This window comes from Triticum urartu, chromosome 6A (assembly GCF_056163025.1).
Source record: "Triticum urartu cultivar PI428250 chromosome 6A, HENAU_Tu73, whole genome shotgun sequence".
Taxonomy (NCBI): Eukaryota; Viridiplantae; Streptophyta; class Magnoliopsida; order Poales; family Poaceae; genus Triticum; species Triticum urartu.
Window position 1 is genome coordinate 332,609,073 of NC_141878.1, and position 72,089 is coordinate 332,681,161.

At 47.2% G+C, this 72,089-nt stretch overlaps 2 protein-coding genes and 1 pseudogene across 2 annotated transcripts; all 3 read left to right on the forward strand.

Moving 5' to 3' along the window:
- Positions 1–3,654: 3,654 nt before the first annotated feature.
- Positions 3,655–4,319, forward strand: LOC125516754 (soluble inorganic pyrophosphatase 4 pseudogene; annotated as a pseudogene).
- A 14,886-nt stretch (positions 4,320–19,205) lies between these two features.
- Positions 19,206–19,613, forward strand: LOC147965162 (uncharacterized). Its single transcript, XM_087528112.1, has 2 exons — positions 19,206–19,271; positions 19,353–19,613. Exons 1-2 carry the CDS (start codon positions 19,206–19,208, stop codon positions 19,611–19,613), a joined length of 327 nt encoding a protein of 108 aa, XP_087384238.1.
- Positions 19,614–22,481: 2,868 nt separating this feature from the next.
- LOC147965163 (uncharacterized) lies at positions 22,482–33,220 on the forward strand. The gene is made up of 3 exons (XM_087530322.1): positions 22,482–22,633; positions 32,184–32,649; positions 32,735–33,220. Exons 1-3 carry the CDS (start codon positions 22,482–22,484, stop codon positions 33,218–33,220), a joined length of 1,104 nt encoding a protein of 367 aa, XP_087386448.1.
- Positions 33,221–72,089: the final 38,869 nt, after the last annotated feature.

The following is a 72,089-nucleotide window of genomic DNA, read 5'->3' on the forward strand; positions in this document are numbered from 1 at the left end:
ATCTTGCGGTTGCACACATTCTGATGGAATGCGCTGATCACGGCAGCGGGATGAACATCTGGGATGTTTTACTACACCCGACTGAACCTCTGTATGTACTTGCGCAGGTTTTCACCTTCCTTCTGGGGGATGATATGCAAATCGCTTGCCTGACCATGAGCTTGGTGGCCTCTAGTGAAGGCACAACAAACTCATGACACAAATCCGGCCAAGAAGAAATGGAATCCGCCGGCAAGTGCATCAACCATGACATGACATTGGGTTTAAGTGCCAACGGGAAGTAATTGGCAAGCACCTTGTCATCGCGAGCTCTAGCAGCTTGCATCGCGATGGTCTAGATGCTGAGGAACTCCAAGAGGTGGGTCTGGCCGCTGTACTTTTCGCCAACGTCGGGCTTGAACGTGCGGTGGGAGGGCCACTGTAACTTCCGCAGCTCACGGGTAAAGGCTTGGCAGCCCACCTCGTAGGATAGGCCGCCAGAGCCTCCCGGTGCTGGGTGGTCCATAGAGGGCCCCGCCCGCCTATCTGACAGGTGGCGTGCTTCACCGCTGGCGCTCGATGGTGGTTTGAGCATCTTCATGGGCTCGCACAAGCAACATCACGACGGACCGACACCCATGGTGGCTGGCGTGGGGGAGGGGAGTGCACCATGGCCGCATCACCTCTGGTCTTTTCCACCACTGGCACGCGGTGGCTCGACGGAGCGCTAGCCTGAGGGCCCTGTTGGTCACGACTCATCTTTGTTGGCAACGCCGACGAGGCTACGAATGGTGGCTCTTGACTCGTCGAGCTTTTCTGCAGCAGGAGGAAAGTTGAGGAGCAACTGCGCGCGCGCCAAAACTTCCGTTGGCGTGGGTGGTGGCGAAAGCTGCGTGGACCGTGACGCGCTCCGACTTCTAACCACGTTAGAAGCAGTTCTATCTTGGCCTTGCGGCTGTGCGCCATTTTTGCCAGCGCCTCGGCATGCATGCTGGCCTTCTACGTCCCGCGAATGAGGCGCAAGACTCTTCCCACGGCAGCGCCCGGGGTCACCAACATGGTGACCCTGCTCATCGCGCATGATCTGGGAAGAGCGCATCTTGGAGGTTGCCGCGCCGCCTATGGGTGGCACGACGCCACCCTTGGAGGGCCCCGCGCTGCTTGCGGGGGGGCCCGGCTCCGTCTTTGGATTTGGCAGTGTGCGGCCCGTCATCTCATGCACAAATGATGCCACTCGCCAGGCTTTCACTGCCAGAGCGATGTGGGTGTTTGCAGGCCACACCTCGGCTTCCGTCCGCGACCGCCCCACCACTTGCCCGCACTAGTACGGGTCGTTCGGCTCCCGATGAACCGATTGTCATGATCGAATTCTTCTTGGTAGCCATGCCAATGGAGAACTACTAAACTAACTGCTAGACCGGATTTTCACAACTGCGCCCCCTACCTGGCGCGCCAAAGATGTCGGTGGAAACGACACCTATGGAATCACTGGGATCCCTTCTATGGTTGGCGCGCGTGGGGTTGTGCAAAGAGAGGATCTAGTAGCCAGCACGAAGATTGTTTACCCAGGTTCGGGACGCAAGGATGTGTAATGCCCTAGTCCTGCTTTGGTGTATATTGGAGTGTTCTTGAGCTTTCGAACTACCTACGGTGCATGCGTAGTCCAAAAGATCTGGATCCTTCTCCAGTACGCCTCGGGCCTCATTTTATAGTCAAAAAGGGGTCGCCACAGTGGCACACAGGAGGTGGAAAGGTAAATAGTGTACAAGCTTATCCCTTCGCATTACGGGACAAGGCACATTAAATGCGCTCCTTAGGTGTCCCGTTGCTTTATTGGGGATGGCAATGAGGTCTGTCCCATTGGTCCCCATTCCGCCTCGCTCCGACACGCGTCCAGGACAACGAGGCATACAAAGCCACGTAAGCTGGCAAGCTGCTGAGATGGCGTGGTGGTAGGGTCTTCACGAAGATTTGCATGCCACCATGCAGGTGCTTGACTAGCTGGATTGGCATCCACGTACTTCCACATGGGTACTAGCCTCAGTTGGTGGGTTGGCCGCTGAGCTAGGGCAGTGACGGGGCGGCAAGGTCTTGTCGCGGTCCCACGTATATTCCTGGCAAGGCTCTTGCCGGGGTCCTGTGATCGCCCTCGGCAAGAGTCTTGCTGGGGCCATGTGAGTGTTTTCGGCAAGGATCCTTGGGGTCTCAGGGGCATCCTCGGCAAGGGGGCTTGCGATTGTCTTGTCTTCTGGTCATCGTCTAGTCTTGTGGGCTCTCTGTCCTTACAAAGATTTTTATGTTACCATGGAGGTGCCTCCCGAGCCTTGGTTCCAATGCGGTTGATGGTGTTGGAACCCTTGGGCTCAAGGGTGGCATGCTCTGCTGGCGTTGGGCAAGTTGCCCCGGCAAGGCTATTGCCGGGGTTGTGGAGGCCGCCCTGGCAAGGGTCTTGTCGGGGGAGTCCACCTCGCCCTCTTGCTCTTTGTGTCTCTAGTCTTGGCGTTGTTTTGGTTTTCTTATGCTTTTGCTTCCTCTTCCCCGCTATGTGTGGCCGCAAGAGTGGTTCTAACTGTCCGCGCACAACTAAAGGGGTGCAAAAGAGAGCCCCTACTTTTGTGCACCGACATATTCATCATTTGGCTTGAAAGTCATGAATCTTCACGCATGATAGCTCATTTTTAAGAACACTTTTTAAAAATAATTATCATATTACAAGTTTATTATTTTTCCTGGTAACTTGGTCACATATAATGGCGCAATGTGAAGGATTTCCAATTTTTTGATTTTTTGATGCCCATTTCAAAATGCGGTCAAAACAGAGGGAATGACCATTCCTAGCTAGTGGTTGAATCTTGGTGTTTCTCTGATCAAATAGATACTTATGTACCTAGAAATGATTTTTGGAAAAAATAAATAGCAATATATGAGGCACCTGCAGTTCAAATTTGACCCACTTCTTGCCGAATCAGTGGAAATTTGTTTAAATGAACAAAAATAGCTAGAAGGATCGGAGAAGCATACAAATTGGTGATCATCCATAAAATGTGGTCTAAACTAAGTTAAAATTTTAGTGATGCCATTTGCAAAATAATTTTGCTAGTCGCTTCACAAAACTTCCTGTTTTTAGCACTAAGAGATAATTTTAATAAATACCTAATGTTTTGAACCAATCAAGAAGCAGCCCACGGATCACCCCTTGTAGTCGATCTGAGCCGTCCATACTCTCCCTCAGTCCCTCGATCCAGCGTCTCTCGCTCACCTCTCGCCTCTCGTCCCTCTCCCACCAGCCCTCCCTCTCTCCCTCCCCGATCCAGATCGCTGCCGCCTCCCCCCTCTCTCTTCCTGATCCAGATCGTCCGCCTCTCCTCCCTTCCTTCTGTCGCTTCCCTCTCTGTCTTCCCTTCACCAGTGACGGTGCTCTCCTTCCCTCACGCTGCACCCGAACCTCCCTCCCGCTCCGAGCTTTTCTTCCTCCTCTATCGCCTCTAGGACTTCTCTACCCAATCCCCAATCCCCTAGCGCTCTACTCCTCCCTTGCTGCCAGCACCTCCTGCACCCAATCCTCGCGACCTCGTGCGGGAATCGAAGACCCCTGTCCGGCGAGATCTGGCGCATGCAGCGAGATGCATCTGCCTCTCCCTCGATCCCCTTCCCACTCCCTCGCACCTCTCATCCATGGCTCCCTCACAAGAAGTCATGGTCACCGCCGCCACCAAGGAGCCATCCAACAATGACAATGGCATGGCCACCCCTAAGACCAAGACGCCAGCCCTGAACGGGCGAATCTTGTCCTCGATCACGCACCGGTCCGTGGCGGCGCACCCATGGCACGACCTAGAGATCATCCCCGACACGCCCACAATCTTCAACTGCGTGATCGAGATCCCCTAGGGGTGCAAGGTGAAGTACGATCTGGAAAAGAAGACGGGGCTCATCAAGGTGGACCTGGTGCTCTACCCCTCTGTCATCTACCGGCACAACTACGACTTCATCTCGCGCACCCTCTGCGACGACTCCGACCCCATTGACGTCCTCGTCATCATGCAGGAGCCCATCATCCCCGGATGCTTCCTCAGGGCCAAGGCCATCGGACTCATGCCATAATCAACCAGGTCCCTGATCAGTTTCTTCTTCTTTTGCTTCCTATATGTATGTGTCTGACGACGAAAGTGGTTTTCTTCAGAATTGTTCGAGTCTGACAAATTTGTTCTGAACATTTCTTGAAATAGGGCGAGGCCGACGACCCCGAGTACTGCCACTTCAATGACATCAAGGAGCTTCACCCGCACCGCCTTGCTGAGATCAGACGCTTCTTCGAGGACTGTAAGTCACTACTGTAGGATGGTCCATAGGTGACAGTAGAATCAGTGACCCTTCGATGAAACTGTGTGCGATGCAATAATCACAAACAATGGTGTAAAAACATCAAAAAAGGTGCAAAATGTTTGCAATGGCGCTGACCTCAAACACGGTTCATATTAGACTTGCATGTGCGATGAGCGGCAAATGGTTAGTCCAGAAGAACTGTTTGCGATGATGCAGAACAATAGAAACGGGCAGCCAGATGAGGGTGTGTGCGATATAGGGCATACAGTTAACTAGGATGAACTGTGTGTGATTAGGCAACACAATGGAAATGGTTCAACTAAACAAGATGTGTGTGATACGCGGCAAACAGGTCTGTAATCAGAAATGTGTGTGAATACCAATAATAATACAGACAATTGCTGCTAATAAGCCATGTGATTTGCTCTGTCTACCCCACATATCAAGTTCACATGATTACTTGCAACACGATTTCTCCTGTGACCTCAAGAACAAAAGTAACTACTCACAAATGATAAACGTGTTCACGATCAGAGGAGTATTAAATAGAATAATGGATCTGAACATATAATCTTCCACCAAATAAACCATATAGTAATCAACTACAAGATGTAATCAACACTACTAGTCACCCACAAGTACCAATCTATATTTGCGGTAACAAGATTGAACACAAGAGATGAACTTGTGTTTGAGAGGAGATGGTGCTATTGAAGATGTTGATGGAGATTGCCCTCCCCAATATGGGAGAGTTGCTGGAGATGATGATGACGGTGATTTCCCCGTCCGGGAGGAAAGTTCCCCCGGCGGAATCGCTCCGCCGAAGGGCAAAAGTGCTCCTGCCCAAGTTCCGCCCCAAAGCGGCGGCGCTTCGTCTCGAAAATTCTCCTCTTATTTTTTTCTAGGTCAAAATGACTTATATACCAGAAGATGGGCACCGGAGGTGGGCCGAGCTGGCCACACCCCACCAGGGCGCGCCTGGGGGGCCTGGCGTGCCCAGGTGGGTTGTGCCCACCTGGCGGCCTCCCTCTGGTGTTTATTGGCTCCAGTATTTCTTGAATAATCCATAAAAAATCTCCGTGAAGTTTCAACTCATTTGGAGTTGTGCAGAATAGGTGGCCTAACTTAGCTTTTCCATGTCCAGATTTCTAGCTGCCAGAATTCTCCCTCCTGGTGTGTTCATTGCAAATTATGAGCGAAAAGGCATTATATTAGTCCAAAAAGCATTATTATGGATAAAAATTGTAAATAATAGTAAGAAAACATGAGGCAAAATGGACGTATCAGTGCTGTCCACCATAGCGAAACTGTAGTCAGAGATGTTGACAAACCTGGAGAAACGCTCGCAAGGCCTTGTGGCCAAGTGGTAGTGGTAGACAAGGACATCATGTTGCATGCACAACTGGGCAATGGCAACCTTCTGATCGTGCCCGGCACGATCGATGGTGTACTCAAGGTCAAAGCCGACAAATTGGTACTTGTCCTTGGCACGGAACTGCTCCATAGTTTGGATGGAGCTCTCCACCGAGACCGGATCATTCGTGTACACCACCAAGAGAGTCTTCCCCTCACATGGGTGTCCACAACATGATGCGTGGTGAACTACCCGCCATTGTCGTCGTCGGCCGCTGCGAGCGCCATTGGAACCGCTGGATGTCCTCTCTGTATGTGTCATCGTGGGTGTGCTTATTGTGTTGTGTGCATGAGAGACGAAGGTAAATGGTCGCAGGAATAAAATGGGGCCGGGCGGCCTGGATTCTCTACGTGTCCACATGGCAATTTTTGCAGTAGCTAACTACATCGTCGCGCCGTGCCCGACGCAACCGCATGCACACGAATGTGCATGATCGTGCGCCGGCCCCAAACACTAGCAGCGCGCCTGGAGGGACGAGGGCAGAGCACCCAGAGGGACGCGAGAGCAAAGCGCGCGTTGCAGGACGCGCGCAGAGCGCGTCGTGGCCGCCACAACGGCAAGCAACCACACACATAGAGCCATTGAACACGTAGGAGATGGTCGCCTACAAGCCGACCAAAAGTTGTGTCACTGCGTAGAGAGAGGCCTTGTCCTACTACCTCCATCTTGGTCTATAGTCCCCTTTATATTCTGTGCCATACTTTGCCCTTAAATTTAACCAACAAAACATTAATGCATGTTATAAAAAATATGGAAACTATGTTCAAATACGAGTCCAACTATGTAATCTTTGGCGACATGCATTCATATTTTATTAGTTAAATCCTACTTATAAACAAGGACAGGGGTATCGTAGGTAATTAAACCGCAAACATTTTTTTGTATTAACCATATGTGTACGTGGCCTTTTGTCCTCCTCTCGCACGTGTTGTCACCCCGCTGCCGCAGATGGCTAACAACGCAAGCTTGCGCAGTGCGCGGGGGCGTTCTTTTGGCCAAACGGTGGCTCGAAGAGGCGCCAATGAATCGTCGGTGAGCCCATTCCTACGCAACCTCACAGGTTCCTGCGCAAGCTTCCCGCCTGACTCGGTGAAATCCCCCAATATCCCAATACTTACCGGCCTGCTATATAAACCCTCACAGCCGGCAAGTCATGCGTCGCATTTTTTCCCTTCCTCCCTGTAGCTTATCTCGTGTGCTTCTCCCACAATCGCCAATGGCACCGGTCCGTCATCGTCGCTCAGCCACTCTACTGTCATCAGAGGACAGCTCCAGCTGGGAGGCTACACCGCGGCGGTGGCGCAGTACCTGTCGTAGTGTAGTGCGTGTGGCATCCCTGTTGGGTGTGCGCGAAACACTCACCACATGCTCCGCCACCGCTGCCCGTCGGCAGCTGTTGCCGGCTGCCGTTGGCGCCACACCACCGTCGAAAGCCAGGACCATCGCCCGCTCCACCGCCGCGGCCCAAAGGCGGGAGGTGGCTGTCATGGACGCCACCCCACTGCCGGCCATCACCCGCTCCACCACCATGGCCCGAAGGCGGGAGGTGCTGGTCGTGGCCTCCTCCCCATCGCCGGCCTCCGTGGTTGCCAGCCCACCGTCGACCGTCGAGGCATCACCCGCTCCGCCACCACTGCCTGAAGGCGGGAGGCGGAGGCGGAGGCCTGCACATGCGTCAGCGACCTTGCGTGCTACATCGAGTTCCTGCGGGAGTAGGAGGAGCGCCTCGTCGAGCACGCAAAGAGCCTTACCGCTGCCGTGGCTGTGGCACGCGGCGCCTTAGAGGCGAGGAATCAGGAGATGTACAAGGAGAGCCACCGCTTCGAGAGGGGTCGTCTGGAGTGGCAGAGGGCGTTGGAAGTGAGCGTCACTGAAGCTGCAGCAGCGGAAAGCATCATATTGCAGTTGTCCAGCTCGTCGGTAGGCTCCTCCTCCTCTGCCTCTTATTTTGTGAGGTTGGCAGAGGAGAGGCTGCCAAAAGTAGTACAAAGCCCCTCCATAGTAGTAGTATTTAGGGGCTATTTTGTTCAGTTCATCTGACTATAGATGTAGTGGAATTGCACAACATACTTAAAATTAGCTAGTATATATAGTTGAACTAGCTATTTCAGTACGTGCACTAAAAAAAAGACACATCCGTGACATTTTGGGCCGAACAAAAAAAATTCTATCATACTTATGACACTTCTATGATGATAATTGTGACAGAACCTGGTATCATCATAGATGTGGTGGGCTCCTACTTCTATGACAAAAATCATGACAGAAAATGGGCTTTTCGTCCTGGGCGGGCCGGAGACACAGCTACATGACATTCTTTGGGCCGTCCATGATGAAAAAAACCATGGTAGAAGCGAGGGCGAGCAAAATATCGGGGTGTTCCCAGTTACGGTGGGTGGTCGGGGCCGAGCGATGTGCGTTTCTCTCGTACACGCATGCGCGTGGGTGCGAGGCGTTGGGCTCTAACTAAACCCGAGCGAGGCGTTGGGCTCTAACTGAACCCGAGTGATTGCATCGCAGGCTACGCGTTACTAAACTCGAGCGATCGATCGATGGTTGTTAACTGAACCCGATCGAGCGATTTGTTCCCTACTGCTGCTAATTGAAGCCGATCGATGCTGCCTCTGGATGAACAATGAGCGTTGCTGGGGGGTTTGGAAGAACACTTCCCGGTGGGGTGGATGAACAGGACCCCGTGGTGTTGCCTCTAGATGAACATGACCCCGATCGATCGAGGCGGTTGGGTCTGGATGAACAGGACCCCGTGGAGGGCTGGATGAACAGGACCACCCCGTGGAGGACTGGATGAACAGTAGCCCGTGGAGGGGTGGTTGAACAGGAGCCCATGGAGAGGGCTGATTGAATAGCAACTGGTGGAGTAGCGCGCGGTGGAGGCTGGATGAATAGGAGCCCGTGGATGAACAGTCAAAGGTGGAGGCTGGAGGAGGTCGACGGTGGATGAACAGTAGCCCGTGGAGGCTGGAGGGGGTCGACGGTGGAGATGAACAGTATTCCATGGAGTCCCATTTTGCGGTACACCACACCCCTCCCGATGAACAGGACCCCCGTTTCGACCGTAGTGCTGCAACACAAGTCTGTTCCCTCCATTTTGCGGTACGCCACACCCCTCCCGATCAACAGGACCCCCGTTTCGACCGTAGGAGGTCCGTTTCCTCTGTTTTGTGGTACGCCAGACCCCTCCCGATGAACAGGAGCCCGTTTCGAACATGGCCGGTCGAACACAAGGCCATTTCCTCCGTTCGTCGGTACACCAGGCCTCATTTCCATCGGCTGTTCCGTCCAAGCCCTCCCGATGAACATGACGACGCATTCTGTTCTGACCCAGCCAGTTGGCTCCCCATGAACACGACGACGATGTTGTTTCTCCATTCCGACCCAGCCATGTACACAAGCCCTGGCCGTACGTATGCGTGAGTAGGCGTTTAAGACCCTCCCGTAGGTACGTACATGGCCGTATTTTCTTTCTTGCACACTGGCCACTGTCCGTACGTGTACATGCTACGTGCGCACCTCTACTACGACACGTGCGCGCCTCTACATCGACCAGTATGTATGTACACGTTCGTGACCAGAATGACAACGCTACGTACACTTCGATGAGGTGGGTCCCGATTGTCAGGCACTTCCTTGCGTGCGAAGATGTAGCTGGTGGGTCCCAGAAGTCAGGGGGGCGAATCGTTTTTTTGCCCGGATGCAATTCCTCGCGTGCGAAGATGTAGCTAGTGGGTCCCAGCAGTCAGGGGAAACGTTTTTTTCACAAAATACGGTGGCCCGTCCGGCTGTCAGGTGGAGGAATAATTATTTTGCGCGTAATAAGGAGGCACTTCCTTGCTGCGGCTGTGGACCCAGCTGTCAGCCTGTCCACGTATAGTCCATGTCCGACGGAAGCCGTTCCTTGACCACGTTGACCACACCGCGCCAAGAGTACTTGGGTGGTGGACGACGGCGAGGCCTAGGAAGGGGATGACGCGGAGCCAGGGAAGACGCGACAGTGGATGCCCACGCGTAGAGGAGTATGAGGGTTCACTGGTTCGCTACGATGTGAGGCTCCCATCGCCGCAGAATAATAGGGGGTTTGTGTGAGTAGAGGGATGGCCTAGCAAGTGGTGGGAGTAGTAGGGGGTGGTGAGGCCTCCGCCGCATCGCAGCCGACCACAGGAGGCAGGAGCACGAGGCACGACCGGCGCTGGTTTGGGCGGCTGGAGCAAGAAGACCAGAGGTTGAAGAAGCACTACGACCGTTGGATGGACATCGTACGGTCACTGGAGCTAGAATCGTGTATATTGACTAATTTGACAAAGCCCTCCATCCCCGTCAACTTAGTAGGCCCACAAGTCAGCCTGCCACTATACTGGGTCCCAGCTAGTAGGGGGAGTATTCATTTTTTTTTACGTAATAAGGAAGCACTTCCTTGCGTGCGAAGATATAACTGGTGGGTCCAAGCTATCAGCGGCAGTAACGTTTTTTTCGCGAAATACAGAGGCCCTTTCGGTGGGTCCCAGATGTCAGGTGGAGGAATCATTATTTTGCGCATAATAAGGGGGCATTTCCTTGCATGCGGCCGTGGACCCAGCTGTCAGCCTCTCCACGTAAAGTCCACTTCAGATGCATGTCGGTCATTGACCAGGCCGTGCTGAGAGCACCAGGGCAGTGGACGATGGCGAGGCCTATGAAGGGAATGACACGGAGGTAGGGAAGACTCGGCTGTTGTTTCCCACGTGGAGGGGAGTACAACTGTATGAGGGTTTGCTGGTTCGTCTACCGTCGTCGGAGAATAATGGCAGGTGCGGGTGAGTAGAGGGATGGCTAGGCCAGCTATGGGAGTACGGTGGGGCAGTGAGGCCTGCGCGGCAGCACAGCCGACTGCGGGGAGGAGCGAGCAGGCAGTCCCACCGGCGCTTGTTTGAGCGGATGGAGTATGAAGAGCAGAGATTGAAGAAGCCCGACGGCCGTTGGATGGAAATCCAACAGTCACTGCTTGTGCGTCAACCTTTTTTTAGGAAAGTCTCAAATCTGTGGAGAACATCATACAACCCATCTGCCATTATTTCCAATAATTTACAACCCATTTTCTAATTCATAAGGTTTTTTTGGAGCCCATATTCTTTTTGTCAGCATTACAACCCATATTGTGGTCACAGTTAAAAAATTGTACGAAATTTTGCATATTTCGGTGCGGTCCAAACTGTTTTTAATCCCGAAATTTCGAGTCACATTCAAACAGATTTTAAAAATAAATGTATATCAATATAAAATCCAACAAATTGCCCACGCATAAAAATCAATGCAATTTAAAATCTCGAAATGAAAAAAAGAAATTTGAAACTAATTGCCGGTTTGATGTGTTTTAAAAATGTACAACCCATTTCTCATTACTGATAGGCCATTTTCTCGGCCAGCCGAATGAAGCTCTCCTCGTCTTGAAAGATTTGCAGCCCAACAGGCCTGACAAAGTGACTTACTTGGCAAATCACAAAAAAACTGGACCGTGGCCGTGGACCCAGCTGCGGCCGTGGACCCAGCTGTCAGCCTCTCCACGTACAGTACTCTTCCGATGGAAGTCAGTTGTTGACCAATTTGACCACGCCGCGCCGAGAGCACCAAGGTGGTGGACGACGACGAGGCCTAGGTAGGGGACGACACGGAGCCGGGGAAGACGCGGTAGTGGATGCCCATGCGGAGAGGAGTACAAGGGTTCACTGGTTCGGCTGCGGCGTGAGGCTGCCATTGCCGCAAAATAACAGGGGGTGTGGGTGAGTAGAGTGATGCCCTGGCCAGCGATGGGAGTAGTAGGGGGCGGTGAGGCCTCCGCGGCATCACAGCCGGCCACAGGAGGCAGGAGCATGCGGCACGACCAGCGCTGCTTTGGGCGGCTGGAGCAAGAAGACCAGAGGTTGAAGAAGCACTATGGCCGTTAGATGGACATCGTACGGTCACTGGAGATTGAATCGTGCATGTTGACTAAGTTGACAAAGCCCCCCGTCCCCGTCAACTTAGTAGGCCCACAAGTCAGCCACCCACTATGGTGGGTCCCAGCTAGCAGGGGGTATTCTTATTTTTTGTGCGTAATAAGGAGGCACATCCTTGCGTGCGAAGATATAGCTGGTGGGTCCGACCTGTCAGCGGGGGGAACGTTTTTTTCATGAAATACAGAAGCCTTCCCACATACAATCCATGTACATCAGCGGGAGGAACTTTCCTTGCGTGCGACCATGGACCTCGTGGGTCCCAGCCGTCAGGCTCTCCATGTATAGTCTTCTTCCGATGACTCCCGTATGTTGACCACGCCGTGCCAAGCGCACCGAGGCGGTGGACGACGGCGAGGCCCTAGACTGGAATGACCCGGAGATGGGGAAGACGCGGCAGTGGAGTCGCAGACGGAGAGGAGTGGGAAACTTGACTGGTTCGGGTGCAGGGTCAGCCTACACTCGGCAGAAAATAACAGGAGGTGCAGAGTGGAGGGATGGCCTGGCCGTTGGCGGGGTAGCGTTTCGCTGAGGAGCGCAGAACAACACCGCTGGACGCCGGAGGCTGGAGCAGGCGGTCCCGTTAGCGCTGGGGGAAGAAAATGAGAGATTGAAGAAGAATGACGGCCGTTGGATGTAAATCCAACGCCTTCTTAGGCTTCGACCTACTGGCCCACATGTCAGCCAGTCCATTTCTTTTTTAGTCCATTTGGTGGGCTGGGTGAAACAATGATGTATCATCTATGCAGCCCGTTTATATATATGGTAGAATTTAAAGCCCATTTGCCTTTTTCTCGATATCCGCGGACTTGCTGGGCTGGGTGAAAATATCATGTTGGGCTAGACAGAGAAATGTTATAAAAACATAAACACATGATTGCACGCCTATTACTGCATTGGTCAGTAAAATCTTTGCAAGCTTATGTACGCAATCACTAGGAGTTAATGCCAAGTTATGTATAAACAATTATTATTATTATTATTATTTTATAAGAACTTTCAACTTACGAAATAAAATATCATTTAAATTTGATGAGTTAATAGTACGTGGGGTATTATTATTTTTTAGGCTAGACGTGGAATAGTTGAGTTGGTTCTAGGGAAATATACTGGGAGAAAACTCAGTTTACATCAAAAAAGAAAGTGGGAGAAAATTCAGATATAGGATTAATGAAAACGAAAAATAAAGGAAGTGGGAAGGTCTATAAAATGGTTGGATGAACGATAGGTTTAACAGAAACTTATGTTGTTTCTAATATAAATATAGGTTCAGCTTTGCATTCTTATAGAAAACAGGTTCAGTTTTCCATTCTTATGTAAAAATAGAACTGAGCTGTGCGTCGTATTGAAAAAACAAACATAACTTGGTCTAATGATGTTATAGACAAGCTAGGTTGGGAGGCCCAAAGGCCGCTTGATACTTGCTGGATCCAAAAAATGTTGAAACATATCGTCGGCTTCCCATGTTAAACAACCAAACCTAGGCCATGGACCTGGTGGGCCCGGGACTGTCCGCCTCTTGACAAACAGTTGTCTCCCGATTCCTCTTGTTTTGCTGACCTTGTTGGGAATGACAGATGGTGGCCCCGCGGCTAGATCACCAAGGCAGAGGATGACATCGAGACCTCGGACCGAACGAACCGGAGCGAGGGAAGACGCAGGCGGAGGGGACTATGAGGGTTGACTTGTTCGGGTGCAGGGTGGGCCGGTGGAGATGCCGCCGCCGGACAATGTGTGGTAGTAGAGGGATGGCCTAGCCAACGCCATAGGCTATGATGGCCAGCCGCTGTATAGGAAGTGGATGAAAGATTGAACAAAATAAGGAAATACAAATGGATAGGTGGTTGGTCCAATATATCTGTGTACGAGACCTGCTGGGTCCACCTGAGGAGGGGAATATGTTGGGAGGAAGGAGATTCAAAGCACGGCAACCGAGTGAACTAGTTGTTTTAACAGACAAGTGAACTTGTTAGATACATAAGCAAATAGCCACTAAAAAAGCAAACATGTTAATGGGTTCTTAAAAGAATTATTTCAGACAAAATAGATAATTATGACACATAGGCTAATGCATGAAACACTCAGATGATAAAGGTGCTTATAAAAAGATAAAGTACAACATCTATACCTTCCTGGTACGCTTGATCATGATGATGTGGCTGTCCGTGTACTCGTCGGTTACGGGAAGCAGACACGCCCTCATGTTTAAGATATGCCTGTACATGTCGTAGCATGCGTATGCGTCCTTGGCCACGTAGGTTATGTAGGCTAGATTCAGAGGTACCTCCCACATGTTCAGGTCCTTGGTTTCGTTGTCTTCTTTCATGTTGGCGTATCAGGGGTCGATGATGGAGTCCTTCTCCCGCCCATTGCTGATGATCTTGTATTGCTTCTGGATGTCGACAAGCTTGTTGCACCAGATGCCCGAATCGTCGCGTTCTTCCTTCTCTCCACCGTAGCAAAGGTGCAGTCGGCACTGCCGATGAAACGAGCGAATGCTCCAGAACCTCTGATGGCCCTACAGAAGTGGTAGATGATACCCTCGTCCCGCACACATACCTGGGCGACGGTGATCTGCTGGTACCTGTCAGGAGAAGAGTGGATTGGCACAAGGTCTAGTCCTGCAACCTTATGCTTTCTCGTCCTATAGGTACTACTTAAATTTAATTAGTTTTAATAGAAATTTATACTTAAAATAAGCAATGCATTGGCTCATTCTATCAGTGCCACAAGATCAACATGCACAACAATTATTCTCAGGACGCACACGATCAGCACATTTGTCGACCTTTCACAAAGATAATACTACCAAGTTTGAACTGTTTGTTATGGTTGTTGTCCTCTGCATCATCGGCCGTATTTCCCAGCTTGCAAGATTCGGAACCAACAAATAAGATCCAAATAATAAGTGCAACAAAGATGCCTACACATCTCATTGATTCCCAGCTTGCAAGATTCAGAACCAACAAATAAGATCCAAATAGTAAGTACAACAAAGATGCCTACACATCTCATTGATTCCCAGCTTGCAAGATTCAGAACCAACAAATAAGATTCAAATAATATGTAAAACAAAGATGCCTACACATCTCATTGATTCCCAGCTTGTAAGATTCAGAACCAACCCATTAGAGCCTTTTGATAAAGTGAATATCGAGATTAAATCCATCTTGGCTAGCCATGTCATACAATCAAAGAACTTGGTGAATGCTCTTGACCATCACAACATCTATAGTTGAGTATTCTTGTTTGCACAGCACAAATAAGAAGAGCATGATTTCACTTAATAGTGGCCTCCTTGAACTCAACCTGCAGCTCCACTCGGATGAGGCCTGCCTGGAGTTCCATGATTCAATTCATGCGCCTTTTTCTGCAGTTCACCCGAAATGAAGCAAAGATTGCATCATTGAGCTAGCAAGAAGTACTTGCCCTCATGAGTTGGCAAGTTCTTCTTTAGTAGTTGCACTAAAATTGAGGAACATTAAGGTTGGCTGTCCGGCTCATGTAAGGTGCAACTATAATTTTCTTATCCTTTTGTGCAGTTCCACTAAAATAAAGTGCCATTGTGGTGACAGTGACGGCTCATCTTGCAAAGGCTAATAAAATGTTGCACGAGATTACCAGCAGAACTTGAGGGAGATTTTGGAAACTCCAATCACTATTTTGTGCAGTTCCACCAAAATTGAGAGATGTTGCCCATGTGACATTTTAGTTGAACTGCACAAGACACTCATTCCAAAAAAAAGTTTTTTGTGCAGTTCACCAAAAGGTCACAATAGCAACAAGGTGAAATGGATATCCCTATCTGCACAAAAAGATAGAAAGTAAACAGTTGCTGGTCAATAAGAATATATGAGACATATATGAAATGAAAAGAAGCATCTTAATTATGTTCATGGCAATCACGCAAGGACAATAGAAATTTTAAAACGTCAGCAATGCTTCATGTTACCAGAAGAATTACGATCAACAATGAGATTCCTCAAATATGGGATTACTTTAATGGTGGCATTGCTTGTTTACCAGATAAAATAAATCAACAGCAGCTAAAGAGTTAGTTTAAGGGCATGGGACCGTGGGGACACCAGGACACTCAGCAGCGTAAAGGAGCAACTTACTTATCATACTGGGGACAATAGCAGGAGTGCCATTTGTAACACAGTTTAATTGCATCTTATCACTAGAGGCATTAGATTAACAATAACACTGGTTAGACATGTCCCTAAGGTAACAGTGTGATCGCTTCATTTTACATGCGCCCTTACATTAACAACAACAAAAGGTTGGTATAAGGACATGCGACAGTGGATGCATCAATACAATGTACCTACAAGTAGGCACAAAGTGGTAATGCCGAGTTTGTTCATGCTATGTGAGGGCAGCAAATCTAATCCTGGGGACCTATTACTATGTGAGGGCAGCAAACCTAATTCTGGAGACCTTGTACTATGTGAGGGCAACAAATCTAATCCTGGAGACTTTTTACTATGTGAGGGCAACAAATCTAATCCTGGAGACCTTTTACTATGTGAGGGCAGCAAATCTAATCCTGAGACCTTTTACTATGTGAGGGCAGCAATTCTAATCCTGGAGACCTTTTACTATGGGAGGGCAACAAATCTAATCCTGGACATGTTCTGTTGACTTGTCCACCAGCCACCACTTTCTATCCTTTTTTCAACCAATAATAGATCTGTCCCTTATCCACTTTGTACTGCGTTTTCCCATTATTTCCCTTTTCAACCAAGAGACCGGTTGGGTATCCGGTCTCTATTACTTTCACCATATTATTTCCTCTTTGAATCAAGTCCTAGATTCATGCTACAACTTTCCCCCCTTTCTTCGTTGTTTGAACAAAGCCCTGGATTCGAATGCATGAATTAGTTTTACCTCTAATAATACTAAAACGTTAGGTGGCTTTGGAAGAGATGATGGGAGTAGAAAAAGATGCACATGCAGACACGTGGGGAGCTGGGGCAGTAGAGCAAGGCCGCTTTCTAATAACTTATACCTGAGGGTCGTCGGGATGTCGGCGGCGGCAGGTCGGATCTGCGGATAATACGGCAGGGAGGAAGAAGGGTCAGAGGACCTCCCGAGCCGGCGCTATGTCAGAGAGAATGACACAGGCAGAGGATCGGGCCCCTCCGGCAGCTGTGGGTTTCCTCCCTCGCCGGTGATGACCGCGTGAATGATGCACCTAGTCCTTTACACACACCAGGCAAAGGGATCCGGCCGGATCGGTGACCAGCGGTGAGCAGAGAGAAAATGTCGCAACCGCTATCTTGTTTATATCTAGAGAGGATGAGAGAATGAAGAGAGCAACCCTAGTAAAGCAAGTGCTCAGGCCCCTGCGTACATATATAGTGGAGTGATTATCTTTTTCTCTCCACAACAAGCGTTTCAATTTGTGTATGTGGCATTAAAGAAAAGAAACTCTCTATTTAAGGTGACTACATGTACGGCTCCTACTTACTACTACTAGTAGTAGTATTGTTCACTTATGCTCCACGGCCATCCATTCATTGAACAACCCCACAGGTGAATAAACGTACAATACTACTCCCTTCGTTCCTAAATATAAGTCTTTGTAGAGATTCTACTATGGACCACATACAGATGTATATAGATGCATTTTAGAGTCTAGATTCACTCATTTTGCTCCGTATGTAGTCCATAGTGAAATATCTACAAAGACTTATCTTTAGGAACGGAGGGAGTAGTATATATATAGAACGAACAAGCTCGAACTATTTTCGCGCAGTTAAAAGTTGAGGGCGGGGCTTTTCCCGGGCAGTACGCAGGGCAGTTTTCGCATAGGCAGTTTGATAGAGAGGCGAGGATGGTGAGGGAGTAGCTGATTCAACTTACTTACTACTGGATAGGTCGGGTTGTGTGATTTGACGGCGGGTTACTGTTTGGATCCATGTGTTAGAGTTAGTTTGGGTTTGTTTGAACTCAACTAACCCAAAAATGTCCAAACAGGAGGGTTAGTTTGAGTTACTATTTGGATCCATGTGGTAGAGTTAGTTTGGGTTTGTTTGCACTCAACTAACCCAAAAAAAATCTAACCCACCCAAGAGGTGCTTATTTGGATTAGTTCTTCTCGGGACACTAAAAAGCACATTTTTCTCTCACTCACCCCGCAGCAGATGCCTCCCCACTTCCTCGAAGCTTCTCGTCCTCTCCCTCCCTCCCTCTCGCACTGCCCATGAAGGCACCTCGCCGTATCCGCGCTCCATCTAACCCTGTCATCCGAACACCTCTTTGGCTAGAGTTACTTCAGGGTTAGTTCAGGATTAGAATCTAACTCTAACCTTTAACTGAGTTGGAGTATCCAAACAGGGCCAGGCGGTACGACCGGGGTGATGCCCCCCTTCCGTTCCGCACTCTAATCTGGTGCATGACACATATTACGTCGATCCGGATGCTTCTGGCTGTCCCACATGTCGGTGAAGTAGTACGTAGTAGTCAGAAGAAGCAAAGAATCATGCGGTATAAGTCTTTCTAGAGATTCCAACAAGTGACTAGACTACACCGCGTGCAGTATCTCAAATCCTAAATCTCCCTTCCAATTTATAGGGCTCAAATCTCAAATCTCATCAACCAAGACATTTTGCGATTGGAGGAATGTATCTCGTACTTTACAAAACTACCCTAATTAAACTCATGCATTAATTACGTAGTTCTCTTGTTTTCCTCTCCGCCTTGGTCGTGGTGCACAATATTGACCACTCCTATATTAGTAGCCGCTCTATCTACGTGCGGGACATCAAAGCATCCAGGCCCGCATGCCATCCACCAAATCACAGCGAGGTGCTACAGTCGAAACTCAACGGTCACCCCGGTGTGGCCGTCATGACCAGTCATATCACAAAACCCACACCTTTACTAGCAGTGGTAAAGTGGCCTCGAAGTTGGACTGGACAAAGCAACCATCATTTCATTGGAATGCTCGTTGGAGGCCTTTGTCCCCTTTCTTGAAGTAAACCTCACTCCAGGCTACTCACCTCTGCCATTTTTCTTCTGTACCGACGAAGGAAAGTTGGGTGAGTCAATGATGCTGCTATATTTTCATTCCAAGACTCTTCTTTTTGTGAAGCACCGACCGATTCTCACATCCTATTCTTTTCTCGTTTTCATTGTGATTGTGGTTTCCTTTTGATTGTTTTTTGTTTGACTGTTCATTGATGGATCCTGGAGCACTAGGCAAAGAGTTGCCGGTGGACAACGCACTGGAGACAGCGATCTCCAAGAAGCAAGCACCGACCAACGAGTTGACCATGTTGGCGGGCCAACCCATGGAGACGAAGAACTCCAAGAAACAAGCACTGGCCAAAGAGTTGATGATGTTGGCGGACGAACTCCTCAAAGAAAGTTGGAAGAATAACAAGGGCCCCACCGTGCCTACCCCAGAAACTCTAATGGCCACCTATGCGAGGCTCAAGGCCGAGTTTGAGGAGATAGTCGCCGTTGAGAAGCAGTATTCCGCTGGCAAGGTGATGGCCCCCATCGAGGACGAGGAGATGGCCTCCGGAGGGATGGGATCCCCCGGTGAGTTGCACAAGGTAAAAAATAATGGCTTATTACCGAAAGTTCTGGTTTTTGATTATTTGCAATGTGCTTGCTAATATGTTAGGGTTTTGCAGGTGCCGATGGACGTCCTTGATGATTCCGATTTCACGGCCCATCCTGTGGATAACGCCAGAGAGATCGTTTTCGATGTCGCGGTCCGTCATGTTAGCATCGCCTCGGAGATCGATTCCGATGCCGCTGTCCATCCTGTGGATATCACCCCAGAGACCGATTCCGATGTCACGGTCAGTCCTGTGGACATCGCCCCAGAGATCGATTCCCATGCCGCTGTCCGTGCTGTGGTCATTGCTCGAGAGATCGATGACAAGAAATAGTTGGTCGCGTTAATCCTTCAGGGTAGTTTGCATTGCCCTGTGTTATCAAACCATCTTAGGGCTAGTGCACTGTCTTGTGTGGGCGGTACTTGCTACATTTGTTTGATAGTGAATCATGCGAACCCTCTTCGAGTTATGGAAACAGATGTATCCTCACTAGCTTTTGATGTAATATATGGCATGCTTAGATGTAAGTTTGAACTGTGTATCATATCACCAGGGCTTATTTGATGATTCTTGGTGTTAGTAGGCTAGCTACTGTGCAAGCTATAGTACTTGCAAAACACTCACCAAAGAGAAATGTTGGGGCTGATGAGCTCGTGGTACCCTTATACTGATCCGTCGTCGATTGGCCAATAGCCCAAGCTCCTTAAATTGTAGGCTTAGCGATCGATCAGACAATAGTCGACACGGATACATTCAGGCCTCATTTGGTTCATAGGGTAGGACAATCATAGCAAAAGTACAGAGACGTACAACACAAAATCATAGCAGTACAGAGACGTCCCTCCGTTCCAAAATAGAAGAGCCAACTTTGTACTACTAACTTTGAAACGGAGGAAGTACAAATCCTAGGCAGGCTAGTTTGTCCTAGTGGGTTTTAGTGATATGACATGGTACAGTGCCGTCCGGTTTTCACGTGTGGTAGCAGTACTGCGGGTAGAGTAAGTTTTCACGAAGAAGCGGAATTCAACGAAGTCATGATGGTTCCTTCGTCCGACTAACTTTGTGCATGGTAGGTGGACCAGTATAATTTTGTGCATGGCAGGTGGACCAGGATGGTCGACGTCCCACATGTCGGCGAATGAAAGTATTCTTTCTGATATAGTGGACGAGCAAAAAGTATTCATTGTTTATTTTTGATGAAACCTATTGTCTCCACTGTTATGACGGAGGAGTGTGAAACACGACAGCCCAGTGAACTTGGCATGTGCACCACTCCCTCCTTCCTCATGTAATAATACTACCATAGTGTTGACTATAAGGTTACAACCTTTTCTCACACTCTCTCTATCTATTTCCTCTCAAATGTTTTTTACCTTTCTTTTTTTAGACACAATTGTTTTTTATGCCTCTTTTTTTAGAATTAGTTTTTTTATATCTAGGAGCATGTGTAGAGACGGGCTCCTGCAGATCCCACTCCTTGACTTTGTCAATGCCTCTCTCTCCTCCACATAAGCGGGCTTGTCGAGAAGACAAGAGATGATCTCTTAGCACAATATGTTTCACCATGTTTTTAGGAGTAACTAGTTATTGAAGATAAGGCTAAGAGATGATCCATTGTAAACATGTTTTTTTGTCATCTCCAAATTGCATGCAAGACTTATGATAAGACTATCTTATCAACCATTGTACATGCCCTTTATAGGCCAGAATTTTACTAGTACTACTTGCTATGAATGCGGGCAGCTGGCCTCTGAGGGGGGAGCACGCACGGGGAGGTGGTGGGGTGGGGAGGGGTTCTGGTGGGCCAGGGCAGTAAGAAGCGAGATTGGAAGCGGTGTGGGCTCCCGCATGGCCCACCTCACATTATCACCACATATTTCTTGGAGTCCGTGCACGGCGGGGGTCGATCTCCTCTCCCTCCCCCATCTCTCTCGTCTCAGCCGACGCCCGCCGAGCGATTAGATTTCGGCTATCGACGGTTTATTCAATTACAGTCCCACATATCAGTGAAAATGCAACACAACGCGTGTCCGCTCTGGTGAGTGGTGTGCGAGCTGGACTGTCGGGGGTGTGACGTGAACGCGACGCATGCGAGTTGTCAGTGTGTCTCCTTTTCCTTTTAAACTTGCAAAGCGTAACATTTTCGTGCGATCGATTGATAGAAATCCAGAACAAAATGAAAAGGGCGGTGCTTTCCCGCGTGTTAGGCGGGCTAGTTTGAGTGATATGACGTGCTATAGTGCCGTCCACTTGCTCCATTTTTATGTAAGCAAGAGTCTTACATGGGAGGAGTGCGAAACACGGCGGATCTGATTTTCATCGAGGGATAACTGTTCCCTGCGAAATAATGGACCACTGTTAGCGATTATAGCATGATAGTTAGGGCATCTCCAGTGCTGGCCCTCAAATTTACACCGGCATCTGTCCGAGGACACTGATGGATGCCATCCAATGTCGCCCTCATACCTTTCGACAACTATATGAACTAACCGGACGAATTTCGTGCAAACAAAAAAAATTTCAAATTGACCGGATGAAATTCATTAGATTTCAAGAACTTTTCCTACAAACTGGACGAAATTCACTACATATTTCACACAAACCGTACTAAAACCTATTGTAAACCTAATCTAAAGGATCACCGGGCCCCGACCACCATGACCGGCCATGAACCCGAGAAAGCTGGCCATTGCCTTTGCCTCCTCCTTATCCGCCTCGATAACCTCCTCCTCCGGAGCACAAGGTTATGAAGATTTCCGCCTCCACATCGCGTCAAGCGGCTAATCGGCCGCCGATTTTTATCCCACCAAGCTTGGCGTCGATTGAGTGGAGGAGCGGTGGCCTTCTTGGGACCAGAGCGGTGGCGACCTACCATGTACTATTGTTCCTCGCAGCCAGCTGCGCCTGCGCACATGCGCCGGCTTCGTGGTCGTGGCGGCGGGGGGCGGCCGGGGTGGGGGGGGGGCGGCGATCTCCTTCGTCTGCTCCTGCGAGAGTACGTCCAAGAGAGCTTTGGAGCGCGCCCAGAGCGGAGCCACCGATGTCCTTCGTCTGCTCCTGCGACAGTACGTCCAAGAGAGCTTTGGAGTGCCCGAAGGCCATGGTTGGAGTGGTGCCAACAGAAGGAAGGGACCGGAGGAGAATGAGTGTGGGTCTTTAGCTATAGCTGGGAGCTGGGGCTCAAGTTAATATAGCGAGCGAATGGCAATGAGCTGCGGCAGACGGATGGACGGCTGGCACCGGAGTAGGTTCGTCGGCAGCTGTGGTGTCATTAACACAGAGCAGTCGCTTGCACCGGGATGCCGCGTAGGTGGCACTCTCTCGGCCGTCGCGCTGCCGCAATGCCAGCGCCAGTGAGAGGTCATGTCGGGCGTGAATGCAGATGCTGCTTAAGTGACTTAACCGCAGGTGCATTGTCTCACTGACATGTGGGCCCAACGGGCATCGGGCACGCATGTCAGTGACACACCAACTACACCTGCAGTTAAGGCAGGTGAATGCGGCATTGACATTCTGGAGAGACGGTGATCGTTTCAGGCGGGAAGCGCACGCTAGCGATGGAAGGGGTTTCGGTAGGCCAGGGCGGCCAGATGCTAGCGTGGTGGTAAAACGTGAACTCATGGACGACGAGCCTTTGAAGCGTATGCGGCACGTGTTGACAACCAGGCGTCCATGAAACCGCTCTTGTCGCCAGCTAGCATTCGACGACCACCATTAGACACCACACAACCATACATAACTTACGAATAATGGACGAATCGATCAGACACACACTCGTGTGTAGTGGCACTATGATCGGTTGCTCATGATAGTACATACTCCGCACCATAGTACCCTCTCTAGCTAGGCTTTTTTATAGATTGTCATTGTGATGGACGATATACATGAGAAAGGTGCTGAGTCACGAGTATAACCATTAGTGTTGAGCCAGGTCTATATATGCTCGGTGTTCGCGGAGGCCTCCAGCAAACGTCTAAACAGTAATGTCACATACGCATAATTTTGGTTTTTATTTATTTATCCACTAATAGGTAGGCCCGCATAGATAGATAGATAAAGAACACAAGCTGATGAGGTGCATGCGGGTTGTTTGACTGGTCAACCAGACAAATATAGAGCTATACGCTGAGCCAATGACCGTATAATCCCCATATCTCATATACAATGATCAAAGTGAGCTATCAAGACAAGTTCAATGACCGCAAATGCATTTTACTTGGTAATAAATGACTAGGACTGAAGGGGAATCCAAATTTCCTTCGTCTTCTGTCCTTGAGCTCTTGACAAATCAATGCAATTTACGGTTGTCCGGCCACTCCACCCCAGAGATGTCACCAAGCGTCATTCGTGCCACCGCGCCGCACACTAACCTGTAAGGAAGCGATGGCATCCCGCCGCGTCGAGTTCCTCGCCGCCCATGACCGCACACAAAATGGTAGGCAAGCGGTGGCATCCCGCCGTGCCGAGTTCATCGCCGCTTGTGACCTCACACCTATGTGGGCGGAATTTGAAGCTGCCAGGCCGAATGGGCGGTAGAGCAAGAGGCGGTGAAAGCGGCACAAAGGGAGCGGAAAATTCAGAAAGCACTCAAGAAAAGAGAGGCCCGTCGCCGCAAGAAAGAAGAGGACCCACGCGCTGCTGTGGAGAGGTCGGCGGAGATCCAAGCACGATGGGGTGTCGCCGACAAAGCCGGGAAGGAGAACAACGGCGTATGACCAGGATGTCAGAAGTAGTAGTACCAGTAGTTAGTGTGTGTGTCTATGTCGCCTATACATTTGTTTAATTAATTACGAGCATGTAACAGTACTACTAGTTACTACTATAGTTTTTAGATCAAATTACCAGTACATTAGCCTAGACTCAATGGAAAAATTCCTATCCTATGCATCAAATGGAATCTCTTTCTCTATAGGAATTGAGATGCATGTCATCTCACTTCCTATGATTTTCATATTCCTATAAAATTCCTATCATATGAACCAAAGGAGGCGTATGCTGGAGTAACTACTGTAGCTAGCAGTACTGCTGGTACAGTAGTTTTCTTCAAGAAGTGGAATTCAACGAAGTCATGATGGTTCCTTCATCCGAGCAACTTCATAGTGGGTAAGTTGGGCCTGTGATTTGATGGCTCATTAGTAATTACTGCAGCGCGACGATCGGGGTGACTCTCCCATGGAGTTCTGCAGGCATGACAAGTGTACCAGGATGGTCGACGTCCCACATGTCGGCGAGCGGAAGTATTCTTTCTGATATCGAGTAGCAAGGAAACCGCACGGTATAGTATCACTGGTGATTTATATTTATTTTTTATTTCTAATGAATGCTAGTGTTTCAACTCTTACGACGAAGGAGTGCCAAACACACGGCACGTGCTGGATGTCGCACACGCTAGCAAAAGGAGTGGGACATGAACAGCGTGGTAGAGCGTCTCCACTTCTGGGTCGGAGATCACACGTAGTAGTGCTACTATACTAGTAGTATGAACGATACAAAGTGCGACCCGGAGAGAAAGACACGTCTAGTTGGAAGGTCTCGGGGCATAAATGTAAACAAATATAAAACCTAATATGTGCCTCCAATTAATATAGTGGTAGTAGAGTACATAGTCATGTACTCCATAACATCACCGGGCATTGCACGTACAACATTTAGTGGTAGTAAGAGACAAATGCCTACATGCCACGCATGTTCATACTATTTGTGCCTTTCTACTTCACTTACTGTGCAACATTATACAGGTTCGCACGTCCACTCCTAGGTACATGTCCGTCTCATAGTTCCAGTCCCACGTGTTCTTCATATAGATGGAACTATCCTTGCATGACACATGCACCTTGATGCTAGATGTGTCGCGTGTTGGCAAAAGGATGAACAAAGCTCACGTAAAAATAGAGTGGAAGAACATAGATTCCCGACGACCGAGAAGGAGCAAGGAACCTCAGGGTGAAGCATCTGCGCTCATAATATTTTATATTATTCAACGATATAAAATCAACCAATCATCTCCACAGTGGACTAGAAGAGTACGAAACATGGCAACCCAGTGTAGTTACATCATACTAGTACATGGCTAACCGATGCTATCACCATATTTCTTGGCTTCTATGCGACACCTATCTCTAGTAATCCAGCAACCCGTATCGCTTCTCCCTCCTCATCTCTCTCAAAGTGCGGCGGGTTGGAGTTTTTGCCATCTATTGAGGTCGGTTAACTCATCACATGTTAGCAACATGCCAAGAGCATTCTAAAAAAATTATTTCACGTTCTGTTTTCAAAAAGAAAAAAAATACTTTCACGTACGAATTTGACTATATGCTTTGAGGAACTCGCATGTCCTATACTGCTCCTGTTTGGATACTCTAACTTAGCTAGAGGTTAGACTAACTCATGACTAACCCTGAACTAACTGTAGCCAAAGAGGTGTTTGGGTGACAGGGTTAGATTGACAATAAATGCCCTTGATGGAGAGAGAGAAGTGCTTTTTAGTGGTCCCAGTGAGAACTATCTCTAGTTAGCACCTCTTGGGTTGGATAGTTTTTTTGGTGGGTTCGGTGCAACTTGCACCAATTTAAACCATCATGCTTGGATACTTTAGGGCTATTTGAGCCCCAACTAGCTCAAACTAACTCTAACCCATGGATCCAAACAGGTCCTATGGCCAGCCTCAACGAGGAGCAGTCGGTGCACCGAGAAGCGGCGCTCTCTCGGTCATCGTGCCGCTTCAAAGCCGACGCTAGTGAGAGGTCGCATCCCCTTTGGCTGGGCATTAATGCGGCACTGACGCTCCAGGGCGACGCTGACCATTTCACACGGGAAGCGCGCGCTGGCAAGGGAGTATAGGTTTTGAACCGTTTCATGTGTAGTACTGGTAGTTTGCAAAACTACTCAATTATTGCACTCAGTTTCCTAAGAAATTGTGGTAAAAAATGTTACTCCACAGCCCACTTCCCTTCTCCTTCCTCTTCCACTGCCCGCGCACGTCCGCCGGAAGCGACCGGTCAACCCTTATATAGGAGTGCTAGCATAAAAAGATGCATGCATGACCGCTAAAATTTCCAGATTAAAGAGCCTCGCCGGCGGGAGTATGGCTATGTTGTTACCTTTGGCCGGGCCATGGTTACCGGGCGACGGCGACCAAAGAAGAGGCGGCGGGAGGGGAATGAATGGAGCTACTGTTTGGGTTCGCCGTCCGGCTTAAATAAATGCGTGGCATCACCTGTACCCGCGGGTGCACAAATTGTAACATACGTGTCTTCTTAAGTGGGCGTCACGTAACCGGTGTGTGTGTGTGATTCTGAGAGACAGAGTGCATGTGTGTGACTCTACTCTTCGGACATGTACTCAACCTTTTGCATCGGGATAGAAGTATAATGGTATTTACTTTAGCTAGTGATTTACGTGGCCATGTTAACATGGTTGTGTTAAAAAAATGTCACTTCCTGCTCGTGATTTGCGTTATATAATTACAAGCAAGATGCTCGTGCATTGCACGGAACATCAATATGCATTCTTTCACAAAACACATGTTGTGTTTTACCCATGCAGGAGTAATCCCATGTGTAAAAACTAATGATATTTCGAGAATTTTATCGGAAAACTGTATCTCAAGAATGTCGTCGAAAAAATGAAAGATGAGAGATAAGGTGAGGAGGAGTGGAGCATGGTGGTGACTGGTGGTCGGAATGGGCGGAGGCATGGGGATGGACGGCGCCGGCAGGCGGCAGCGGACCATGCTTGATTGTTCCAGAGACTTTCTTTTTTAATTGCTCAGCAATGAGGTGTGGGAGATAAGGATGTGGAGAGAGGTGCGGCTATATTTTGTAAAATTATCATAGTTTGCTTTCTATCCGTCGGATATAGATCAGACGGTCTATATTACAAGATGGTAGGCACACCATCATCGCCAACTCGGTTTTTTATAAGGGTACAGATGATAAGTTTGCTAACTACTAAAGTAAAGTGGAATTTGTCCATGTTATGCAAGTAAATTAAGGTGATTGTTTATCATACAGGTAAGGGTGGATGAATGGTGGTAGGAACAAATGCTCCGCCTAGAGCATGTGTGTGTGAGATGGAGCATGTGTGTGTGTGTGTGAGAGAGAGAGAGATGGAGTCCTAGTGTGTGTGTGTGTGTGTGCGGGTGTGTGATGGAGTCTTACTGTGTGTGTGTTTATGTGTGTGTGTGTGGGTGGGTGGGTGCGTGCGTGCGTGTGTGTGTGTGTGTTTGTGTGTGTGTGCGTGTGTCGTGGGGTCCTCGGTGCCGGATGTAATTTAAGTTTGCATGGCTTCATCATAGAGAGGTGATGTGTATGGCAGAGGCCACCAACAATGGGGTGCGAGAGAGAAAATGCCCATAGAGAGGGATGAGAAGGTGTGTGCGTGTGAGAGTAGTTGACATCGAGACAACGTGTTTGTTTGAGAGACACCGATGAAGACTACCATATATCGATGGTGCATGTAGGCAGGAATTAAATGAAGGGATGGTCTTATTGGTTTCAGGGATATAGGGGAAGAGTGAGAGGGGGGGTAACTACAAGGAGATTGTTATGTGTGAGTGTGTGTTTTACCCATCCAGGCGGAAGTTATGTGCACGCAAGAAGAGAACGATTCGATGTGGCTTTAGGGTTGAGGGTAATTAACTACGTATGGAGACATAGAGACCTTCAACGTGCATGTGTCAGAGGTATACATGTATACATGGGATGTGTGTGTGTGTGCACGCGCGCGCATGATCGAGATAAAAGATCAACGACATCGGAGAGACGGATCGGTATGACAATATGCATGCATGCGAGAATGCAGGGAAGAAGGCCCGACAATTGAGCATGTGTTTTTGTCTTTAAGAGATAGTGGCGTGGGCTGGAGCATGCATCTATGGCGAGCAGAGGGAGTGAGGCACAACGATTTTGCAAAAGAGATAAACCTATAAATGAAAGAAGGTTGATGGAGAAACAGATAAATAGAAAGATAAAGATGCTAGCTAGTGTGCGTTAGAGATAGGAGTCGAGTGGATCAGAAGGCTGAGTTATAGGTGTGGGTGTGAGAGAGATGAAGAAAGGGTGCATGTGACTCACATACAAACAAATATCGGAGAGAAATGAGATCCCGAGAGACGGAGTTTTGTGTCTGCGAGAGAGTATGATATTTCAAAACGGGAGTGATAGCTAGAGAAACATCAGAGGGAATGAAAGATATCTCTAGGGAGAGAGAGTGTGTGTGAGCGACATACAAGAGAACAGTGGAGAAATATGAGACCCTAGGAGACAGAGTTTGTGTTTCTGTGTGAGAAAGAGATATTTAAGAGGAAGAGTCGTAGGTTCTCATACCTAAGGAGCGAAAGACATCTCTGTATGAGGGGTGTGCGAGTGGCACACAGGGGAATACTAGAGAGAAATGAGACCCCGGGAGACAAAGTTTTGTGTTTGTGTGAGAGAAAGAGATTCCACATGGAGAATTATAGTTAGAGACACATAGCAGGGAGCGAGATATACTTAGAGATAGATAGAGTGATGAAGGTCGAGGGAGAGTGTACCGTCAGTATGTTACGAAGATAAAAGATCATTGTCAACATACAGGTAGCACGAGAGATACCTGAGAGACAATGAACGCGTATAGGTCTAGAGAGATAGTCCTATATAAGCATGAGTGTAGTTATATGAGCCGAATATCTAGATTAAATGGGATTCAAATATTTAAACTGGAGATCACGACATCGATAATATCATAATGCAAATTGGTGTATCAGACATGCATATTCATTTGAATTTGGGGACACGTGTAATTTTATATAGTTTATCAATATTGGTGATCCATAGACTCTTTAATTAGAAACAATGCATGGTTTATATGCAATTAATGTCTATACGGGATTACACTATATGTTGCGTGTGTGAAACACATTATACATGTTTGAGAAGTAAAAAAACCCGCATGAAACACACATTAATTGGAGACAATTAGCGAGGAATGCATACATTGGATTTCAACATAAAGTGGTTTCAAATATTTGAAAATCCAAATTGATGGATACAACCTTATGAATCTGAGATAATGCCATTTGTAAACCATATTTATGTATAAAGAGTGTTGTGCTTTTGAAAGTGTATATAAAAAATGATGTATATAGAATTTTATTCCAATCGAAAATGGATCCCGCCCGAAAAAAATTAGAATACAAACGGGATTCGAATTGAGTTGGCATGGTAAACGTGCACTCTGCAAAATTTGAATGAAGAGGGGAAAGTCGCAGTAACTGCCCGAAACCAAAATCTGCAAGATGGAAATTACTACTTCCTATCCCTGCCACGCAAAGCCTATCTGCTCGATTTTTATAGGTTTCGACAGGGGTAGGTTTGTAATTCCACTCAAACATGACATAACCGCCTCTCACCCAAATTCATACACGCTGGGTGCCAAAACACAGTGTGTCCTCAGCCGAAATCGACTCCCTCCCCGATTCATACACAGTGGGCGCCAGAAACAAACTCTCGTCGGCAAATATTCGGTGTATGCGGGATTATCGTCTTATCCCCAACCGGCCAATATTGATGTGATGTAGGAAATTTGAAACGGGGGCTAAGTTTGTAAATTTCCTCGCATTTGAGAGAAGTGCGCCCTGAAGACATGGTTCCCCCCTTCCTCTCCACCTCCATTTCCCCATTCGTACTCCGTGAGCGCCAAAACACCCTCTCCACCCCAGCCTCCTCCATCCGCCACCCCAGCCTCCTCCGTCCGCCACCCCATCCACCGCCATCTTCCTCCACCATGCCGGAGCTGATACCCCGACGTCACCATCCATTACAAGAGATCGACCTCTCTCATCCACGGCTTTGGACCGGGATCCTTGCATCCTGTCCTCTCGCTTCATCCCCGCCGTCGTCCACCTTGCTGGCGCAGCTCCTACGACCGTCTCGTCCACCGCGCCCCGCCGCCACCGTCTACCCTCCTAGATCTGCTTCAACACCGCTGATAGCCATCGCTACCACAACACCGTCAAATTCTCAGCAGATGCATACACGGTGCTACACCAGAGGCAATACTCTTTCGTATCTGCTCAACTTATTTATCGCAGCAAGAAAATAGATCGCCAATGCTTTACTCTGATTTCTTGTCCATCACTTACTTGCTAGTTGAAGGAAAACATTGGTTGCGAAGTTGCCTTTGTCCGGTTTTCATCTTCAGATCTGCCATGGCACGCTCAACACTATACTCCCAATGCTTAAGGTTTTCCCCTTTTATATTCCACACTAGTTAAATCACAGTAGTCTAAATTTCAAAATTGGGTCAGTCAATTTTTCAGAGCTCACCGTAGTTCACCGCTGCGAATGAAGGGTCTCGGGTGGGGACTTTGGTTGGGGGCGGTGGTGGGGCCTCGCCGAACGAAGAAAACTCAACGCGTGTGGGGCGGGGTGGGGGGTGGGGTGGTGGAGGAACACAGGAGATGGGGGCCAGTTGTTCGGCCGGCGGCCCATGCGGTGTTTTGTATGGGAAGAATCAAAGACGAGGAAGAAGAAGGGTTAGGAGACGTAGGATATTCAGCCAACCACCTGAAATGGTTGACTGACCCAAATGACAAAAGTCACGCGACTTGCATGCAGACATGCCTTTATATTAAGTACCGTCATCGTACCTGCTTAGCACTGCTCCTGAATCCATCAAGCTAAACAACGTGCTACTCATAATTCCAAACTTGTTGCTCAAGTACGAATCTGATATGATGCTGATATTACTAAAACAGATAACATTTAATTGGTCATCTAATGTTCCTACTTTACTTTTGAAAAAGCACGTGCACCACATATAGAGAGACAGTAGGGAGTTGCTTTCTTAATGCGCTCTGGTTCATCATGTGTGGGCACGGCGCAACAAACATTTTATTATCCAAAATCTACTTGCTATTATTTAGCATGTTCCTCTTCCGTTCTTATTTAATAAGTACTCTCTCCGTTCCTAAATACAAGTCTTTGTATAGATTCCACCATGGACTACATATGGAGGAAAATGAGTGAATCTACACTCTAAAATGTATTTGGATACATCTGTATGTGATCCATAGTGGAAATCTCTACCAAGACTTATATTTTGGAATGGATGGAGTATGATAGTAGTACAGTATGTTCCTTGTACTGAAGATGAACAGGGACATTTGCAGTGTAGAGGTCTATACGGTCGGTTGGGATGGACACTTTGAACTCTTCGGGCCTCTTTGATTAGTAGGATTTTGTAAACATGGGAATAGGATTTGTAGTGGCCCGCCCACTTGAATCCTATAAGAATAGCAAGGAAATGTGGGGAGCTATGTCGTCTTTGAGAGTTACACTGATATTAATAGTACTGCACCTTTAGTTGAAGAGAGCTGGTATCCAAAGCCTTTCTAGCCGTACCGGCAATACTAGCACATATATTCCAGCAAGTTCCACTTTGCTGATTTTACTCTGATGCTTACAGTTTTCCCGTTATATCTACACTATGATCTATGTAGCTACTTTGTGTTGCACTAGAAGCAGTCCACTCTTGAAGCTAAACATGGCAATGACTTGCAAAGTTGGCACCAAGGCATTGAGTGCCATTCTGGATGCAATGAAATTCATATGCTCCCCACCTGTTGATTCTTGTTCAGAATATGATCCTAATGACTATTCTAGCCTCGAGGAGTCAAAGGCAGATGGCCTGTCCTGTTCACCCATCAAGGTGGATGCTCTAATTTAGCAAGGTTTTATTGATTTCGTGTATCTTACATATGTTGTCTTGCATTTCTTCTACTTTGTTGCACCGCCATCTGCTTAGTTTACTCATCATATATGTCGAGATGCCATGCCCATCCATTATCAATAAATTTTCCATCTATCATCATACCATGTTTTTCCACTCAAATGTTATTCTTGTGCATCAGACATGAAAAAGGAAGAGGGTGATTGCCGAACCTGAAGGAGCACCAACAAAGTTCTTGCAAAACGTGGTTGTGCCAGAGAAATCAGACATCACCTCACTTATATTGGCTGTACAACCAGTGACACAAAACGTAGGTCCGACTCCAGCAGACAGTACGCATACTTCACTGGCCACACCTCTAGTCGCACCACACAGGACCTGCACTCCAGCAAAAGGTATGCCGATTTCAGTTGCCGTAGCACCAGCCGTACCACAGAAAAATCCCACTCCAGCAAAAAGTACAGCAAGTCCACCGGCCGAAGACCTATCACAACTGCAGAGACAACCAATTCCTGCAGATTGGAACCCCATTCCAGTTATTTCTAGTTTAAAAGACAATGCTTTCAATGTTGTGAGGGTCTACGTGCATATATTCCCATCATGGGAATATTATAGTGAAGAAAAACACCATTTTCACATCTTCCTGTCCCACTTACGTGTAAGTGCTATTATTCATGGTGATTATTTTCCTGTTTTCTGCTGATTGAACACATCAATGATTTACATTACATTGTTATAAGTAGGCGAGGGTCAATCTGCATAGTCATGATGAGCAAAGCTTGCTTGCGCTTTTCAAGGAAGCATTGCAGCAGTATTGGTGTTACCTGAGGAAATCACACTTTGATGGCAAGTCCATAAATGAATTTCTAGTGAAGTCTCCTGTGCTAAATTTAGAAGACATTGAATGGAAAAACCATGTTATGCACTGGTCTCGTTCCGAGGATGAGGTACTGTCTATGATATCGCATGGCAATTTGAACTTCTACTTTTCCACATGTGCCTTACGGATCTTTTTTGCAGGAAATTGCTCGAAAAAGAATTCCTGTTTGAAAAGAATGACAGGATATCACAAATATGCTGCCCGCTCCTTTGCTCTTGTTAGTACCTGTTGTCCTGTATCACTATACTTGCATACATACCTGGTTCATTATGTGACAGCAGTATGCATGATAGCTTGCTTATTAGTTGTTTGCTCCAAATTATCTGATCTGTATGAATGGTTATATTAGTGTAGAATATAATGCCAATGAAATTTTTTAGCTCTGCATTGTTCTTGTAAGTACCTACTGTCCTTTATCAGTGTACTGATATTGATAGGTAGTTGTTCATGTACCATCACTCTGCAGCTTATTTTCCTTTGCCCTCCATTTTCTACACATAAGATCTATATTTACTCTTACCATAAGGTTGGATAACACCGATGGTACTGAAGAAGTTTAGCTCTGCATTGCTCTTGGTTGTACCTTTTGCCTGTATCAATGTACTTACATTTATAGCTACTTGGTTATGTAGCATCACTATTCATCTTATCTTAAATATTCTCCATTTTTTCTTATATTGTCACATCTATATTTACTGTTAACAAAATGTAGAATAAAGGCAATGTTTATGAAGAAGATTCTATGGTAAACTTCTTTAATTGCCCACCCCATCAGCACAGACAAGGGCTTTATAGAGGCTTCCTTCACCAATAATGTAAGTTTGTCCTTCTCAAGCCTTCAAACTTTGTTGTGTATATTTGGTTAGGCATGACTACAACAACTGTTTATTTTTTGTGTTTGCATCAAATTGCATGTTTAAAGTTTATTATGTACTCGAGTTCATAAACAAAAGTTTGTCCTTCTCAATTTAAGTTTTCAGTTGTACAACCAAGTTCCTTCTTCATACCATGTAAATTATACTATACTGAGCAAGTGATCTTATTTTGCCAATCTGAAATGGGATAAATTGACAGCACACTAACCATTGATACTTATGAGTTCTTGATCTGTAATCCAGTGGTGTCGTGAAGCTGCCAACTCCTTCACAATGTCATTTCCTTCCATGTCTTGACCTGAACAATACCATATTGTGTTAACGCTATTTTAAATCGTCAGTAAGAAATGTGATGAATTGTCAGCACTGATACTTATATGTGCAATACCTTTCATCTGTATGCTTGTTTATCTTTCAGAGTGAGGAGGATATAAGTGTCAAACAAGTGCAGCCTCACCAGCTTGCTCAGCTGCTTGCGCTGCAGCTCCCGAGCAAGGCTAACATTTCTTGAACTCTATTGAAGTGTTGTCGGTTTTATATATTATTTTGTCGGCGTGTTTATTTGCACTGGTGGATCTTTGATGCCCAGTGTATGTAATCTGTTGTCTGCTTGTGCTTTATTATCATAGTGGCGAACTTTGATGCCTAGTGGATGTAATATGTCATAATTTCTTTATTGTATAGTCTAGGTTTTTTTCCTTATTCATGATGCTGCAGATATTTTAATGTATATATATATGTATATATATGTATCCTGTCTTCGCAGTAAAATGGCCTAACCGTAAAATTACAGTACATAATCAGGCCGTCCTGCAAATCACCATGTATGATCCGCATCATGGGCCCTGTCATCTGGGTCCGTTAACAGGCCTAAATCTAAACTATCCCACTAGTAGATTCGGGCCTTTAATAGGCCGAGTAAACCGCCAGCCCTATTTTCCCAAGAAAACTCAATGGGCCTTTAGGAGGCTAAAAAGAAGGTTGGGTCTGAAACATGCTGAACAGCTCACGGGCCGGTAGCAGGACGAAATAGACCCCGGCCCATGAATGTGCCAATCAAATCATGGGCTTATAACAAGCCAAAATTGTCTCGGTCCTTGTTTGGCCCAATCAAATTATCGGCTACGAGTAGGCTGGATGCAAACCAGGCCGTAGTTAGGCCCAACTATATGACGGGCTTTTAACATGCCGAAATTAATATAGGGCCAAAATGTTAAATGGGCCCTTAATAGGCCGAAACTAATATCAGGCCGAATTACTAAATGGATCTTTAGCAAGTGGGCCCAAAATCATAGCGTCCAGTTGACGGGCCAAATCTGACATGGGCCATAATTTATCCCAAAGCCTCTTAAAGGGACGGACCTGATCTGGGCCGTAATTTGGCCCAGAACATGGTAGGCTTTTAACGGGCCAGATCTCATATGGGCCATTATTAGGCCCGGAACATGGCAGTCCATTAATGGATCGGATCAAATATGGGCCGGCATTTGGCCCAAAACATGGCAGCCAGTTAATGGGTCGGTCTACTAGGGTCCTCAAAATCTTGTGGGCCTATAGCTGGGCCGGCCCATTATTGTCGGCGAAATCTCGTGGGCCTTTAGATAGGCCGACCCATTATGGTCCACAAAAATCTTATGGGCCTTCACCTGGACCGGCCCATTATGGCCCGCAAAAATCTTATGGGCCTTTAGCTGGGCTGGCCCATTATGGTCTGCAAAATCTTGTGGGCCTTTAGTTGGGCCGGCCCATTTAAACTTTATGGGCCACTTTTGGGCCGGTCCACGTGTTAACATATCATAGGCGCATCTTGCCCATTCGATGAGTGACACTTGTGCCAACACGGAGCTGACACGTGTTTCCTACAGCCAATGATGATTTTACACGTGGAAAATCCCCATTGGTCCAGGCTATTAACGGGTTATCGAATCCAAAACCGGACCCGATAGCTTAACGGCGTTCCATTACGGTGGATGCCATGTGTCGGTCACCCTTGACGGAAGCACTTCTGTGACACGCGATTTATCGTCATGGAAGTGGACACTTCCGTGATGATAATATTGGTAATGTCATGGAACACTTCTACGACAGCACAGGTATGACTATCTTGATTCTGTCATAAATTTGTCATGGATGTACATGCATGACAGAAAACGTGACCTAGTGTGACAAACACGTATCATCACTGAAGTGTATTTTTTTCTAGTGGTGGTTGGCAACAATTGGGGAAACGTTTGGTCGGTTCAGCTGTCGAGTTGAACAGTTTCTATAAAGAATGACTGCTTAATCTATGAATGAAATATATGCTTAATTACTGAATTTTAGTTGCAAAAATTAGATAGTGCTAATGATTTTTAGCTGCATATTTTGACAAATCACAGTGTTACAAGGTTGACAAATGGCAATGTTACTAGATCAACAAATGTTAATCTTTCCAGTTTGACAAATAGCAACATACCCAATATGACCGATGCAATTCTTACCTAATTGTTTGTATGTGGTTGCACACGGGCCATCCAAAACAACCGTTTGCATTGAAGGCATGCCCAAATCCTGCGCTGTAAATTTTCCCTTAACTTAAGGGGGAAGACCATAGCTCTCACTTTGCATACGGGTGTTCTATCTAAAATATTTGCAATCAAGAGCTACAGAAATCTTGCTCGGCACATTTTCCCATGGCTTCCTAGGGAAGCTGTCAGTCTGCATACAGGTGTTCTGACTAAAACGTTTGCGATGAGTGTTTTATATTTAAAAACCATTGACATTTTTTGAAAAGAAAATCATTTGATAAATCTGTACATTAAGAGAGAAAATGCAAGTTCATTCAAACCATATCTTTCATTTAGTCACACTGCGAATTTATATTCATATGATGGAGAAATCGAGATATAGTATTAAATCCCCCAAAAACCTATTTCTGGCGGCGATGGAGGCGGTGTGCCGTCCGTCGTTGTCGTTATCATCCTCCGGGACGCCGATTTTGAAGTCTTCAAGGCAACATAGAATGTTCTTCACATGTAAATCAAACATCACGTCTTCGTGCGATCGATGGGCGGGGAGCGGGAGGATGACAACTTGCAACGCTAAGAGCTAGCGGTCGACGGCGGCGTCGCATGCCGCTGAGGGCGACGTGCTCACAGGCATGGGTGCGGCGGGTGCAGCCAAACGCACAGGGACCGGCGCCGCGGTGGGTGGAGGGGCATGCATGGGCACGGGCGCAGCGGGTGCAGCCAAACGCATGGGGACCGGCGCCACCATGGGTGGAGGGGCGCGCACGGGACGGGCGCTGGCGCTGACATGTACACGATCTCGCGCGGGTCCGCGGAGACCTCGCTGATGCCCACGGCTTCTAGCTCTACGATAGTGCTCGGCGACTAGCCCGACAATGCTACGGGGATGGTCGCTGGCGCGGGCGCGGGGATGGGAGCTGGGACGGGAGCGGGGGCAACAACAGCCGCGGCCAGCTCGTTCAGGGCCATGTCCATGAGGCCCCATTACTCCTTATTTTCTATCTCCTCTGGCTTGGAGTCAACTTCAACAAACTTGAAGACTAGTGGCAGATGATCATTGTACGCCATGGCGTTGGTGGAGGTCTGCAGGAGGGAGGGGAATGGGAGGCGAACAGTAAGCCAACCGTATTCAACAGTAGCTCGGACACCATTAACGGAGAGGAAGGCAGGCGGCCATGGAAGTCAAAGGGCTTGCTTCCTAGTGGGTCTGCCCAGCATACAGATCGGATGCTTCCCGGTGAGCTTGTACATTGGAGGACAGCTTGCTCGCATCTTAGTCATCCTGCGCACTGGACTACGCTCGCACGCCTCCCGTTCAGTCAAGCAGCTGTCTTCATGACACCTCCTATAGCCACTAAAACCAAGACACATGGCGTCACGTGAATGGTTAACATGACACACACGATTTGAATTATTCAAAAGTTTGAGATATTAAAGTGGTAGCTATTTTTTCAAAATGCCTTTATTGGCTGTTATTCGAGTGTGCCTTCTCTCAAAATGGACACAAAAATACCATAACATGTCGGGTGCCATTCCTTGATAGCATGCCAAGTTTCATGAATTTCAGACGAATTTTGGATTTAGTAGAATTTGAAAACAAAGTATCTCAATGTTTTGCCAACAATCAACAGTGCCCTGGTGTTTGAAATTCATTCCCATTTCTTGTATGGGACCTAAGCATGCACCCAATGACACAGATTTGATTTTTCAACCAATTTATATGCACTAGAGCATGTGCATGTAGTTCAAATTTGAATTATGCACATAAAATGCCTAGAAAACCCAGTTAATATATAAAAATGTCCAAACGAACCCCGAAAAGTTCCAAAATTTAACACAACACTCCTGTTGTTCTATGTAGACACTAGAAATTTTTTGAAAGCAATAAGAGGCAACGGATATCGTTTCGTCCCCAAAGGTGGCACATTCCCTACCGAAACCATCAGGTTTGTTGTGAGAAGCTCTAGTTTGCGAGAAGCTTATGCCCAAACCAGCCCCAATTGTGACAAAAAATTTACCACGACACGTTGATGCCCCTCCATGATAGCATGTCAAGTTTCATGAATTTCAAAGTTTTGGAATTACTAGAATTAAGAAACAAGGTATGTCAACGTTTTGCCGGCAATCTACAATGCCCTGGTATTTGAAATTCATTATCATTTCTTGCATGGGACCTAAGCATGCACCCAAGGACACAGATTTGATTTTTCAACCATTTTATATGCACTTGAGCATGTGCATGTAGTTCAAATTTTAATTATGCACATAAAATGCCTAGAAACCTAGTTAATGTATAAAAATGTCCAAACGAATCCCGAAAATTCGGAAATTTGACACAACACACCTGTTGTTCTATGTTGACACTAGAAATTTTTTGAAAGCAATAAGAGGCAATGGATATCGTTTCGTCTCCAAAGGTGGCACGTTCCCTACTGAAACCATGTGGCTTGTTGTGACAAGCTCTGGTTTGTGAGAAGCTTATGCCCAAACCTGCCCCAAATGGACAAAAATTTTACCATGGCATGTTGATGCCACTCCATGATAGCATGATATGTTTCATGAATTTCAGACAAGTTTTGGATTTACTAGAATTTTAAAACCAGGTATCTCAATGTTTGCGGCCGAGTGACGGTGGCAGGGTGTTTGAAATTCATTCCCATATCTTGCATGGGACCTAACACTACTGCAGGATGCTGCTAATGCAACACTATGATCAGAGACCGTTCGACAAAACTGTGTGCGATGTAATAATCGCAAACGGTGGTGTAAAAACCCGTCAAAAAAGGTGTAAAATGTTTGCGATGGAGGATGCATCAAACACGGTTCAGATATTAGTTGCGTGTGCAATGCAGGGCATACAAATCAGTTCAATTAACTATTTGCGATGAGGAGGAACAAAAGAAACGGGCAGCCAGATGAAGGTGTGTGCGATATGCATTATATGGTTCACTCAGATGAACTATTTGTGATTAGGCAACACAAAATAAACAGTCAGCCAGATCATGGTGTGTGCAATATACGGCATGCGGTTCACTCGGATTAACTGTTTGCGTTGAGACAAGAGAACAGAAACGGTTCAACTTTACAAGATGTGTGTGATACATGGCAAACAGGTCTGTAGTCGGAAATGTGTGCGAAGACCGATAACAACACAGACGATTACTGCTAACAAGTTGTGTGTGTTGTGAGCAAACGATTGCTGGTATACAATTGTGAGTAATTGATGAAAACAACACCGACGGGTTCCATTGTTTAGTCCGTGCGATGTGATTTTCTTTGTCCTCACAACATCTAGGCTATGTCTACAGAGCATCAACATATATACTTAAAAGGACAACATTGCATAACCAAATTAAGCATACAATTAAAATGAAAGTCATTGCACATGGTTCCAAATTTGGGAACCATGTGTGATTGACGTACTACCTTTGTCCTGGTTTATTGGTCCCCTTTGTAATTTTTACCAAATATTTAACTAAGAAATGTTTATGCATGTCACCAAAAATTATATCATTGAACACTATGTCAAATACCCATCCAACGATATAACTTTTGCTGACCTGCAATAACATTTTGTCATTTAAATCTTTTTTCAAAATTTAACACAAAATACAAAGGGGACCAACAAACCAAGACGGAGGTAGATTCCGTCAACCGAACTAATTTCATCCATATCTCACGGTTAGAAATAAGTAAACATAGATTAAAACATACTTAGCCATAGATAATAAGCGTACACGTACACAAGCATAGTTCAACCATAAGTACATAGTTCAACCTTCATTAAGCATATTCAAGCGTACATAGTTTGATCCCATATCTCATCTCACATGCCGGCACGATCGTGAAGCTTCTCCTAGTACTCGGCGTACGCGGCGTGCACCATCCTGTGAGAATACTCCTGCTTGAAGGAGCCAACGACCCATCCTCTTGCATGCACCAGAAAACTTAGATACGCGTTGTGAAACTTGTGGTTTCAAAATGGGCATCGATAGCCGCCGTTCCAGGTCATAATACGCCTGTTATGCATTCCCGCGTAAAGCTCCCTTAGGATTTGCCTCTTGTACCTCCTCTGGCCATCTTCATCCTCGCTGTCCACATCGTCAGATAACACCTATACAAATAGTAAAACAAATTTGGCATCAAATCAATGATTACATGCCGTGAAGTAGGATTAGGAATTTATGGCTATATATTTATACATATCTAGAGATTATCGTTTGATTTTTAGGCACAGTCGTCTATGTACAGACCAATCTTGAAGAAAATAATGGCACAAACATATCTAGGTCATTCAAAATCAATTGTCAGGTCCTGGCTAGGAATTATTAGCATGAACACTAACCCTAGTCGGTTACTAGCACAAATCATCTGGACAAATGAAATAACTAATCACTTATCACTTGTACCATTCAAACAATCAATACACTACACGGATCTAACGAAACTTACTTAGATTTCATGGATTGGGAGAACTTAACCATAGGATTTCTATTCAAAAAAGGGGGATGCGGGAGTAACCAGAGAAACCCTATGATCTATTTGACATATAAATGGGTATAGATGACTTACCAATTGTCCGTCGTCGTTGGAGTCGTCGCCGGAGTGGTCGTTGGAGTCGTCGCCGGTATCGTCACCAGAGTCGGTGTGGAACTCCACCTTCGGTTGTGGAAGCTCGACTTCGTCGATGACGTCAGGATGCAGCGATAACTCGCCGACGGTGACGGCAACCACTGTCTCCATCTCCACCCGTGCTCCGGTGCTTCATAAGCGCCGGCGTCACCACTGCCTCCGATGGGGCGCTTTGGCAGCATCATCACACACTGATGGCTTTGAGGACTGAGAGCGGCATCGAGGATGCAAGCAAAGAGAGAGGATTGTGTGTGTGCGAGGATGGGGGGTGCGGCCACTCGGGCGCACCATTAATATGGAATAGTGGGAGTTGTGGGAGAGAGGCGGGCGGCGGTCAAACTGATGGCTCGCCTCCTGATGAGCCTGCGCACTAGACTACTGGCATGCCTACCAAAGTTTCACACAGCTACTCGCACGCCACTTGATGACACTGCACAGCGAGCACGCCTCGATCAATTCACACATCCGCGCGCACGCCTCCTGGTCTGCCTGCGCGGCGGACTACTCGCATGCATCCCGTCAACTTATGCCTGCTCGCTTGACACACGGGTTGCGCGGTGGCACGTATATTGTTTTTCTATTTGGATGATTAATGCTGCCGCTTTATTGCTTAACCGAAGCATGGCACATATCCATTGTTGGTCTAACGCTCATGGTTTGAATAAATAAACCGTTTGGGATATTGGTTGCCGATTATTAATAATCTCTCGTTTGTAATTAGATAAAGATTACATCACAACTGGTCTCAAATTTGACAAAAAAGTACAGTGCCACTTTGTATTGGTGTCCATATGACAACACGATAAGTTTCATGAACTTCAAATAAGTTTTGGATGTACTACAATTTAAAAATCAAGATTCTCAATGTTTGAAATTTGTTGCACGGGTAGTAAACATGCACCCAGTGAGACACATGTGTTTTTGCAATCCATTTAGGTGCACTGTCAAGTGTGCATGTAGCTCAAATTTGATTTTTGCACATTATACCCATAGAAAATCAATCAATTAATGTACTGAAATGCCTTAATGATCTCTGTGATTTTTTTGGAATTAAAACGTCCCTCCTTTGGTAACATATGTTCACCGTGGGATAATTAATTTAACATGCATCATAGTTATGGTGGATTCGCGGTGTATGTGTGGGTGTGTGCGTCTGGGGGTGGCGGGTGGCTCGCAGTACACTACGAATTGTGAGCCATCGTGTGGGTTGGCTGTTTTGTTAGGAAGGCCGGTGCCACATCAGAGTCATGAATTCGTTATTTAAAACATTACACAAACCTTTCGTGCATACATGTTTTGGCCACATGCAGTCGATGGTTGACCTACAAGACACTCAATACTTGCATGTGACACTTTCTGTGGGCCTGCGAGGTCGTCATCCATCACTTTGACGAACAGCCGGCACTGAGGTTAATTTGACCAGCAAGGTAGAATCTTTTTTGTTTGTGTTATGGTGGTATATAGTACGCGTCGAAGAGGTGGGAGGGGACTAGCATATATACTATACCTACATGTCCATGAGCAAGTACACCTCACTCAGTGCTGGGACTTTTCAGTTTCTGAGGCATGTGCCGCATCAAAATTGTGAAATTGGTTATTCAAACATCACACAACACCTATTTGGGCCACTTGCATGCACGCGGTGGTTATCCTAGCTAGGACACTCATGTGTGACGCTTCCATCTGTGGGCGCACGAGGCCATCGTTTATGCATGCATGCATCACTTTGACCTACATCGGGAGAGGTTAATTAGTTTCACCATCGATGAGGATTCTTTTGGGTTGTATATATTACGGCAGGAGCATGTAGTATGAGGTGAAGAGAGGGGAAGGGGATCACCATATGTGGTACGCTTCATGAACCTTGCTCTATGTGGGTGCATGGTTTACGATTTTTGAGGCATGTGGCACATCAAAGTTGTGCATTTTGGGTATTCAACATATATATGTTTGGCCCGCATGCAAAGCGGTGGTGGTTGTCCTCTCGCACCCACTTAAGCGGTTATCAGCGATATCGACGCTTTCCATCTATGGGCCCGCTTGGTCCATCACTACATTTTGCGTGACAACACCAGAGAGGTTAATTTGACTTAGGAGGGGATTATTATTTTCGCTTGTAATATGGTATATATATAGGTCATGCTCTGGGATGACACGCTTGATACAGTTTGAGCACACATCATGAACTGCTCTTACTCTGTGTGGGGAGCTAGTGTATGATTTTTGATGCACGCGCCACATCAATGTTGTGAAATGGTATTCAAACATGCATGCATGCATCACCTCCATACATATAAATGTAGTGATTGCCATCGAACGGTACACTCCCTCACATGGTTATCGGCGACAAGCCTATATATTCATGGGCCCGTTTGGACATCCATGATCACCTTGACCGACCACAAGATAGGTTACCATGGCAGCTTCTTCATTTGGTTCGTGTTATCGTAGTATAGGTCATGGTGAGATTCAAACCTAATTAAGTTTGAGCGCATATACTATGCACGCATGCATGCATGAATCCCCATCTTTGGTTTGAAGTGTGGTGTAACATACATATGCATCGTCAACCTAACCCTCACTCAGTGTGGGGATTTCTAGTTCGAAATCACGGTGCCACATCAAAGTTGTTACATCATCACTCAAAAACACACCTCTCCATACATATGTCTAGGCCACACGCATGTAGTGGTTGTCCTCGAGGACTAGATACTTGTGTGATTATTGACGAGCTAGCCATCTCCGGGGTCGCATGGACGGCCATCACTTTGACCAGCAATAAGTGAGAGGTTGGATGACCAAGGTGGATTATTCTTGGTCCGTGTTTTGATCCATCTTGGTGAGATATGCCTCTCTGACCCGCCGACTGAAAGTGTGTGTGTGTGTGGGGTTATTCTTCGCACTTTGCTAGGTGAGCCTCGGTTGGGGCGAATGCATTCATAGCTTAGGATTCCCTTCGTGGCGAGACGAGGGTCGCTGCTAGCTGCTACTTCGCACTTTGCTAGGTGAACCACGGTTGGGGTGCTGTCACGGAATATCCGCTGCCATCTATGGAACCGGGAGGCACCTTACTGGTTCGGCAGGGGGACGTCGCATTGCACAAAGAGCAGACCAGCGCACGGCAGCACGATAGAGAACACACAAGAAATTTACCCTGGTTCGGGACGCCGAGAGGCGTAAAACCCTACTTCTACTTTGGTGGATTGATGGTGGAATGGAGATGGTGAAGCATAGTACAGTTGCCCGGCATGGGTTGCCTTATGACAATAGTGACTACGCGCGTATGGGGGAGTGGGTTCATTAACTTTCCAACCCTTTCTATGGTTGCCATGGGCCTCCTTTTATAGATTAAGGGTTACCAAGTAGTCATTATGCACTGATATGATAGCAAACAATGCTATCATACCTAACTCTGCGGGCTGACAAGGCGCATTAAATGCACCGCTTAGTGTCACATCACTGGTTTCTCGGCAAGGCTTGCCAGGCTATCTTGCCAGCTCTGCGCCTGTTCTCTCGACACGTCACAGGATAGGTGTCGTCTATAGGTTTCTTCTGTAGGAAACGGCTGCCATGTGGCGAATGGCTGCCACTTAATCGCCTTGCAACTTGACACCGCACCGATGGCAGACATGGGTCGTGCCGGAGTGGTTGGTGAGGTGGTTTTGCCTCTGCGAGCCCCAGCAGGCCCTGCCGGGGTGTCTTGGTCTTCTACTTCTGGGGGTGGCCTTGCCCCTTGCCGGGCTCGCCTGTCCGGCAAGGGACGCCCTTCTCTTGGCGACATCTTGCTTCTCTGGCTTGGCCTTAGTCTCTCCAAGCTGCATGCTGGTTCTTCCGAATCTCTTGGTTTCTTGTGTTCGGGCTTGGGTTGGTGCATCAATCTTGCTCTCGTGCCTGTGCACAGTCTGGGCAACAGACCCAGGGTTTTTCACACCGACATAAGCCCCCGAGCCTGCCCCGAACGCGCTACTGAGCGTCATTGGGGTAGGGCCTAATAAGTGCATAGGCAGGGTTGCTGAAGGGGTCGGCCCCTTCAGGTCTTCATTGCTTCTTCATCAGCCTTCATTCCGGGCCAATTTCCGGTTTCTCCGCGTGTGGTGTAAAGCCAATAGTGGTGGGGCTGCTCCAGTGATGGCCCGGGAATGACTTCAATGCACGGGGTAGAAACTGCCAATTTACTCTTCCCACAGCGCACCCTTATCCTTGGTCACGTATGCTGCATGCATCGCGCGGGGTAGGTTCCCTACTTGGAATCTCCCTTGGATTTGAAAGGAAGGTTCGGGTGACACGGCACCGACATTGGGAGTGGCAACCCTGGTGTGCTTGCCACCGGGTCGCTCGTGGCCTTGACTTCAGTGGGAGGGGACATGAGCGACGCCGTGTCACAGCTTGAAGTAGGCATGGCGTGTGCTAGTCGATCGCTCCCCATTCGTCTCCCCTTTGCGGTGCTGGGGAGGGGTCATGGAAGGGATTCGCCGTTGATAGGGGCAAACCTGGCACGTACGGGGCGTTGTCCTTCTGTCGTGCAGGAAGGCTCCCTGCTCTCGCATGCGTCTGATAACCCACAAGTATAGGGGATCAATTGTAGCCTCTTTCCATAAGTAAGAGTGTCGAACCCAACGAGGAGCTAAAGGTAGATCAAATATTCCCTCAAGTTCTATGGACCACCGATACAACTCTACTCATGCTTAACGTTCGCTTTACCTAGAACAAGTATGAAACTAGAAGTACTTTGTAGGTGTTGTTGGATAAGTTTACAAGATAATAAAGAGCGCGTAAATAAAAACTAGGGGTTGTTTAGATAAAGAGGCAATAAATTTAGTATAGCGAGTGTGGAAAAGTGGTGGTAGGAGTTGCAAAATTGTCCCTAAGATATTGACTACTTTACTAGAGCGATAGGACAATGAAAATCTACTCAGACATCATAGGATGGCAACACATCAGTGGATAATAATATGAAGCATAAAGCACCATGTTCAAGTAGAGGGTACAGTGGGTTGCGGGAGACTGGACCGCTGTAGATAGATGGGGGAAGGTGATGAAGATGTTGGTGAAGATGACGGAGGTGTTGGTGCAGATTGTGGTGTTGACGATGGCCCCGGCGGCATTCCGGCGCCACCCGGAGAGAGGGGAGAGAGCCCCCTTCTTCTTCTTCTTCTTCCTTGACCTTCTCCCTAGATGGGAGAACGGTTTCCCCTCTCGTCCATGGCCTCCATGGAGGCGGAGGGGCGAGAGCCCCTCCGAGATTGGATCTGTCTCTCTGTCTCTCTCTGTTTCTGCGCTCCAGATTCTGCCCTTTCACCGTTTCTTATATTCCCGGAGATCTGTAACTCCGATTGGGATGAAATTTGGATACAATTTTTATCCGGATATTATATTTCTTGCAGCCAAAGAAGGGCACCAACCACCTTATGGGGTGGACACGAGGACCCAGGGCGCGCTGGACCCCCTAGGGCGCGCCCCCTGCCTCATGGCCCCCTCGGGCGTCGTCTCGCATTGATTCTTCTTCCAAAAATTCACATATATTCCAAAAAAATTCTCCTTCAGTTTTTATCCTGACTGGACTCCGTGTGATATGCATTTTATACCAAACAAAAAAACATGCAACAAATTGGAACTGGCACTGGGCACTGGATCAATAGGATAGTCCCAAAAATAGTATAAAAAGTTCCCAAAAGAATATGAAAGTTGTATAATATTGGCATGGAACAATCAAAAATTATAGATACAACGGAGACGTATCAGCATCCCCAAGCTTAATTCCTGCTCGTCCTCGAGTGGGTAAATGATAAAAAAGATAATTTTTGATGTGGAATGCTACCTAGCATAATCTTGATCATGTAGTCTAATCATGGCATGAATATTAAGACACGAGTGATTCAAAGGAATAGTCTATCATTTGACATTAAGACAATAATACTTCAAGCATACTAATAAAGCAATCATGTCTTTTCAAAATAACATGGCCAAAGAAAGTTATCCCTACAAAATCATATGGTATGGCTATGCTCCATCTTCACCACACAAAATATTCAAATCATGCACAACCCCGATGACAAGCCAAGCAATTGTTTCATACTTTTGACGTTCTCAAACCTTTTCAACTTTCATGCAATACATGAGCGTGAGCCATGGATATAGCACTATAGGTGGAATATAATATGATGTTGGAGGTTGTGTGGAGAAGACAAAAAGGGAGAAAGTCTCACATTGATGCGGCTAATCACTGGGCTTTGGAGATGCCCATCAATTAATGTCAATGTGAGGAGTAGGGATTGTCATGCAACGGATGCACTAGAGTTATAAGTGTATGAAAGCTCAAACTGAAAACTAAGTGGGTGTGCATCCAACTTGCTTGCTCATGAAGACCTCGGGCATTTTAGGAAGCACAACATCGGAATATACAAGCCAAGTTATATAATGAAAAATTCCCACTAGTATAAAGTGATAACTCAAGAGACTCCCTATATGAAGAGCATGGTGCTACTCTGAAGCACAAGTGTAGTAAAAGGATAGTAACATTGCCCCTTCTCTCTTTTTTCCTTTTCTTTTGTTTTTTTGGTGGGACTCTTTGGCCTCATTTTTTTATTTTAGCTTCTTTGGCCTCTTTTATTTTGATAAACTCACATGGGACAATGTTCTAATAATGATGATCATCACACTTTTATTTACTTACAACTCGATACTAGAACAAAGATATGACTCTATATGAATGCCTCTGGCATTGTACCAGGATGTGCGATGATCTAGGATAGCAAAGATATCAAAAACCGGACAAGCCATGAAAATATCATGCTAGCTATCTTACAATCATTCAAAGCAATATGACAATGAATGCTCAAGTCATGTATATGATGATGATGGAAGTTGCATGTCAATATATCTCGGAATGGCTATGGAAATGCCATAATAGGTAGGTATGGTGGCTGTTTTGAGGAAGATATAAGGAGTCTTATGTGCGAAAGAGCATATCGTATCACGGTGTTTGGATGCACCGGTGAAGTTTTCACCAACTCTCAAGGTGAGAAAGGGCAATGCACGGTACCGAAGAGGCTAGCAATGATGGAAGGGTGAGAGTGCGTATAATCCATGGACGAAAACATTAGTCATAAAGAACTCACATACTTATTGCAAAGGTCTATTAGCTATCAAAACAAAGTAGTACGTACATGCTCCTAGGGGGATAGATTGGTAGGAAAAGACCATCGCTCATCCCCGACCGCCACTCATACGGAAGACAATCAATAAATAAATTATGCTCTGACTTCATCACATAACGGTTCACCATACGTGCATGCTACGGGAATCACAAACTTCAACACATGTATTTCTACAATCCACAACTACCCACTAGTATGACTCTAATATCACCATCTTTATATCGCAAAACTATTGCAAGGAATCAAACATATCATATTCAGTGATCTAAAAGTTTTATGCAGGATTTTATGACTAACCATGTGAATGACCAATTCCTGTCATCTCTCTAAATAGATATAAGTGAAGCAAGAGAGTTTAATTCTTTTTACAAAAGATATGCCCACACTCTAACAAATATAAGTGAAGCGAAAGAGCATTCTACAAATGGCGGTTTTCTATGCGAAGAGAAATAGGAAACCCAAACATCAAATGATATAAGTGAAGCACATGAAGCATTCTATAAAGCCATACTCAAAAGATATAAGTGAAGTGCAAAGATGATTCTACAAATCAACTGTGGACTATCTCATACCACCATGGTGCATAAAAGAAAAGTGGAAACTAAATGCAAAAGACGCTCCAAGATTTGGACATATCGCATGAACGAAACGAATCCGAAAACATACCGATACTTGTTGAAGAAAGATGGGATGCCTTCCGGGGCATCCCCAAGCTTAGACACTTGAGTCTCCTTGAATATTTACTTGGGGTGCCTTGGGAATCCCAAGCATGAACTCTTGCCTCTTCTCCTTCTACTCACATGGAGACCTCCTCGATCTTCAAACACTTCATCCACACAAAACTCAACAGAAAAACTCAGTAAGATCCGTTAGTATAATAAAGCAAATCACTACTCTAAGTACTATTGAAAACATATTCATATTTTGTTTTTGCATTGTAGCTACTGTAATATAACTTCTCCATGGCTTAATCCACTGATATAAATTGATAGTTTCATCAAAACAAGCAAACTATGCATCAAAAACAGAATCTGTCTTAAACAGGACAGTCTGTAATAATCTGAACATTCACCATACCTCTGGTACTCCAAAAATTCTGAAATAATTAGAAAAAATAAACAATTTGCATAGAAAAACATTGCAAAAGGTTTCAGATTCGTTTGACGTTCCAGTAAAAAAATGTAAAATCGCTCACTACAGCCAAAGTTTTTGTCTTGCACCGCACAAACCAACAAGCAATCTAAACATCCTAAAGGCAAACCTTGGCACATTATTTTTATTTTAAAAAAAATTATAAAAGCACTCAACAGAAATAAATGACTCTCTAAAACTTCCGGGTTGTCTCCCTGGCAGCACTTTCTGTAAAGCCATTAAGCTAGGCATATAGTGCTCAATTGATGGACCCACCCGGATCCCAAGGTATATCAAACCCAATTTTAATTAACAATGATTTGTGATTTAGTAGTGAGCAAAAAGCAACATATATCAAGAAACAATGAAGTCTAACTCTCTTCCAATGCATCGGCATGTCATAAAAGAACAGCTCATGCACACATAGTAAAGGTCAATGCATAGTATAAACAATTTCTTGCAGTTTTCTCATATTGGAAACATGGAGACGCGGAGATGTAGTTCCTCTCTCATAATAATTATGAGTAGGAGCAGCAAGCACGTGCATATTATATCTATCAAAATAATCATGTGTAGTAGTAAAACGCAACCCATCAATATAATCCTTAATAAGGGCAAACTTCTCCGATATAGTGTAGTCGGGAGAATTCAAAAAGATAATAGGACTATCATGCATGGGTGCAATAGCAACAATTTCATGTTTAACATAAGGAACTATATCAAGTTCATCTCCATAAGCATAATTCATATTGGCATCTTGGCCACAAGCATAGCAAGCATCATCAAAAAGGGATATTTCAAAAGAATCAACGGGATCATAACAATCATCATAGCATTCATCCTTCGGTAGATTCGAAGGGAAATTAAAAAATGTATGGGATAAAGAGTTACTCTCATTAGATGGTGGGAACGGGTGATCAATCCGCTCTTCCTCCTTTTGTTCTTCCATCACCTCCTCATCTTTTTCATCCAATGAGCTCACAATGTCATTAATTTCATCTTCCATAGACTCCTGCAAAATATTAGTCTCTTCTTGGACACCGGAGGAGTACTCAATATATGGTTTAATATAAGGATTAGAAGCATAATTATCATAGCAATACTTAAGTATGGCCAAATTTTCAGATTTGTAGAGAGTAGTATCACACTCTTCAATAAAAGAAGCAATTTCACAAGTACCTGTGAAAGAAACAAATTCTTCTATTTGTTGAACATTATAGTAATTATAAACACCCTTAGTATACGAAGATACGATTCCATTATCACTAAACCCACATTGGTAAGGAAGGTGTTTCCTAGGGTCTTTAGAACAACAAGTACAATCATATATTTCACGTAAATTCCAAGCATATCACTACAAACGATGAATTTGATCCAGTAAAAGTTTCCCTTTTTCAGATATGCGGTGTCGCACCTAACAAGCATGCTCATCTAAAGATTTTCCCTCAACTAAGCTAGTTGGGGTTTCAGCCCGAGCACACAGGGATCGAAGATGATCCAAGTAAAAAAGCTTCAGTAGTGTGATAGATTTTGAGGGGTTCTTCAACCATTGGTTCAATAGGTAGCACTAACTTTTTTGGTATTTTGTGTTTCCTACCCATAACTAAAGATAGATAACAAGAGCACAAAATAAAAACTACTTAGTGATAAAGCAAACAAGCACACACAAGAATATTCACCCCACGCTATAACTCCCCGGCAACGACGCTAGAAAAAGGTCTTGATAACCACAAGTATAGGGGATCAATTGTAGCCTCTTTTGATAAGTAAGAGTGTCGAACCCAACGAGGAGGTAAAGGTACAAAAAATATTCCCTCAAGTTCTATTGACCACCGATACAACTCTACGCATGCTTAACGTTCGCTTTACATAGAACAAGTATGAAACTAGAAGTACTTTGTAGGTGTTGTTGGGTAAGTTTGCAAGATAATGAAGAGCGCATAAATAAAAACTAGGGGTTTCTTAGATAAAGGAGCAATAAAGTTTGTATAGTGAGTGTGGAAAAGTGGTGGTAGGAGTTGCGAAATTGTCCCTAAGCAATTGACTACTTTACTAGACCGATAGGACAACAAAAATCTACTCAGACATCATAGGATTGCAACACATCATTGGATAATAATAGGAAGCATAAAGCACCTTGTTCAATTAGAGGGTACAGCGGGTTGCGGGAGAGTGGACTGCTGTAGATAGATGGCGGAAGGTGATGAAGATGTTGGTCAAGATGACGGAGGTGTTGGTGTAGATTGCGTTGATGATGATGGCCCCGGCGGCATTTCGGCGCCACCGGGAGAGAGGGGGAGAGAGGCCCCCGTTCTTCTTCTTCTTCTTCTACTTCCTTAACCTTCTACCTTGATGGGAGAAGGGATTCCCCTATGGTCCATGGCCTCCATGGCAGCGGAGGGGCGAGAGCCTCTTCGAGATTGGATCCGTCTCTCTATTTATGCGCTCCAGATTCTGCCCTTTCAGCGTTTCTTATATTCTCGGAGATCCGTAATTTCGATTGGGCTGAAATTTGGTCATGATTTTTATCCGGATATTAGATTTCTTGCGATGAAATAATGGCACCAACCGCCTTACGGGGTGGACACGAGGGCCCAGGGCACGCCTGACCCCCTGGGGCGCGCCCCTTGCCTCGTGGCCCCCTCGGGCATCGTCTCGCGTTGATTCTTCTTCCAAAAATTCACATATATTCCAAAAAAAATCTCCGTCAGTTTTTATCCCGTTTGGTCTCCGTTTGATATGGATTTTATGTGGAAAAAACATGCAACAAATAGGAACTGGCACTGGGCACTAGATCAATATGTTAGTCCCAAAAATAGTATAAAAAGTTGCCAAAAGTATATGAAACTTGTATAATATTGGCATGGAACATTAAAAAATTATAGCTACGACTCAGACGTATCAGCGTACTCGGGACGTGCGGTGACTTCTGATGCCAGGACCCCTAGGGATGACCATACTCTCTATGGGGAGGCCCGGAGAGCATGGCGTCCGCGATGATGGGTGCACCGGGGCCTTCGGGCGGTAGTGGTGCGGACGGTAGCGGCAACCCATGACGCGTCAAGAACGGGGATGACCGTTCCGACGAGTCCTATTTGTCGGGGACTCCGTGTCCCCCATCTATTCCTCCGGCAATGTCACCATCCACGCCTACCCCCTGGTTTCTTCCTCCCTACCAGGGAGCGGCGCCGTCCCGATCCTAGGGAGGTGCCGAATCCCAGCTGTGCCTGTCTCCGGCCCCTTTGACCTCTTCCTACAGGAGATTGATAGGGGCAAAGGCATAACGGGACACTTATCTTTTTTCAATCTTAAACTTGTAGGCAATCGCCAAATTTTAATTCAAAATAATGTAAACCCTCGAGTTCATCTTTGTGTTCTGTAATGCTTGTACTTGTGTTAGCATATGAATGAAAAAGATGAACCTTGTCGGGAACCCGTGCATGTATATGTCCATACAGACGTGGAATGCCTCTTTACTATAAATAAATGAGTTTTCCTTGGTAGGCTATCCTATCAGCACCCTCTTTGTCTGCCGGAGAACTACGTCTACCAGGGAACAGATAGAGGGGCCAGCCCCCCGCCAACTCCTTTTTTAAGAAAGGCCATCGCAACCATCCTGGCTAAAGCAACGCTCGAATCATGGATGGGAGCACCTAAGTCTCAAAGGAGACGTGAGGTTTTCTAATGCAAAGTTATAGCTTTACAGAACACTAATGAACATGAGGTAGAACTAATCTGCTTGGCTTGCCGGGGATCTGTCGGTGCAACAAACCCTGGGTTTGTTGACCAAACGTGCATAGGCACAAGATCAAGCTTGAAGCACCAGCTTAAGTCAGAGATTGGAGAATGATACGTCCATTTTGCATCATGCTTTTATATTGATATTTATTGCATTATGGACTGTTATTACACATTATGTCACAATACTTATGCCTATTCTCTCTTATTTTACAAGGTTTACATAAAGAGGGAGAATGCCGGCAGCTGGATTCTGGGATGGAAAAGGAGCAAATATTTAAGACCTATTCTGCACAACTCCAAAATTCCTATACTCCACGGAAGTTATTTTTGGAAATAATAAAAAATACCGAGTGAAGAAAATAGTAGAGGGGCCCACACCCTGGCCATGAGGGTGGGGGCACGCCCTACCCCCCTGGGTGTGCCCCCTACCTCATGGGCCCCCTGCTGGCCCTCCGATGCCCATCTTCTGCTATATGAGGTCTTTCGTCCTAGAAAAAAATCAGAAGCAAGCTTACGGGATGATACTCCGCCGCCACGAGGCGGAACCTTGGCGGAACCAATCTAGGGCTCCGGTGGAGCTGTTCTCCCAGGGAAACTTCCCTCCAGTAGGGGGAAATCATCACCAACGATCCTCTCACCGGGAGGGGGTCAATCTCCATCGACATCTTCACCAGCACCATCTCATCTCAAACCCTAGTTCATCTCTTGTATCCAATCTTTGTATCCAAACCTCAGATTGGTACCTGTGGGTTGCTACTAGTGTTGATTACTCCTTGTAGTTGATGCTAGTTGGTCTACTTGGTGGAAGATCATATGTTCAGATCCATTATGCATATTAATACCCATCTGATTATGAACATGAATATGCTTTGTGAGTAGTTACGTTTGTTCCTGATGACATGGGAGAAGTCTTGCTATTAGTAGTCATGTGAATTTGGTATTCGTTCGATATTTTGGTGAGATGTATGTTGTTATCCGTCTAGTGGTGTCATGTGAACATCGACTACATGACACTTCACCATTGTTTGGGCCTAGAGGGAGGCATTGGGAAGTAATAAGTAGATGATGGGTTGCTAGAGTGACTGAAGCTTAAACCCTAGTTTATGCGTTCCTTCGTAAGGGGCGGATTTGGATCCATATGTTTCATGCTATGGTTAGGTTTACCTTAACACTTATTTTGTAGTTGAGGATGCTTGCAATAGGAGTTAATAATAAGTGGGATGTTTGTCCAAGTAAGGACATCACCCAAGCACCGGTCCATCCACATATCAAATTATCAAAGTACCGAACGCGAATCATATGAACGTGACGAAAACTAGCTTGACGATAATTCCCATGTGTCCTCGAGAGCGCTTTCCTTCATATAAGAGTTTGTCCCGGCTTGTCCTTTGCTAGAAAAAGGATTGGGCCATCTTGCTGCACCTTATTTACTTTTATTGCTTGCTACTCATTACAAATTACCTTATCACAAAACTATCTGTTACCGATAATTTCAGTGCTTGCAGAGAATACCTTGCTGAAAACCGCTTATCATTTCCTTCTGCTCCTCGTTGGGTTTGACACTCTTACTTGGAAGCAGCTGGTTTGGTCCAAGGAGTATTGTATCCTACATGGTTGGCAAATCCAGTAGTGGTCCAGAAATCTAATGGGAAGAGAAGGCTTTGCATTGACTTCATAGACCTCAACAAAACATGCCCGAAGGGCCCATTTCCCTTGCCGCACATTGACCAGATCGTGGATTCTACTTCGGGATGTCAGTTTCTCTCCTTTTTGGATGCATACTCAGGATATCATCAGATCTTCATGTCCAAGGAAGATGAAGAGAACACATCATTCATCACTCCATGCGGTACATACTGCTTTGTCCGCATGCCATTCGGATTAAAGAGTGCCCGGTCCACTTTTGCAAGGGCAGTCCATATTGGTTTTGAGCCACAATTGCACAAAAATATAGAAGGCTATATGGATGATATTGTGGTCAAAACCAAGGATAAGGCCACCATTATGCAGGATTTGGAAGAGACATTTGCAAATTGTGCAAGATCAATCTGAAGCTTAACCCAGAGAAATGTGTGTTTGGTGTTCCCTCCGACAAGCTACTTGGGTTCTTTGTGTCACATCGGGGGATCGAAGCCAGCCCTGACAAGATAAAGGCCATTTAGCAGATCCAAGTGCCAAGGACTGTTAAGGATGTGAGGCGCTTGACGAGATGCATTGCCGTGCTGAGCAGATTCATTTCCAAGTCTGTCGAGCGTGCCCTGCCGTTCTTCAAGGTTTTGAAGAAGGCGGGACCTATGAAGTGGACCCCAGAAGTAGATGCGGCTCTGCAGGAGTTTAAAGCCTAGCTATTGTCTATGGCTACCTTGGTTGCACCCAAACCCCAAGAACCATTGTTTCTATACTTGGCGGCAACCAACCAAGTGGTCAATGCAGCTTTGGGAGCACAGCGAGAGGTGGATGAACAGAAAGTGGCCAGATCACGGCAAAGTCAGAAAAGGATCAGGACAACAGTGAGCACGACAACAAGGGCAACCCCAAGCACGCGGCAAGGAAGAAAGTGGTGCAACGCCCAATGTACTTCGTCAACTCCTTATTATAGGGGGCTAGATCGAGGTACTCTGGTGTGCAAAAGTTGATATTTGGTCTCATTATGGCCACAAGGAAACTGCGCCACTACTTCCAAGCCCATGAGATCACGGTTGTCACTCGTTTCCCGTTGCAAAGGATACTCTGAAACCCTGAGACAACTGGCAGAATAGTGGAATGGGCTTTGGAGTTATCCATCTTTGGTTTGATGTTTGAGAGCACTTCAACTATTCAGAGTAGGGCATTGGCAGAGTTTATTACAGAATGGACACCGACCCCTGATGAAGAAAGGACAGAGACAGCTCTCCCCGACAAGGAATTCCCCCAAGAATGGATTATGTATTTTGATGGTAATTTTTCCCTACAAGGTGCAGGGGCTGGAGTGCTTCTTGTGGTCCCCTCTAGGGAGCACTTGAAGTATGTCTTCTAGATGCATTCTTCCCGGGAAGAAGCCATGAACAATAAAACAGAGTATGAAGGACTCCTTGCCGGGCTCAGGATTGCAGCAGAATTGGTAATTAAGAAGCTGATCATTCGAGGAGATTCACAGCTCGTGGTGAGATAAGTCAACAAAGATTACCAAAGCCCATTGATGGAAGCATACATTGAGGAGGTAAGGAGATTGGAGTAGCACCTTGACAGGTTGCAAACAGAGCACGTACCCCGTCCGGAAAACAGCATAGCTGATCACCTGTCAAAGTGTGCTGCGCAGAAGCTTCCTGTGGAACTAGGAACTTTTGTTCTCCATCTCTCTCAACCCTCCGTATAACCAGCCACAATGGCCCAGAAAAGGAGAAAGATGGAGTACAATAGGCCTCTCCTGACAGAGGCATCTGCTCCTGGTAGAGACCCTGCCGGAAACAACTCCTCACAGCCTTCCGGACCACCCCCTCCAGCCGGGCCTATGGACCCCGCGAACGATGCTGGTGCTCCCGTAGCATAGTAGGTGCCGCTAGACCTCGTTGCCGAGCCTCAGGCTCCAACTTGGGCAAGGCACATTGTCCGCTTCCTCCAAACCGAAGAACTCCCTGGGTATCATGATGAAGCTGAAAGAGTAGCCCGGAGGGCCAGTATGTATCAGTTTGTCGATGACACTCTATATAGAAGGATGCCCAATGGTGTGAAATTGAAGTGTGTTTGCCGGGAGGATGGAAAGGAATTGCTGGCTGAGATTCATAGAGGATTGTGCGGCTCACACATTGGATCAAGAGCATTAGTTGTGAAAGCATTTCGGCAAGGATTCTATTGGCCCACAACCCTCCAAGATGTAGTTGAGCTCGTCACGAAATGTGAAGCCTGTCAGTTCCATTCTAAGAGAACACACCTGCTTGCCCAAGCCCTTCAGACAATCCCTCTATCATGGCCATTTTCGGTATGGGGGCTCGATATCCTCGGCCCCTTCCCCTGAGCAATCGGGGGCTTTGAATTCTTATTCGTTGCCATCGACAAGTTAATAATGTGGCCGGAAGTGACTACAGTGAGAAAGGTGACTACTCAGTCAGCTATGAATTTCATGAAAGAATTGGTGTGTCATTTCGGAGTTCTGGCAAGGATCATCACATACAACGGCACCCAGTTCATGAGCCACGCCTTCATGAAATATGTTCACACCCTCGGATGCAAAATCTCATTCGCTTCTGTGGCACACTCCCGGAGCAATGGACAAGCTGAGAGGGCGAACGCTTAAGTGCTTCATGGACTCAAGACAAGAACTTTTGATACGCTACACAAGCACGGCATGCGGTGGATCGAGGAGCTGCTGGTAGTTCACTGGTCCCTCAAACGACACCTAAATGAGCTACTGGGCAGACTCCCTTCTCACTAGTTTACGGGGTAGAAGCAGTTATCCCCATGGAACTCATTTACGGGTCCCCTCGAGTGCTTGACTACGATGAAGTAGCGCAAGATTAGCACCAGCGTGACGATGCTGTGCTACTTGAGGAGAACTGTCTCCGCGCTGCTACGCGTGTTGCATGCTACCAGCAAGACCTGCGTTACTATCATAGCCGCAGGGTTCATGCCCGGTGTTCTGAGGAAGGTGACCTTGTCCTTAGGCGTGTTCAGTCCACCAAGGGTACAAACAAGTTATCATCAAAGTGGGAAGGCCCTTATCGGGTGGTACAAGTCACAAGACCTGGCGCAGTCCGTCTGGAGACCGGAGATGGCACACAGTTGCAAAACTCATGGAATATTGAGCATCTCTGTAAGTTCTGCCCGTAAAGCGCAGAGGCTACCGGGCAGGGCCCGGCAGCCACCTATTGTACATGGCCTTGCCGAAGTTGCATGTAACCCATTGTACAAGCCGGGGCGATGGCCTCATGCGAGATAAAATAAAGAAGCGCTATAGGGGGGCCCCAACTAAGATTACATTCATGCACAAGCACATCCAGATAATTCCATACACATTTCATGAGCATTTGCATATGCATATAGATAGGACTGCATCCTGCATTCATTCTCATCTACATGGAGTTGTAGGATCCTGCCGTGAACTTGACTCCAACAAGGGACGAGAAGATTGCACGGCACCGTGCTCCCCGGCAAGCCAAATAGATAAGGTTACCTCTTGTCCATTAGTGTTCTATAAGCTATAACTTGCGCATAGAGAAACCTCGCCGCTCTTTGAAACTAGGGTGCTCCCATCCTTGGCTCGAACATTGCTTCGGCCAGGACGGTGTCAGTGGCCCTTGATGAAAAGGGAGTTGGCGGGGGGCTGGTGGCTCGGTCTTTTCCCCGGCAGACATGGTTCTTTGGCACACGAAAAGGGTGCTGGCAGGATATCCTGCCAGGAAAACTCGTTTAACTACAATAAAGAGGCACTCCACCTCCGCATGGATGTACACATGCACGAGTTCTCGACAAGGTTTATCTCTTTCATTGACATGCGAATACAAGTACAAGCATTATAGAACACAAAGATTGACTCGAGATATTACATTATTTTAATTAAAATTTGGCAATTGCCTACAGATTTAAGATTAAAAAAAGATAAGTGCTCCGTAATGCCCTTTCTTGTCCCTCTCCTCCTAGGTGCAGCCCTCGAGGGGAAGGAGGGCAAAAGGAGCGCCTGGGCGGAGGCCCAGCCCCCTCTCATCGGGCTCCATGAGAGGTAGCCCGGAGGGAACAGAAACGTGAGGGAACGCCTCGATGAAGATCACGACGGAAGGCGGCCCCCATCAACCACCGACACTAGGGCCAGCAGGACTCGACAGGGCTAACGAAGCTGCAGCTCGAGAGGAAGCCTACCCGGATCCAGCTAGAAGACTGCTGGAGGAGCCTGGAAGCACCATCCACACCTCTGCGTCCAACTCCCCCGCAAATCACATTGCCGGGGAAGAGGCACTTATGCAGATGGTGGTGCTGCCGCTGGATGAAGATGGTGCGGGTGATGATTAGTCGGAGTCAGAGTCGTCGCTCCTCCGCCCGCTGCCGTCGTCATCGCCTTCACTGTCCTCCTCATTGCTTTCAATCGAGGAGGAGCTTTTGTCGTCGGTCGAGCTCTCCACACAGCACCATAAACGGCGTCCCGAGTGCCCGAATATATTTTCAGAGAGCAGACCACTCTCCATTAATTTTAAATGGAGAATGTGCCCCTCCGAGAAGTTGTGGGCACGGGCGAAGGTCTTCCTGCCACGACGGGGGTACATTATGTGAGGGGCGAGGAAATCGACATCAACCCTTGTGCTTTCGTCCCCACAACCCCTCATGTGTAGCCTCAGGGTGCGCGGTCGCTCGAGCTCCATCTCCCGCGCAAAGAAGATTGGGAGACGTAGGAAGCCATGCAAGGTCTTAAACAGCCTTATGATGAACTCGTGATATTGGTTCCCGACATGGCCTTCCATCAGTAGTGGAGCCGCCGGTGGAGGCGCAACCAGGGCACCACCCCTTCCTCCTCCTCCTTGAGCACCATGGAGACTACGACCATGCCCCTTCCTGCTCCCCTTGCGGACAATTCCGCTGCCTCAAGGTCCGGAGTAGGAGGGGCCCGCTGTCGAGAAGAAGCCCTCGTCGCCGCCACCGGAACTCCACCATGCCCTCGCCCGCGTGCCATGGCCAGATGAGAAGAATCACGAAGGAGAAGGAGAAGTGTGTGTAGGAGAACACTGCTCGACCCTTTTTATAGGGGAATGGGGCAGGGCTGGTTCCTCCTACAGGAAACGGCCGCCCCTCTCCACCAATATGGCCCCTCTCCAACCATCGATGCTCGGCTTTCAGCCATGGCATTCTCCCCTGTGCCCTCCGCGTCCACCACATACCACGCCCAATGCATGCAGGACACGCGGCAAGGTGCGTGCGGAACGGGGGTGAGTGGGGTAGCAATTTTCGCCCCATGATCTTGTTTTGAGGAGACTCCGCATGCCATGATCCAAGTTCTTCCACGACGCCACGCACAACGCATGCGGGAAAACCGGAAACTGGCCCGGAATCAAGACTGAAGTAGCAGCAACAGAAAACATAAGGGGCCAACCCCTTTAGCAGCTTTGCCCGTGCACTTATTAGACCATACCCCGACGACGCTCAGCAGCGCGTTCGGGGTAGGCCCGGGGGCTTCTGTCGATGCAACAAACCCTAGGTATGTTGACCAACCGTGCATGGGCACAAGATCAAGATTGAAGCACCAGCTTAAGTCAGAGACTGGATAACCAAGTGATTTGAAGAACCAACATGCAGCTCAGATGGAACAAGATTGAGCCTATGGAGCAAGTTATCGGCAAGAGAAGGGTCTCCCTGGCCGGGCAGGCGAGCCCGGCAATGGGCGAGGTCACCACGAGAAGCAAGCAACCGAGGCTCCCCGGCAGGGCCTGCTGGGGCTCGCGGGGGCAGAACCGCCCCACCAACCACTCAACCATGACTCACGTCATCAATTAGTGTGGTGTCAAGCAGCAAGATGATTAAGTGGCAGCCATTCGCCACATGGCAGCCATTTCCAACAGAGAAGACTACAGATGACACCCGTCCTACGACTTGTCAAGAGAGCAGGAGCGGAGCTAGCCAGATAGCCCGGCAGGCCTTGCCGGGCTCTCAGTGATGTCACACTAAGTAGAGCATTTAATGCACCCTATCAGCCTACAGAGTTAGGTATGATAGCACTGTTTGCTATCATATGAGTGGATAATGACCACTTTGCCACCGTAGTGACCCCTTTATCTATAAAAGGAGGCCCATGGCACTCATAGGAGGGGTTAGAAGGTTAGAAAGCTGACAACCCCAAACCACCACATACACGTAGTCGCCTTGGGAAAAACCTTGCTGGGCAAGTGTACTACGCACCACCAGATCCATTCTTCCATCAATCCACAAAAGCAGGAGTAGGGTCTTACGCCTCGCGGCGGCCCGAACCTGTGTAAATCGAATGTGTGCTCTCTACCGTGCGGCCGCGTGCTAGTATGCTCTTTGTGCAACGTGTCGTCCCCTTGCTGAACCAACAAGGGGCCACCCGGTCACATAGGTGGCTGCGGAAATCCCGCGACAGGATCGCTGCGCCGGGAATTTTCTCAATTCCTTGACGAAGCCAAGTTCACGACAGGAACATGGAACTTCATGTAGATGAGAATGAATGCAGGATGCGATCCTATCTATATGCATATGCAAATGGTCATGAAATGCTTATGCAGTGATCTTCGTTTGCTCATGCATGCATGCAATCTTAGTTGGGGGGCCCAATGGTGCTTCTATATTTTCTCTAGCACGGGGTCATCGCCCCAGCTTCGTACAAGGGGTTACATGCAGCTAAGGCAAGGCCTATACAAAAGGGCGGTTGTCGGGTGGGGCCCGACAGCCGCGCCTTACGGGTAATACTTGCGGAGATGCTCAATATTCCATGAGTTTTGTAACTGAGTGCCATCTCTAGTCCCCAGACGGACTGCGCTAGGTCTAGTGACTCGTACCACCCGGTAAGGGCCTTCCCACTTCGGTGACAACTTGTGTGTACCCTTGGCGGACTAAACGCGCTTAAGGACAAGGTCACCTTCCTCAAAACACCGGGCATCAACCCTTCAGCTATGATAGTGACGCAGGGCTTGCTGGTAGCGTGCAGCACACGTAGCAGCCCAGAGACTGTTCTACTCATGTAGCACAGCATCGTCACACTAGTGCTGATCTTGCACTACTTCATCGTGGGCAAGCACTCGAGTGGGCCCGTAAATGAGTTCTGTGGGGATAACTGGTTCTGCCCCGTAGACCAAGGAGAAGGGAGTCTGCCTGGTAGCTCGGTTAGGTGTCGTTCTGAGGGACCAGAGAACTACCGACAACTCTTTGATCCACCACCTGTCGTGCTTCTGCACTGTATCAAAAGTTCTTGTCTTTAGTCCATGTAGCACTTCAGCATTTGCCCTCTCAACTTGTCCATTGCTCCGGGGGTGTGCCATGGAGGCGAATGAGATCTTTCATCCGAGGGTACAAAGATATTGCATGAAGGCGTGGCTCGTGAACTGGGTGGCGTTGTCGGTGATGATCCTTGCTGGAACTCCAAAATGACACACCAATTCTTTTAAGAACTTGATAGCTTACTGGGCAGACACCTTCCTCACGGCAGTCACTTCTGGCCACTTTGTAAACTTGTCGATGGCAATGAACAAGAATTCATAGCCCCCGATAGCTCGGGGGAAGGGGTCGATGATATCAAGCCCCCAGACCGAAAATGGCCATGAGACTGAAGAGCTTGGGCAGGAAGGTGTGTTTTCATGTAATGGAACTGGCAGGCTTCACATGTCGTGACGAGCTTGCCCGCATCTTGGAGGTCTGTGGGCTAATAGAATCCTTGCCAAAATGCTTTCCCAACTAATGCCCTTGATCCAATGTGGGAGCCGCACATTCCTCTGTGAATCTCAGCTAGTAGTTCCTTTCCATCCTCCCGGCAGACACACTTCAATTTCAGACCATTGGGCCTCCTTCTGTATAGAGTGTCATCGACAAACTGGTACATACTGGCCCTCCGGGCTACTCTTTCAGCTTCATCTCGGTCGCCAGGGAGTTCTCCGGTCTGGAGAAAGTGGATGATGTGCCTTGCCCAAGTTGGAGCCCGGGGTTCAGCAACGAGGACTAGAGGCACCCCCTCTGCCGCGTGAGCGCCAGCCTCGTTCACGGGGTCCATGGTCCCGGCTGGAGGGGGTGGTCCGGCAGGCTGTGAGGAGTTGTTTCCGGCAGGGTCTCTGCTGGGAGCGAACGGCTCGACCGGGAGAGGCTTACCGTAGTCCAACTTTCTCCTTTTCCGAGCCATTGTTGCTGGGGATACAGAGGGCTGACAGAGATGGAGAACAAAAGTTCCTGGTTCCACAGGAAGCTTCTGCGCAGCACACTTTGACAGGTGATCAACTATGTTGTTTTCCGCACGGGGTACGTGCTCTATTCGCAACCCGTCAAAGTGCTCCTCCAATATCCTCACTTCCTCGATGTATGCCTCCATCAATGGACTATCATAATCCTTGTTGACATGTCTCACCATAAGTTGTGAATCTCCTTGAATGATCAGCTTCTTAATTCCCAATTCTGCTGCAATCCTGAGCCTAGCAAGGAGCCCTTCATACTCAGATGTATTGTTGGTGGCTTCTTCCTGGGCAAAATGCATTTGGATGACGTACTTCAAATACTCCCCGGAGGGAGCAAAAAGAAGCACACCAGCTGAGGGAGTCCTGGACTAAGGGGTCCTCGGGCGTACGGCCTGTTAGCCATGGGTCGGACTGATGGGCTGTCAAGATGCGAAGACTGAAGACTACACCCGTGTCCGGATGGACTCTCCTTGGCGTGGAAGGCAGTCTTGGCGACTAAATATGTAGATTCCTTTCTTTGTAACCGACCTTGTGTAACCCTAAATCCTCCCGGTGTCTTTATAAACTGGAGGACTTAGTCCGAAGGAGATACATTATCATAGCCATACAAGCCAGACCTCTAGGGTTTAGCCATTACGATCTTGTGGTAGATCAACTCTTGTAATACTCATATTCATCAAGATCAATCAAGCAGGACGTAGGGTATTACCTCCATAGAGAGGGCCTGAACCTGGGTAAAACATTGTGTCCCTTGTATCCTGTTACCATCGACCTTAGACGCACAGTTCAGGACCCCCTACCCGAGATCTGTCGGTTTTGACATCGACATTGGTGCTTTCATTGAGAGTTCCACTGTGCCGTCATCAAGAGATTCGATGGCTCCTTCAACCATCTACAATGATGCTGCCCAAGGGGGGGGGGGTTCTCCCCGGATAGATCTTCATGTTCGGCAGTTTCGCTCTGCAGGCCAACTCGCTTGGCCATCTGGAGCAGATCGAAAGCCACGCCCCTGGCCGTCAGGTCAGATTTGGGAGCTTGAACTACGTTGCGAACATCCGTGGAGACTTGATCTTCGCCGGATTCGAGACCGCGGCTACCAGTCCTGGCCATCCCAAGAGACATGACCTGAATATGTCATCGGATGACATCCAGGAGAGAGCTCCCGTAACTGCTCTGGCCTTAAATCCGGAGCGGACTATGCCATCCAAGGACGGGAGGTTCAACCCCGCCATGGAGGCCATAGATTCCCCGGCGTTGGAGCCGCACATAGAATTGATCTCACACGATACATGTGCCACCTGAACTTCGGACTCGTCTCCGGCCATAAGTTCCAAACCATGTGAGCGCGCGGACGCTGAACTTGATCATTTATCGATCTTCGAATTCAGCGCCGCAAACAACTTCCAGCACTCGCCTTTGGGCGACATGCTAAATTCATTGAAAAGCCTGTCCTTGGCGGGGGACTCATAGACGAACTATGTTCGGTTTGAACTAGGGGCTGATGATGGAGAATCTTGCTTCCCACCCGCCACCCACTCCATATCCACTATCAAGGACTTAACCGACATGCTCGATTACGGCTTCAAAGACTTCGACGGTATGAACGATGATGCCAAAGAAGAGCAGGGCCAAAACCCGCCACTCATCGGACGAAGGACAATCACTTCTTCATACGACGTATACACGATGGATACACCTAAAGAAACTAACGACGATGACAAAGAAGATCCAGTTGAGGATGAACCTCCTGAGACACAGCCCAGACGCCGGCGTCAGCGGTGCCGCTCTAAGTCACATCATGCAAAAGACAGTAATACCGGCACCGGAGAAAACAACACCCCAGACGATGCCGAAGACAATGAAGCCCCTGTTGGGGATACATCCAAACAGGATGAACTGGAAGTCGGGCACGATAGCCCGCATGAACAGGCCATACACGAAGACTCGGAGGACAACAATTATCTTCCGCTCTCTAAGGATGAGGAGAGCCTTGGCAATGAGGATTTCATTGTGCCGGAGGAACCTCTCGAGCAGGAGCACTTTAAACGCCGGCTATTAGCCACTGCAAGGGGCCTGAAAAAGAAACAGCAGCAGCTTCAAGCTGACCAAGACCGGCTCAACGATAGATGAACAGATATCCTAGTGGCCGAAGAATACGGCCCCAGGCGCACAACCAATGGTTATCCGCATCACAGATTGCTACCTCGGTTTGATAAGGAAGCGCCGGAGCTTGCACCACGCGGTCGGGACAATGCGACTAACCGACCACCATGCAATCGGGATAAAGCAGCAGCTCAAGACGAACAACAGCCCGCCTCACCCCAAATAAAAATTAGAGATAAAACAGCTCGGGGTCATACATACGATCCTCGGATGACCTGGACAGTAGAGTAGGACATACCAGATTGATCTACGGATCGCAACGACGTGCCTCGACACGCAACGTCAGCTACCTATTCGGACGGGACAAGTCTAGTCACGCCCGGGCCGAGAACCGCAGACGGACTCCATCTAAGCTATGTTGCGACGTGGCCCAATATAGAGGCACCGCATACCCACTCTACTTCACTGACGAAGTAATGGAGCATGAATTCCCAGCAGGGTTTAAACCCGTGAATATCGAATCTTATGATGGAACAACTGATCCCACGGTATGGATCAAGGATTTTATTCTCCATATTCACATGGCTCGAGGAGACGACCTTCATGCCATCAAATACCTCCCACTAAAACTCAAAGGACCAGCAAGGTACTGGTTAAACAGTCTGTCTGAAAAATCTATCGGTAGCTGGGATGATCTGGTAGACGCCTTCCGCGACAACTTCCAAGGTACATATGTCCGGCCACCAGACGCCGATGACTTAAGTCACATCATCCAACAGCACGGAGAGTGAGCCAGAAAGCTCTGGACTAGGTTCTTAGTTAAAAAGAACCAAATCATAGACTGTCCGGACGCGGAAGCCCTAGCGGCCTTTAAACACAGTGTCCGGGACGAGTGGCTCGCCCGCCACCTCGGTCAGGAAAAACCAAAATCTATGTCAGCCCTTACCGCTCTGATGACCCACTTTTGCGCGGGAGAAGACAGCTTACTCACTCGTAAAATCAACAATGCCAGCGACCCGGGCACTTCCGAAGTTCGAGACGGCAACGGGAAACCACCACGCAATAAGCACAAACATGGCAATAGTAATGAGGGAGCGCACGATATAGCGGTCAATGCCAGATTCAGCGGCCCCAAACCCGGTCAGTCGAAGAAGCCATTCAAGGCAAACAGAGACGGACCATCTAACATGGATAAGATATTGGATAGGCCATGCTAGTTTCATGGCGACCCCAATAAAGAAGCGAACCACACCAACAGAAACTGTTGGGTCTGCAAATAGGTCGACAAGTTAAATGCCGAACACAAGGGGAAGAAGCCGCCCGGCAACGGCGACGATTACAAAACTCGCCTACCAAAAGCCATGGATCAGAAGTAGTTTCCCCCCGAAGTAAAGATAGTGAACATGGTACACATTGCAGACTCCCCTACAGGGGAACGCATGGAGTGCTCTCTCCACACAGAGGATCACACTACGGCTATATCAACCGAACTACACAGCGGGGACGTTACACCGCATACCTCGTCGGACATTAAGCCACCGGTCTCCATTCAACATGACCGTTCAAATCCCATACAGGACTAAGAGGCAATCGATATTGTCAAGTACCCAAAGGTGGTACGTTCCCTATCGAAACCATCATGCTTGATGTGAGAAGCTTTGGTTTTGTGTGAAGGTTATACCCAAACCAGCCCCAAACGGGATAAAATTTTCACCACGGCATGTTGATGCCACTCCATGATAGCAAGCCAAGTTTTGTGAATTTCAGACGAGTTTTGGATTTACTAGATTTTAAAAGCCAAGTATCTCAATGTTTTGCCGGCAATCAACAATGCCCTAGTGTTTGAAATTCATTCCCATCTCTTGCACGGGACCTAGAAACTCTCCCAAGGAGACACATGTGATTTTTCAACCAACTTTAGTGCATTGAAGCATGTGCTTGTAGGTCAAATTTGAATTGTGCACATAAAATGCCTAGAAAACCCAGTTAATGTATAAAAAAGGCAAAACGAACCCCGGAAAATTCATTCCCATTTCTTGCATGGGGCCTAAGCTTGCACTGAAGGACACATATTTGATTTTTCAACCAATTTGTATTCACCGGAGGATGTGCATGTAGTTTAACTTAAAATTGTGCACCTGAAATGGCTAGAAATCCAATTTAATGTATAAAATGTCCAAACGAACCCCGAATAATTCCAATTCTTTTACGACACATATAGTTGCATGTTCACTGCAGATAAAAGGTCTAGCAATTCAAACAACGTCAATTGCCGCTGTGTCCCCATTTTGTAATTCAAATCAAGTAGACCCCACACAGTTTATTATCATCAACCGTGTGAAATGTAGAACAAATTATCTTGGAGCACCGTTCGTGTATATAGTACGCCTATAGCTTACGCGAGAAGGTGCATCAGCTACAGTCCATAGCCGGCGTGTCAAGCACACTAGCTTGCTCCCCAAAAACTCACACCTCTGCATCCCTCACAATCGCGAAAATATCTACCGCCTAGAATGTTTTAATGTTTGATAGCACATGATTAGTATGTACGGACCGTGTGCGAGGTCTATTACTCCCGCTCTGCTTCAGTCCATTGATTCAAATTTTTAGTAGCCCCGGCATTTTACTCCCGCCTCTGCATCCCTCGCAATCTCAAAACTATTTTCTCGCCCTTGATCCCAATTTACAGTAGCCCCGCCTTGTTACTCCATCCTAGTAAAATTCTCAGTTGCCGCAGTATTTCCTCAAACACAACCTCTGCACACACAGACACACACAACGGTCGAAACCATTGGTAGGTCGCCGCCATCACCTGTGCCTCCATCCTCAACCTATGCCTGCATGTCAGGGAGCTGGAGGAGCCAATGGCCAAAAAGAGGTTTATCGCGACCTTTTCGCCCGACGCCGGCAAGGTGGCCGCAGAGGTGTCCCCATCGTCCTTTGCGGGCCCGATCCCCCATCGCCAGCCCCCAATCCACCTGCCGCTGCGCCCCTATGCCGGTTCGAGGATTTGCCCGTCCTCCCCCGGACCCGATAGCTGACGAAGTCCTACCTCGGGGTCTGGCAGCGGCGGTGTGGGACGTGGGCTGCCGAGATTATAGATCGAGAGACCCACACCCACCGGTGGCTCAGTTGCTTCCACACGGCCGAGCTCGCGGCCAATGAGTACGACCGCTGGCAGGTCCGCTACCATGGCGCGGCGGCTAGGCTCAATTTCCCCTTCAGCACATGTCCGGTCGACCTCGTTCCACCGGAGCCAGGGGTGGTCAGCTCGGCTATGGTGCGGGAGGACCGCAAGGCACGGGAGTGCCTCGAGGCCGAGGCCGCCGACGAGGCCTACATGCAAGTGCTCCACCGGCAGCACCCGGAGCTGGTGGAGGCAGGGCGGGTGATATTTGCTGACACAAAGGGCGGCGAGGTTATCGCACTCTCCTTTGATGACGAGGTCGAAGGCGGTGAGGACGGCGGCGCGGAGGGCGGAAAGGTTATTGCGCTCTCCTCTGATGACAAGGTCGAAGGCGGCGGCGACGGCGGCGCAGAGGGCATCGAGGTGGGCCCCGAGGACGAGGAGATCAACATCGACGAGTGGAGGAGTGCCATCCCCAACAACCCCGATGACGGTACTGGCCCGGACCCGACTTGCGGCAGACCGTACATGACGAGGAAGGATTGGCTCGACCTCTACTTCGACCAAAGGTAGTTTAGCATAGTTTAAATTTATGTTTTATGTTTGGTTATGCAAAATGATCTATGTTTATGTTTGAATGCATGCTACTTTTCGTTGAACCTGCTTTGAACTTGATCAAATTGAAGTTTACAACCTTAAGTTTAGGGGATCGACTAGAAAAGGCCAAAAATTGCTGGAGTATATATATCCACTAAGGGTTTTAGTCCTTTAACTTTTTAAGGATCGCCTAGAGATGTCCTTATGACTTGTTTATTTCAGTTCTTCACAATGTGATGCTCTATATGTGCAACTATTTGCCTTGCAGTTCAATTTCATCCATAAAAATTTCAACAATACCACTATGAATTACGATATTTCGTTGCTGTTTAGGATATTGCAGTTAACATGCCTTTTCGTTTTTCAATTGTTGTTTAGCAACATGCATTGTACTGAATGACTAAATACGCAATCCCAGGAAGAGTGTTACCTTAATGTTCTGATGATGTCTAGATATACATGTAATAAAATCTTATATAATGGGATGGATGGAGTGTTCTACTACATCATTTTTCAATTGTTGTTTAGCTTCTAATATTAACTTGGAGCTATTAGGTACATATATCATTGCCAAAGATCCACACTTTGACCCTTTCTGCGTATGGGGCAATGCGATATTCATGAACCAGCATCAAGTGAGGAAACTGATAGAGATTGTTATTATAATAGGTCAAAAGATGTCAATCAAATTGTTTGTTTACACTTTATGCAAGACAACAGTGAATTGTGGGATGGTAAGTAAGAATCCTGTAGCCTTCTTTTTACTGCCCGTAAGGAGTTGTGTTAGATGACAATATCTCAAGCTTTTTTCTTTTGTAGGGGATCTTGAAGCAGTTTACTCAAGATTACCTCTCAAACTACATGATTGGCAGCTGACCATCACAAGGGGTTGGACTAGAGTCCTGCATACCTTCTGCATCTAGGAGAGCACAATAGGACCATTCCGCTTCACCTTGTTTAGCAACTAGAGTGTCTGTCGCCTCTTTCTTTACCATCTGTAATAGTACAAGTATAGAACCCTGGTACATCATTCTTTATTTGGTGCTCATGTAATTCTTAAACATATGTACCCGTGAATCGAATAATGCATTGGTTGTTTGAACCTGATGGATATGACTAATGCTATATCCTACTTTCAAGTTTAAATTAGGTACAATTTGAAATAGCAGCAATTAAATTAGGGCAAAATTACGTTGTGCAGGTCATTACGGCACACACGGTTGGTAAAACACAAACATTTGCGATATACACCATAATTCGGGACGGTTCACTGAGAGGAAAAGTGTGCAAGCATGCACACAGTTGCCATTTGCAAAGCGTGTGTGATGTCAGACCCTATCACTTACGGTGCGGGAAAACTAAATGTGTGTGATTGTCTACCTATCGTACATAGTTTATAATCATGAACTGCTTGTGATGTGCCAGGCCTCGTAAAACTCCCATGCCTAGAATCTGCCTGGAAAACACCCATGCCTGGAATCTGCCTGGTTATAAGCAGAAGCACAAAATTCTGACTGTGATGGCAATGCGAGCACAAACGAGTAGAAAGGATGAAGCATCTGGGATATTCGAGATATCAAAAATGGTTATATAGGGACAACTGTAAGCATGAAGGCTCCCTATCCCCAACGGTTTCTCGGTCGTGTGGGAAGGACCCCCCTATCGCCCACACTCACTTGGCGACGGATCCAAATGCCAACACGGAAAGGGGTTAGAAACTGTTTGTTTAGGACCGACATGCACTAGTGAGATAGTTCTTGAACCCGTAGGGTCCGCACGCTTAACGTTCGATGACAATTTGTATTATGAGTTATGTGTTTTGGTGACCGAAGATTGTTCGGAGTCCCAGATGAGATCATGGACATGATGAGGAGTCTCGAAATAGTCGAGAGGTAAAGATTGATATATTGGACAATAGTATTCGGACACCGGAAGTGTTTCGGAAAGTATCGGAGAACCGGGTGGGTTACCGGAACCCCCTGGGGGAAGATATGGGTCACATGGGCCATAGGAGGGAGGCAAGCTATAACACCCCAAAAGAATTTAATCATATTTTAATTAAGTAGAATTTGGCCAGAAATAAAATTTCGAATTATACCAGGTCCTTTATTAATTTCAGTGCTTTTTCTATTTTCTATTTTACAAAACTCTTCCCTCCATAGAAGATTATTTTTGTAGAATGTTGTGGTCCTTGTTTTTTCTATAAATCATTTCATTTATATCATAAATAATAGTAGGAAATATTTTCATAATAAAATTTGCCACAAATAATCCTTTTAAAGCATTTTTCAAATACTTGAAATGCTTCTGTTGCTCTAGAAATATTTTAAATAATTGTTTTAAAATCACACAAAAATTATGAGAGGTCATGTGATGCATATATATATATATATATATCACGTTTTTGCAAAAACCTAACTATGTCTTTTGAAAATTTTGTGTGAAACGTCCTCTTTTCAATTATGTCCAATTTTTAAGTTACAACTGCAACCCTAATCTTCCTAGCTCCATTAATTCTGAAACTCTTCCATCTTCTAGTCCTTCGAACCAAAACCTTAACTCCAGGAGATTAGGTCTATTTGCATCTTTGAAGTCCACCAAAACCTCCTCTGAAGTTTTTGTCTAGAACTGAATTATCCTAAAACTTGCACTAGCAAGTTTCTCATATTGCCAAAATAACTCCACTATCAACTCCATCATCTAAAGAGACTCCATCCTGCAAAGTTTCAAATCCACCAAAACCTCCTCTGAAGTTTTTGTCGAGCACCGCTTGGCCCCTAGAGCCATCCACTGCCGTCCACGACGACCAGGACCGCCGCCCGACGAGTACGCCTTGGCGACGTCTTCGTCCGAGCCCCTTTGGCTTAAATGCTAGTGGCTCGAGCTCATTCGCAGCTCACCGGCCTCAACAGTGACACACCAGCCACACCTATGTTGCCAACGCCCACACGTTCGCCCTGAATGGTCGTCTCCGCCATGTCCATTCTCTGGAAGCCACGACACCGCTCTCCCCACCTATTTAAGCTTTCCCCGAGCCCTCTCAGCCCATCACCACCACTCTCCCTCTCCCTCACTACCCTCCCATAGCAGCAACACAACCAAAGGAGGTCATCTTCTTTGATTCCGATAGCTTCGGCCGCCACCACTGCCATGTTGGTTCTGACGCCACCAGGGCCTTCCCCCCTTCGTTATTTCCACCACTAGCCTCCTAGTGCTCCCACTAGTCCACCCACGTGCTCAATTTGGCTCGGGAGCCGCCGTAGGCAAAGGCCCCATCTCACCCGACGCCACCGTCCAATGGGAAGCTCACCGCCGGCGACTCCGTCCACTCTGGAGACCAAGGAGGGTACCAACGGGTTCACCTTGACCTATTGAGCACACCCACGTGCTCAGATCCCTGAGGGGTTCCTCCGTTCGCCGGCTAGCCTCACCAGAGCCCCACCTCTGTTCTGCCAGAGAGGGAGAGGGAGGCGCGTGCGGCGACTGGTCAAACC

Coding starts and splice junctions, on each gene's coding strand:
- LOC147965163 (XM_087530322.1), top strand. CDS start 22,482: ATGGCAATGAGCTGCGGCAGACGGATGGACGGCTGGCACCGGAGTAGG. Junction 22,634..32,183: donor CTGCCGCAATGCCAGCGCCA/GTGAGAGGTCAT, acceptor GACATGAAAAAG/GAAGAGGGTGATTGCCGAAC. Junction 32,650..32,734: donor TCTTCCTGTCCCACTTACGT/GTAAGTGCTATT, acceptor TGTTATAAGTAG/GCGAGGGTCAATCTGCATAG.
- LOC147965162 (XM_087528112.1), top strand. CDS start 19,206: ATGGCCCCCATCGAGGACGAGGAGATGGCCTCCGGAGGGATGGGATCC. Junction 19,272..19,352: donor CCCCCGGTGAGTTGCACAAG/GTAAAAAATAAT, acceptor AGGGTTTTGCAG/GTGCCGATGGACGTCCTTGA.